At 35.6% G+C, this 52055-nt stretch overlaps 1 protein-coding gene across 1 annotated transcript; it reads right to left on the bottom strand.

Moving 5' to 3' along the window:
- Positions 1 to 9336: 9336 nt before the first annotated feature.
- Positions 9337 to 34912, bottom strand: LOC116179719 (the record flags this gene model as incomplete). The annotated part of the gene is given in 3 exon segments (XM_031499542.1): positions 9337 to 9500; positions 18896 to 19016; positions 34879 to 34912. Coding segments are annotated over 2 exon segments (268 nt in total), but the record flags the coding sequence as incomplete, so codon positions are not given.
- Positions 34913 to 52055: the final 17143 nt, after the last annotated feature.

The raw sequence follows: 52055 nt of genomic DNA, 5'->3' as shown, positions 1-52055 counted from the left end.
AATAGTATATTAAAACATAAGTTGCAGAAGGCCCTCTATTCTAACACGAGTTCAAGTTTCGAACCTGAGCCGCGTAGCGGCGAGGGTTCGAATGAACGAGTGCTTAGAAGGCCTTCTGCAACGAATGTTTTATACTATTTTCTCTGTTTCGGGCTCGTTTCGCATTGTTTATTAATTATGGATAAATTTAAAAATATTTTCGATGTAAATTGTGTTGGCAGTACTGACTATTTGCTTGGTTTCCATAGTAACCGATCTTTCAAATTTCTTCACGAGATATTTTTGCGAAATTATCTTTAGATTTGAAAAATAAAATCCATTACCTACATTTCACTAAAGAGCCTACAATGTCAGACGAAGAATTAACTTCAACACCACCGGAATTGCGTGAATTAGCTGATAATGCGGTAAATGATTTGGTGCTATCCAAGTCTAAAAATGAGTACCAAAAGGAGTATGAAAAATTTGAATCTTGGCGCATTGAAAACAAGGTGCAAACCCTCACAGAAAATGTTTTGCTTGCATACTTCGAAATTCTTAGTAAGACTTACAAAAGTTCTACATTATGGAAGACATACTCGATGCTTCGATTGATGATAAACATCCGACAAAACGTTGACATTTCAAAATTTATGAAGCTTCAAGCATTTTTGAAACGATTATCGGTAGGGTTTGTACCCAAAAAATCAAAGATACTGGAATATAATGATATAGAAAAATTTATTAGTGCTGCACCGGATATGGATTATCTCGTTATAAAGGCGAGTTCATAACATTTTGTCATGTACACTAAAACTACAATACTATTTTTAGGTAATATTAATTATGGGTTACTCGGGCGCCTGCAGACGTCAAGAGCTTATTAATATCGAGCTTGACGACATTGAATATAAAAGTCAATCGGTTTTTGTCACAATAAAAAAAAGTAAAACCCATCACCCAAGATTATTCGCAATAAAAAATGAGCATTGGATACATTTAATAAAAAAATATTATGGTTTAAGACCATCCAATGTGAACCACCAACGGTTTTTTATATATTATAAAAGTGGCCGTTGCACAAAACAGCCCATTGGCATTAATAAAATGGGAGAAATGCCACGAATTATAGCAAAGTACCTCAACCTACCTGAATGGGCTTTATTTTCTGGGCACTGTTTTAGAAGGTCTTCCGCGTCACATTTGGCAAATAGTGGCGGTGATTTAATTACGGTGAAACAACATGGAGGCTGGAAGAGCTCTGCCGTAGCAGAAGGTTACATCGAGGCATCCATTAGCAAAAAAATGGAAGTTGCCGAAATGTTGTCAAACAGTGGTGGACCTCCATCAGTTAGACAGTCTACTTTTACTGCTCCTCCAGCAACAGCTTCCAGTTCCAATGCTGGTTTTATACAGCCTGAATTAAGTAACCCAGAAAATACTAATGTGTCGCAGCAAAATCTGCCCGGCATTTCCGTCAATGCAGGAGTAAATTCAACCGTTACAATTACTATTTACAATAATTACAACACCTCTTCATAATGTATAATTTTGTACAGTTAAGCAAGTTGTTTATTTTCATATACTTTCTGTTTTATTCTTATTCCGCATTACTTATTTATTACTGACAACTGAGAGCAGTCACTTGATCAATCGTATTGACGTAGGTTGCTAAAGCTAGCACGGCTTTCTGATATCATACTGTAAACAAAATGGGCCCCCGAAATCTCAAACTGCATACGAAGTGTAACGCAATTTGGCTTCAGTTAGTTAGTAGAGGAAATTCCGCTTCAATCTTGACAAAAACTCCTTATGTGAAGGATGCAGCTTTCGATGTGGGATCTTCGACCAAAGTTATCCGAATATAATAACTGAAATAATTTAGCCATGAAGAACTGTTTGCACCTTAACAATTGGAGTTATTTTACCCAACTTACAGCTTACCTTACGATATCAAAAATGTGTTCATTTTAATAAAAATGGTTTCCTTTAGAGTAGTAGATACTTATTCGTATATTTCGAGGTCTTCATTTTATGATAATTACTTTGCCCTTGCAATCAGTTCATACCTACAAGTAGGGTTAGTTAAGTATCAATAACATATTTATGACAACGAAACAACACGGCTCACCGTAACATATGTATATTACATGGACATTATCGATATTGTTAATTACATTACGTATCTTTAAGTTATTTAGAAATGATCGACGTTCACGGCACATAACATCAGCTTCCGTCATCGATACGCCGACTGTGAAACTTATGCAAACTCTCGAAAAAAAAAGTCACTAAAAATCGTTTAAGAATAGAGTTCAAACTAACACTAAAATACGTGCGAGAATGACGTATTCTAACACCGAAACAGAGAAATACTTTTTTTCACTGTTGACGATTTCGCGCACGTTGTCAATAGCAACCTTACCTATTAATTAACCGTTTAAAAATCTAGTACTTCGCGTTTCGAAATCCGTCAGAAAATGACAGGTTTTTTTGACAGTTGTAGAAAAAAGTCTTTTTTGTAATGTAAATACTCTACTACACTCCCCAGCTGCACCCCATGCTATTACACCGTATGCTAGATGGGGGTATGCCAGAGCATAGTATATTGTGAGTAGAGCGTTTTGATCTAAACTCGATTTTAAGTTTAACAGCACATAAAAAGTCTTGTTAAGTTTTTTACAAACATGGTCTATTTGTTGGCGCCATATTCTCCAACTGCATTACTAGGAAACCGGCACAGGTCTTTTTAAATATCCTAAAATTTGTGCTCGGTCTATGTTAATTTCCGCCCCAATCTCAAGGCCTTTGTTCCCGAAACAATTTTATTGAAAGAATGATAATGAGCATTATGTTGCCTAGGCAAACTGCCTTGTTTAGTATGCGTGCAGTACTTCATACTGTAATTTTAACTCGAAATCCGTTTATGGGTCCTATAAAAAGTGAAACATCCAAGCCAAAGGTAACTATGGACAAGCATTTAGTACACAAATAGGTACAAAAAAATTGAAGTATACTGCGGAAGTTTAGATATTGGAGCCGTTCTATGGGCACTTGAATTGTTAAAACTTTTTAAAGCGATTGTACAAATCCTGCGGGTCTTGACAAGTTTATTTCGCGCCTCGAGGACTTCAGTTTACCAGTTTTAGGCTCTGACCATACATAGTTACTTCGCAACTGTAATGTTCCGAGTTAGATAAAGTTCACCTTTTACATCAAAAGGGTAGTAAAGCCGGCGACGTAATAAATTACTCAATACAAAAAATGATTGCATGAGCGGGGACAATATAAAAATGCTGGGAGATGAAAGGAATTGCATGCGGAGGCGATAATAAATTGTGTCACCTCTTTTTTTTTGTTTAATTTCGTAGCTGACGTGTGACCTATTAATTGCTTTTATCTGACTTTGATTAATGGAGGGACGCAAGTTTCTATTATATTCAATATTTTCCATAATTCTGTATAAAAACGTGACACATTTCACTGTTGAGCCCGAAAGACAAATACGTCAACGTTAATTCCGCCTGTTTAGAACAAAAAAAAAAACAGATTCAATTGGCTTAAAAGCGCAAAGAGGAAAACTGCGGAAGTCTGCTTTGTAGTCCCGTTTATTGTTCCGTATAAATTAGGAGCTCGTCACGTGATTCGAAATACGTACCCACCTATTAAATAAACATTCCATTTTCGCGAGTTACTCTTCGAAACTTTTGGGGAAAAAGTTAAACTTTAAACGCAATTCCGAGTTCTGGTAGTAGACAATAATTTCATTACGCCGATATTTTTGTAGCGGAATGGAAGGAAACACTGAAAAAACACTCACGCGTCAAACTTTTCCAATTTAATCGGCCGTGCTGGAGACGAACGGTAGTGATCACCTTTTTGTACATGTTTTACGAAAATTTCCGAGTTTCTCCTTTTGCTGTTTTAGGATTAGCTACTTTCTAATAAAGAATTAGCAGTGAGATAATGGAGGTAATTCTGTGAATTGCAGAAGACCGATAAGGAGTCGAATTATTCTTGAACATTATGCTTCAGCACATCTACCGCCTTTTCGGCTACAACAAGCATCGCTCTCATTTTCACCTCTATTTCACTGTTGATTCAATATAAACGAAATGGAAACGATATTAACTTAGGTCCGGCTTTTCAGTTGCTTTTGGTTTAACCAAACCGTTTATCTGCTCCTCGGTGCAGGTTACCAATTACCAAGTTTAAAAATAACCAGAAACTTAACATAGTCTCAGATTTATTTAAGTAAGTGAACTGCTTGCACTTGGTTTGAAGTTGAAATTTCAACTTAACATTTTTCCACCTCAATGAACTGGAAGGGAAACAAGCATATTATTAGTGAAGCCAGACGAGTGGTAGTATTTTTATCTCTCTCACACTAGTAACATTAAATTCATTGACATAATTTTTCTATTTCGCTTAAATTCATACAGTCGTATTTTCTGCTGCTGTCAGGCGTGCTAATAAACAAACCGGACGCCATGAAATAGTTATGCCATCAACTCATTCTATTCCACGGCTTCAACGGTTACGCATTTGTCGCCTATACCGGTTTCCCTCCCAGTTACATTGTTCCACCTACACAATGGCGGATCGTTAATCTCGACAGCCATGTCTAATTGTTTATTGGTTAACGTCCTTTGTTACTACCAATCCCAGATGGTTTTAGGGTTGTTAACCAACTTCCTACCCAACTCAGATTGTGCAGCTCTTAAGCCAAGAGAATATATAGTAATGTCTAACGTCTGACACTGACAATAAGAATCAATAATTATTAATTAATTAATTTAATTAAAATAATTTAATTTTCGCTTCGTGGTGTAATCTGGTCTATAGACGTTACGTTATTAGAAAGCTCATTTTCGTCCCGCTAAAATTACTGAAGAGTGACTCGTTTTACATTGTTTGGAAGTTTATGAACAGGCTTAGACTCTAGTTTTGCACACAAAAGGAGCAGTGGCGTATTTACGGGGGGGATGAAGGGGATATATCCCCCCCCCCCCCAGAAGAATTGAGCTATCATCATAGCCCTCCGCTATCCGCTCCGCCCACTTTAAAATAAAGGCAATAATATATAGGTGTATATAGTGAGCAATTTTGGTTTTGGTTAAAGTCTAAAGTCACTAAAATCGAAATATTCTGTAGTATTCAGTATTCACTATTCAGTGAGTGATCAGTGTTGGCAATCAACGATTTGGCTATTCGGCATCGATCGGCAATTCGCTGCATTGATGCCCAAAATAACAAACAGGTATCAGGTACTTAGTACTGCTACTGAGGTGAGGGTCCTGCCTTTCACGAAATTACGAAAATAAGAATTTTAAATTTAAAAAACAGGAATTTTTTTGCCCATAACTTTTGATTGAGACGTCTAATCGAAAAAGTACCAATCGTTTTGGATTCTACGCACCCAAATTAATAAGAAAAAGTTTTTCCCCGAGAAATTTTGGAGCAGTCGATTTTTGGGAAAAAAGGAAGGTAATAAATACACTGCCTTTTTTTGCGCAGAAAAAAAATTGTCTCAGATCGACCGGAAAAAAATATTTTCTTATAGAATGTGGCCTGTAGAATCCATAATTTCAAACAGTTCCAAGATTGGACTACCAGATCAAAAGTTACAGCCCTTTGAATTTTTTTGTCGACATTGGTTTTTTGCCCATAACTTTTGATTGAGACGTCTAATCGAAAAAGTACGAATCGTTTTGGATTCTACGCACCCAAATTAATAAGGAAAAGTTTTTTCCCGAGAACTTTTGGTGCAGTCGATTTTTGGTAAAAAAGGAAGGTAATAACTGCCTTTTTTTTTGCCCAGAAAAAAAAATTGTCTCAGATCGACCGGAAAAAAATATTTTCTTATAGAATATGGCCTGTAGAATCCATAAACAGTTCCAAGATCGGACTACTAGATCACAAGTTACAGCCCTTTGAATTTTTTGTCGAAATTGGTTTTTTGCCCATAAATATTCCTATTATTCAAAGTTTTCGTTGACTAATTAAAGCAAAAGCAATGTCAGCAGTAAGAAATAAAAATACCGTTCTAATCTAATCTTTTTCGCCTGTACAATAATAAATAGATAAATGACTACCAGCATCAGCAACCTGCAACCCAATTTCTATTCCTTACCCCCCCCCCCCCCCCTTCTAGTACGCACTGGGTGACTGTATGTGGCACGAACTTGTTTAATCCCCCCCAGAATACATTTCTACGTACGCCACTGAAAAGGAGAGCTTTTTACTAAGTAGGAAGTGCTTTCACCTTACCTTATCAATGATTCTGTCAACTGCTAGAGGCAATTTTACAAATTGGAACTCCAACGACAAAGTTCAATCACCGACAGCGCAACAACTATGTACGGAATTTAATAGTTCTTGCTTTTACAGAAATTGGCGCGCTAGAATAATTTGGCCTTGACCGGTTATAACTGTTTCATTTCTCCGATGGAAAGAGTTTACTCAACGTTCAAAGTCTTTTACTGTTTTTCTTTTAAATTTCATGATCCGTTTTCTCGAGGAAACTCCGTTTAAACAAAATCCTCGACATTAAATTTGGTTCTGTATCGAAATTTATAATATTTTTGCGCGTCGTCTGTTGTTTGAGTTTGCGGTACCCGAAAACGGTAACTATAGCCCTTGGCTAAACTCGAATGAAATTATTTCAGGACCAAACTACGTGGTTGGTTCTTCATACGTTCCGTCCGAAAAACTCCTCGGAATAATTACCCGCAAGAATTTTCGTAAGGCCAAAACTATTAACTTGACCCACATAATCTATGGACGAGTGGTCCAAAAGCGAATTAATGACAAATTGTTATTATGGAAAATACGTTGATCGCCTCGCTAGCTCAAACGCGAATTCCTCCAAATCTCCCAAATAACTCCTGCTTAATCTCTTACACTGATTAACTGACGCCTACAAACTGGCTTCTTATTTATGATAAACGGCAATCTTTTATCATTGATTCGTTTCTTTTGTTCCTGCTCTATGATTCAAATGAGAGCCAGGGTAATAAATCAATCCCAAATTTTTTACAATTCCACCAAAACCAAAAAGAAAGACGGGACACCCTGTACATGAGAAAATTTCAATTTATTAAGTAAATTGGGGGATTACTTACCGAATAAAGTATAAAGAGTAAAGGTAGTTCGTTTCATTTGAAGTTCAATTTCAATGTTTGTTTTTTTTTCTTTTAGCAATTGTGTTAAGACGTCTAATTTTTGGTTTTAATTATATCGCTGTAAAATTGTCCAATTTAGATAGGTTGCTTTAGCTAAGTTTGCGTCTTGTAGCAGGTTCTTGCTTATTCGTTTGCGATAAGAAGTTTTATTGTTAGCTGAAATTTAATTAACGCACGTATTCTGATGTTGATAATGAAGATGCGAGTGTTTTGAAGAATTGCGCGTTTCATGTTGGAGAAGTGGGGACTTGGAGGGGTGCGTCGTGATTGGCGATTTATTTGAAAATTCATAAAAAAGGAGTTTATTTCATGGTGTTTCCTTAAATACGGGAGACAACACGAAAACAAGGCTGTTGGTTCCGCGACGGTTGAAAAGCATGTACAGCTTTTCTCAGCTAAATTCTCTCGCAGTCAGCCCTATTTGTTTTGTGAAAGACGCATTTCGCATGCTTACTGAAGTGGTGTCACATGTGCTGTGCGATTACGAACAAAAGTGTTGATGAGTTGAAAAAGCAAGCAGTTGTAGAACAGCGAGGCCTTTCGTTAAGGTTCTCCACTTATTAAAAGTTTCTAACGTCCGAACAATCACCGTAAATTGGTCATCTTATTAATTAACACAGTTTTGTTCGTCACCTAATTCTTTTTTAAAGCAAAGTGAAAGTCCATTTGTATGTTAGTTAAGAGCACTTAGTATTGCAAACCTTGTACGACCAGATTATTTGAATTATTAAGAAAAAAATCTGTAATTTTAGGATTTATTTTAATTGTCGACTGTCTGGTGCAGGGTCATATGTCCAAACAAGCTTTGTAAGCTTGTGTTTCTAAGCTTGTGTTTCTTTCGGAGATTTTGTTTTAATTTTTTTGGTACATAATAAATTTTTGTCATTGTCAATTAATTAATTTTGTGTTTATTCGAATCCATGGCGCGACCCGGATAGAGTTTTCATGATAAATTTTTCTTTTCGTGCCCAAGAATGATGTCAAGTGTGTAGTTAATTCTTGGGAATTTTCGGAAACTGATTGAGGCCACTGAGGCTTCGAAATTATTAATGTAAAGTCAATATTGAGATTTTTCATTCATTTTATTATATTTTATTTTGTCTTATTTTATTTTATTATTCATTTTCCAGAAGTTTATTGAATTGTTTAACAAAGGTGATTTACTTGTTCACTGACACCCTACATATCGTATTTCGGTAACGGTTAGTCTCATTCTTTTTTTCCTCAATAATATAATCATACACAAAACTTCTAGCAACATTAAAATACGGGCTCAGTTAAATAATTAATAGCGAACGCAATGCTAAGTAAATAGAACTCCAAGAATTTATTATACACAAAAGAAGAAAGTTTCATTTTCCTAAAGTCAATATAATTATGAATTTCCAAACCAACTGCGATTAAAGTATAGAAATCTGTAAAGGGAAAAGTTTACTTCCACATAAATTACTTACCTCTTATTAGACCGCAAATATGGAAATTATTCGCAGTGGAAAAAGGGCCAAAACTAGATGCAATTCAAAACCGATTTACTTCCACTTTTCCAAAAAAAAGCTGGATAAATGTTATTAATTACATTGTGCCAAAGATACCTACATCAGTAATGCATTGTTTTAAACAGCTCACAAATAATTTTCGTATACGAAAGTTGCGTGTCCGTAAATTTCGAACCCATTCCCCGTTCACTACGAAGCTAGTAAAATTAGCTGCCATTGAAAGATGGATTATAAATATATAGTTTTATTAATAACGCAATTTACTCGGGGTTTATATGGAAAACTGGCCCGAAAACATGCAGAAGTAATTAAATCGTAAGCATTATTTTGTCTAAATAGTCGATGGGACTATGCATATTAACGTGCTTAATTACTCAAAATTAAACCTTACCGCAATAAAGGGTTTTAGGGGACGAAACGACAGTAAATAATGCGGTAAATATAAACCCCATCCTCGTATTGTAATTAATTATTGTTCCACTTTGCGGGAAGTTTACGAGGATAAAAAATGTTTTAGCATGTGTGTGTGCTTAGGACGTAAAGGTGCCATAAAATTCACCCTTATTATCGATAAAGGAGTGAATATTTTAACCTCACTACACTTGCATACATAAAGTGATTAAACTTTAATAGCCGAAGATCAAAGGCATTTTTATACAAATTGGCTCTTCACTTACCGGGATAAAATACTGTCTCCCGTCGTACCGTATAGTTTGCTTGTGGGATCCGCAGCTCGCACGAGAATTCTTCGGGATCATTCAATGCGGGCAGCGACGTCGCCGCCGAAATGTCAAAAAGCTGCCCCCTTTCCCTTACGACCACCTCCGTCTCCGTAATGTCCCTGTTGAAAAAGAAAACGGAAATTGTTTTAATATGGGGGCGTCTCGCGCAGTTTATCTTCAATTAAAATTAGTACTAAAACTAACTTTAAGAGAAACGTTTGTGAAAGCAAACACCGGAGGTTAGGTTAGTTAGTGGTTTTAACTGGCAGGAAGGGCTTTATATTACGTAAAGTGAATTACACAGAAGGAAACTAAACACGTAAAATACTTCTGGTTTTAATTAATTATTAAGGATTAACTTAAATGCAACGCATACGTTGTGAGGCGCCTTCTGCAACTATTGAATTATTTAATAGATTAGCTTACAATATGATAATGTCTTAAAGTTACTTTAGACTTTGCGCAGTTAATTATTCAGCCCCACATTATGTAGTTTTTGTTTTCTCCATTACCTTAAGTGTGGGGACTGTACACGGAGAATGCCTTTTTTTTATTTGAAAGGAGATTAAATTTACAATTAAGTTAAAAGATACTTTAGTCAGCAGTTACTTATGATTGATTCTTAGTCCCGAAGACGTCCCTCGAGGCTCACTTTGAGCGCACTCAATCATGCCGAAACTAATTCTGGGGGGAGTTGAAAATTTTTAACAATGACAAGGGAAAAATTACTGAAACGTTTGGGTATCTGTAGGAATTTGTTTCAAATATGATCGTACAAAAATTAGCGCGGTATTTTTGGCACGTTATTGAAATTGTATTAATTCCCCTTGGATAAAAAATTTCATGTGCCTATCTAAACACGTTTTAGACATTTTATGCGACCACATCCATCAAGTTATGTCAATATACGCTCAAAATTCTCGCTTATATATCTAATAATCTTTTATTATAAAGCGAGCTGTAACACATGTATTCCACATTCATTTAATGGCTGTAAAATAGTTATTTCAATGTCAAATTCGCCCATTACTACAGTTTTCGTTTCTTGTACGTTTAGTGTTGCATCTGAACCAGTAACAACGCGATTTTGCGCATTTTCGAACTTTAAAAAATCAAAACCACACGGACTGTTAATAAAAATAAGATTTACGAAGCCATACGGTGCAGAAAGATCATGGCCCGTATGAATAAAAGTAAGCAAATGCTTATACTTGCAATTTTCAAAGTAAATACTCGTAACTGCCCCTTCATACTGGTCTGTTTAGCATGGTTTAGCAGCGCTGCACTGTGTCCTGTCCTTCTGCTTAGAAGCGCTGCTAAGTCGCTCAGTGCGAAGGAGCACTTACGAGTATTTACTTTGAATTTTGCAAGTATAAGCATTTGCTTACTTTTATTCATACGGGCCCATGTTCTGGCGATTTAACCTATTGTTTATGGGCCTCTCGAATTGGTACACTTTGTTTTCGATTTTGGAGGCTTTAAATTGTATTTATTAAATACGTAAGTGGCCACCATTTAATAGACCAATTGTTTTCTCGTGCACTCTTTAGGAATACTATAATATGAAGTTTGAACCAAAACAATCCACGAATTATCTTTCATGGAATTCTAATTAGAAGGAACAAAAGAAACTGTGTCCTTCTTTCTAACCCCATATCAAATGCTTTGGGAGTGAAGGAACTGGTTTTATCCTTCATGGTACTCTAATTAATGGTCTCAATGAGAGGAATTAACTTTCACCAATCATAGTCTTCCTCCTCGCCCCCTTATCGTGTTCAATTATAATTATTTATATCTGAAGAGCGGATTGCCGGGAAATGGTACTCACAAAATGCGATTGGGATGGGGATACATTCATTGGTCACGGCTATCTTTAAGATATATCTTTAAGAGTGAATATTTCGATAACGGTTTGTCGGAGGGGAGTACTCACAAAGGCAAAATGAATCCTCCGAACAAGGCATAAGTACCTATCTATTGGTAAAGTCCAACGCAATATCTTGAAAACGAAGTAGAAGCGGTCAAAATGGGAACTAAAACATTTTTTACAAGGATGTCATCGTGATTTTTATGTAGTACATACCTTTTTCCACTTATTACTATTTTACGAAAAATTGTAGTCAACAAAAATTAAGATGGCGGCTGAAATGGCGCTCCAAATAAAAAGTTTTGTAGTATTCTTGATTTAGTTTACCTTAAGTTACCAAAAAAATTATAATTTGCTTGCAAAATGCCTGCTTAAGTCAAACAAAAATGCAATTGCTTTATTTACACTTTTTCAAAAATGGCGGATAAGATGGCTGAGACAGTATGTCGCTTAGTTTGACTCTTTGTATGCGATATATAGTATTAAAATAATTATGATTCGTTTAAATCCATATTATTCATTATCGTATACAAATTGTGCATAAAAAAATAAATTGAAAATAAAACAAAGTCCATAAAAATTAGAAATGTGCAAAAACATCAAGACGATTGATTTAAATTTTGCTGATGTAATTTTTATAGCACGATCGGGGATATATCGACGACTGTTTTTCAAACCTCATAATTCGTCTCTGAAAAAGGTGAAAAAAATGTGATTTTCCTCTCTAGTGAAGAAAGTTAAAAACAATTGCTGCGGTAATCTTAATAATAACATTCAAAATTGAAACATAACCGTTGTATCTCGATTGCTATGTATCAAACTTCATTATTGTATACGATATGATACGATAATTTTTTCAATTTTAATTGTAGTTTTAGAAAAAAAATTATATGTAAAACTTGAGAAGAAAGTGTTTTTCAACTCTCCACTTTCTTCTCTAGTTGTACAAATATCTATTTCCGTCTGTATGCGTACGTGCGTGCGAGGTGCGATGGATTTTACTCAAATTTTGGATATGTATATTAGCCATACGGAGACGAAAATAACGGGCTGGAGTTTTGAAAAAAATATTGGAGCGCCGCAATGGCATCAAGTTTTTTTTCAAATAGCAACTTAAATTTCTTTATTAAAGTATTCTAAAGACCTTATTTTTCTATGTATAACCTACAAAAATTTTTTCGAAAAAACGGTCACTATGATTTCGTTAAAATTTTGCAAATGTACATTAGGCATAAAGGATGTAAAACTGTCAAACACTTTTTTTTAATATCTTTCTATGTCCGTACTAGACCACGGCCCCCCCCCCCCTGTGGGAATGTATGACTTATACTTTTTTTTGTTGGTGTTACCTACCAGATTAAGAATTCAATTGTTTGTCCTTTTTAAATTACAGCATATTCGGGGAAATTAAGAAATACTGAAAAATGTAAAAAAAGAAATGAATTTTTTATTTTGTTTAATTTTAAACTACAAAAGGGTACATTTAATTACCATATTTTTTATGAACTTATTTCAGTGCCATGAAAATGAAATTGTTTTTATAAAAAATCTCAACTAACAACAAATGATTGTATAGTATCATTTGTAATCAACTGTCATTTTTTTCATCTTCGTGTATTAAGTCGTCTAAGTTTAGTAGTGGGAGAATACTTTTGTGAAAACAAATCAAACCGTAGTTTGTTTATGTCTGTGTACTCCTTAATACTGTACAAGCAACAGATCAATTCCTCCAGGCCGGTCAGTAACGTGTCTATAATTGTCGGTGATGCCCCTAAAGATGTAAGGAACCGTGTTTCAATGTGCGAGGCGAAGCCGAGCAATGTGTCATGGTCCTATACATTCGAAATTTTCAAAAAAGTACCTAACTATATAGGTGATATTCCCAAGAACTAAGAATGCACCCCTAAAAAATTCTAAAACGTTGCCGATTCAATCTACCGACATGTCGGGCGTTGCAATTTATCGCAAAGAACACGTTACAGAAGGTTTCGTCGAAATACGTAGACTACTTCAAAAGTTATACGAAAAAATTCAAAACGAGAAAATTTCTATACTATACCCTTCCTTCGATTAAAATCGAAAAAAAATTGTCAAAAATCGTCGCTTTTTCGATGTCATCTTATACATTTGGGCACGGGGATTGCAAAAATGGAAACAACATCTCATAAAAGTTCAAAAGGGTCTACGAGAGAGGACGCCAAAGGAAAAATTAAAGTGCTAGTAAAAATGGGCACTTGCCGGTGAAATTCTTGGTACTTTTTGTTACTAAACGATTATTTAGAGACGGGGTTCGATCTATATGCTTACCATCCCCACGGTACGGTCGTAAGTGCGTTAAATCAAAATCGATAGGAAAAAAGCTAAATTTCGAAGAAATTTTGATCAAAAATTTATTATTTCTGTTTTTCGTTAAAAGCGACGTTAAACTACGAGATTAAGTGAGTGCGAAAGTTTGGCGGAGATTTGAGGTCCCTATCGTATATTTAATATTTGGTAGTTTTCAGGATTTTTTCGTGTTTTTCTGGGATATGCTGTAATTCGCATCTGGCAAACACCTAAAACCTTAAAGTACATGTCAATACAAACAAAAAAATGTATGTGTCGAAAATTCCCACGGGGGGGGGGGGGTACATACCAGCCTCCGCTCTATACCCTCTCCCTAGGGAGAAGTTGAAAGGCTGAAACAATATTTGGCGTTTTATTTGTAAAATTAAGTTTTTAATGCTTCTCTGCACTCAAAACAGTTTCGATAATTTGCTGTTAAAATATCAGTCAAAAATACTGGCATTTTGGGAACCATTTTGAGTTATTTTTTCCCAAATTATTATTATTAACGATGGCGGGTAGACAAACTCATTTTAACTTATTTGTATCACCCCTATATAAAAAATATAAATTTTTGCTTCGCAGTTAAAGAACCAACATTTTGACCACTAGCTTGATTTTTTTTTTGCTACACATTTTCTTATAACATAGTAGTAAATACTAAAACGTATATGTACCAGATAAAATCATGATAATATTTTTGTTTACAACAAGAAAAGGATCTTATAGTAAGTTTTAGTCGCAATTTTGAGCGCCATCTTGATTTGGGGTTTTGGCAGCCAGATTTCGAGGTGGTGACAGGAAAAATATTCAGCAGGGTCTAATTACCTACCCTAAAAACACTTGTCACCAAAATGTCAAGATTTGCCGTTAGAAGTTAAGACGATATCAACATTGTCGCCTGGACTATATGCGAATATAATAAGTGAATGTTATTATTATTCATACTAAACGCTATTTTACTTTATAAAATTATTACTGTTTTTTCTTGAGGAATACGTGCCTTTGATGTTACAATATAGATACTAACGAACGCGATAATTGCGAGCTAAGCAGAACAAGTACGACTGAATATAGCAAACTAGAGAAACCAAATAACCAGATCATCGTAGTCCTTTTTTTGTTAAACTAATTACCATCATCATTCTCATTTCTAAAGCAATTTTCAGTAATACAAGAAAATTTTCATTAAAAGATACTTATTACCGTCAAATTGGCACAAAGGAGACTCTTTCAAACAGAAAATTTAAATCCGGAAAGAAATACACCTTAAAAGAAAATGAAAAAAGCTCGAAACATTTTATTTTATATAATATTTCCGAAAATCCTCTTAGATGAAGTTTGAAATTAACGCCGCCTCGCACGTATAAACTTGGGCCCAAATTAAACTTGCAGAGAGGTAAATGAGATAATCGTCTTATTATAATTTTTAATTAACGTTGGCGAGCGTTGCGTATTTTTGTTGGTTTTTTTACGTGACTAAAATTTGACCACAAATTCGTGCACCTGGCGTTAGCGTTTCGTTCTGTGCGGTCGCGGTGGCTTGCACGAGATTAATGATGATTTAATACTGCGAGGTAGATGTTTTAAAAGTCTTCCCCCGAATAAAGGGTTAGGATTTTTTTGTTGGTAACTTTCGGGAATGACAGTTTTATGTATTTACAGCTACATAAATTTTAAACGTTTTGGATATTAAATTATAGGTTAATTTATATTTCGCTACAACATATAAGCTTCATTGTGAAGTTCGCATTCTATTGTCGCGCTTTCGTATAAAAGACAGCTTTTTCCTAGGGATTTTCTATATCCATGGTCATCGTATTCATGAAATGTATCGCAAAGGACGAGTTGAATACCTTTTATGAAAGTCCTCGGATGAATTCTCAAAAACGTAATTTTCAAGATCTGAACCGTACAATGCAAGAAGACGAAATTTATGTATCACGTTGGTCACATAAATACGAAAGCGCACGGCCGAAGCTTCACAATTTCGTAAAAGGCACTTACAGGTACTTGAAACAAACTAAAAATACCAAAGTTCGCCGTGATAAAACCGCAAGAGATTTTACTCGTATTTTCAATTGAAACGTAAAAAAGGTGTGCCCGCATAGGGGGAAAATCTTCGATTTTATGAAATCGCAGGTCAATGGGGTGTAAAAAGATAATACCGGACTGTGGTCATCGAAACGTACCGCAATTTAGTATCAAAGAAAAAAATAAAAACAGAAATACTCTCAAAGTGGCAATGCCTTTTCGCGCGACTTTAGGTGTGAAATTGAATGCGAATGGTTGGAATTGAATGGGAATCGTTAAGACCACATTTTCAGTACACTCTAACGTGGTGGACTTTAAATAATTTCGTAACCAATAGAAAAGTCTAGAACTTGAACAAGTTACATTTGTTATGAATACCTGCGGATTAACAATTGAGGTGTAACGTACGGTATTTTATTTATTTGCAAATTAACAAACTAATGAATTTATCGTAAATTGGAATAAAAGTACCTAGAGGTAGAAACAGTGTATAGGTAAGATTTGAAAACACGAGACTAAAATAATAGTAGCAAAACTAAACAATTTCGAGCAAAAAGTAGCAAAAATGCAGCCAAAAATTTGAAAAAATTTTCGAGATATAGGGTGTTGAAATTGCGAATTTTTGCGAATATCTCCGGAACCGTTTATGGTACAGAAAACAGTCTTTTTAAGCATTTTCTACTCATAGTAAGCTATGATTTGTGCGAAAAAAATTTTTTTAAGCTCATAACTGTTGTAGATTTTGAAGGGGTAGTGGGTGGTTTTCTCCCTAACTTCGACGCCACTAGAAAAAGTACGCTTTTAAGACACCCATTTGAACCGTCAGTGTTTTCTACACAAAATCTTTACCGATTATGACCTTCGCACAACACAGCTTATTATGAGCAAAAAATGCTCGGAAAAACTGTTTTTTGTACGATAAACGTTTCCGCAAAAACCGAATTTTTTTTTCAATTTCAACACCCTGTATTTTGCATTTTAGTGTAGAGTAGGTTAATAGAAACTTTTTTTCAAATTTTTGGAGCTATCACGTCCTGAAGTCCTGCGCATATATTATGAAACACCCTGTATACGAACAAGTATACAGGGCGTAGCACATACCCCTCGGATCATAACTCCTTTTTCATAAAAGAAACCGAAAAAAGTCTTGGAGAAAAATTGTGATGGCACCCTCTTAGCCACAACTACAAATTCTCCACTGATATAAACAAAACCACACATTCCATAACAACATTTCAGAGAAAAACCAAGTCGAAACCCCAATTTGTAAAAAACAACTTATTTTTCGAGCCCAAGTCTGCCGTAATGAAACGAAGAGTGTTCAATTCTCACAATTAACAGTACAGTGTCGGCAGTGTATGATTGACTTTTAATCAGCGTTTCGAAAGTGTTCCAAACACAAGCAGAACTGGTTGATTATGGTGTTTATTCTTGGAGACTGTTGATTAGGGGGGTGCCATTTGAAATTTTTTAAAAATATGACATTTAGGGAAAGTCAATCAAAAATTTTATCTTTCGATAAGGACCTAAAAAATTATCTGATTGTGGAAGAGGTCTTAATCTGTGCCTCAGTCCAAAAATTGGCCGTCTGCGCGATTTAGTTTCTCTCAATGAGAAAAATTTCGAAAAACTTTCAAATTCGGACGAAAAAAGCTATAACAGCGAAATCGTTAAAGTTAGGAGTATAACATGTTGATAAAAAAATAAGTACTTTTCAACTACTCTCCGAATCAGTAATAAAATATGGGGTGTTCTATTTAAAAAAATGCAAGTTTGATACGCCAATGGAATACAGCACGCCCCTGGTAATCGAACATATTTTAGAAACATACCGGCGCTAATTGTGTACAATTTTGCTTTCAGACATTTTTCGGTATCTTTTATGGTTTAGGAGTTACGATCCGAGGGATCTTAGGTGCTAGACCCTGTATATTGGATAAAAGCGCATTTTTTAAACCGAAAATAGTAAATGGTTGGGTTATAAGGTAGTTGCAAGCTATCGATGTTTACTTCCTTGGTAGATGATTAACGGGGAGAAGGCTCTTCACACAAAAACATTTAAAGGCCGCTAGGCATCAGAACTTAGTCGATTAAGGGGCGATTAAAAGCGCTCACGAACGAAAAAAAACGCTTAGGAGCGGAAAAAAAGCTCACGAGCGAAAATAGAGCTTGCGAGCGAAAAAAAAACGCGCATAAACGGAAAAACCGCTCGTGGGCAGAAAACCGCGCCCGAGCGTCGAGCACTTTAAGTAAATGTTCGACTATCAAGCACCAAGCAGCCGCCTCGAAAAGTGCTCCGCAAGCGCTTTTTCCGCTTGGAGAGCTTTTTCGAGCGGAACGCTTGCGAGCAGTACCCAGCTCTGCCTAGCATACATTCAAAATCCTCCGTCACTCCCTTCTGCAATATTTGCACTAAAAAATTTGACATCACCAATAGATACGTCTCGTTCTGACGTTCCACTTGCCGTTTGTGAGTACCCTCTTCCGACAATCCGTTCTGGAGAGATAAGGGCATTTATTCGATCATAATAAGGGACCGAGAAGGTCTATGGTTGGCAGAAATTAATTCCTCTCGTCGAGACCCTTCATTAGAGTACCATGAAAGATAAAACTAGCCCCCCCCCCCCTCTTTTGATAATTATTGTTTATCACTGACAATTTACAACATAACAAAAGCGCATCTAAGTTAGAACTGCCTCGAAACACAATTCGGTTTGCATATACAGCAAACAACATTCTTTCTCAGAATGGACTCGAACAAACCGGTATTATTTTTCGGAAAGATTACGTCACATGGTGCCTCGATATCTATCGAAATGTCTGGAACGTTCACTACAATATCATTTGTAGTGTCACGGTTAGTTTCTGACAATCATCTCCGGTTCGAGATCGACATATTTCTTTGTCTGAATTGCTACACAAAGATGCGTTTCGTCTGATAAGTGTCACTGCGAAAATTATTTTATCCTTATTATAATTGTCGCGCCAAATATTTATTTTCCCTATAAATATACTAATTTACCATCGCCACTTGTTCCTCCGTAAAAAAGACGTAATTACCGTTATTTTAGGTATACATCACGTTTATCCATTTTGCCTCGTGCTTTTAATTAGCAGTATGCCATTTAACTACCTCACGCCCTCAAGATTCCCTGACAGTTAGCGAGATTAAAATTACACCCAGGCGGCGAAAAAAAGCATTCCCGTTATTACAATAACCAAAAATCTCCCCGAAAAAGAACTCGACTTTATTTTTGTGGGTAATTGTTAAATAATATTTAAACGTACCTTTCTTGCGATCTCAGTGTCATGGTTGGCCTGGGAAATACTCCATCTGCGGTACACAGCACCCTTATGAACCCTTCATCCACTCCAGAAAGCTTTTTCAGCATCAAGTTCTTTTCTGGAACTGTAAAAGTCTGTCGTTAGTTGAGATTTACTCTGTTAATTCCCTGATGAGCTGTTAGTATATACGTGCACCTTTACGTTGTTCGCCGTTAATAAAGCGTTAAAGGAGCGTTTTGGCATTGCGAGCTTTCATTTACTTTACATACCTACACACGCCTAAAGCTATAGCGGTGAAGGATAATCAATAAGAATTAGCGAGAGCTCCTAATTAGTAATTGAAAGCAAACGACTTGCCAATCCTTAGTTTAAAGGCGAAAGGTGTAAATATTGGCATACGGTGCACACGTAATTTGCCTGTGCGATATCTAAACTGAGTTAATTGCTGAATTGTTTAATCGGAGTGTGTTCTAATCAACCTGTTTATTCATTGTGTATAATACGAAATTTCCTGACATTTGCTCATCATAAGCAAAGGGGGCGGCGGAAGTGTGAATTTATCTACGCTCCCTTTCCTTAAAATGATTACAATTTTAACGATGGGGACCTAATTATAATTCAGGCGAATTAACCCATATTTTAAGCAAAAAAAAAAAGAAAATTGTCTATAACAAATACAAAAAAAGCAGGGTAGTGAGACTAAATTTTTGGGAAGGTTGAAAATCGTACGACGGCAATTTCCGGCAAAAGTTGAGATCAGGTTATGATACCTGCGATTTTGTCAAAGAATGTTGAAAGGTTATTCTTGAAATTGAAATTTACTAAAACTAGCTTGAGCAGTTCCTAAACATACACCTCAATCAATAAATCCTCTCCACAAAATCTTTGTTTTAGGCTATCAATAATACAATAATACAATAATCTAATATTGTATCCAGCATTCAATAATTTACTTCATTGTTTCACCTAATACTTTTACATTACTTTAAACGTTTATTAGTTCATGGGTATTTGTGGATAATTCTTCTTCAATTTTGTCAATAATTTTCGTAAAAGCATTTCGGTGTAGGCCTTTTTTGGTTTTGTACATACTACCAAAAGAGTCCTGTCACGGTCGCCACTAACGCTTCTATTTCTTATTTATTTAGGCTGCCTCTTGGAGCCGATGGATGAACCAAATTAATTATATTTGACCACCAATTAAACACTTTTAACAACACACTTTCTCTTGAGACAGAATTCTTGACAATTTTGGAAAATCTCTATGTCTATTCAAAAACAACAAACGAGTAGGTATCAGCTTTTCCAACAAAGGACAGGCGCGGATTTAAAGGGGGGGCGCAGGGGGCGACCGCCCCCTCCTAGACTGTGGTAGTTACGCAATTCCAATTCTTAATAATTTAATAACTGACTTAAAAAATCGTTTTAGTGAAAAAAAATTATTAAATTTAAACATAAATATATTAATACCTAATGCTCTTCTGGCAGCTGCAGATGATAACATTTTAATTGATCAAAGAGTACGGATAACTCGTCGTTAGCACAACTTTTGGGCGAAGTGCAGCTGTACACTGTGTCCCAGATGAGGAAACCATAGAAGATGGTCAAATTATAGAGGCAAGAGATTGTTGATTTCGTTTTTATTCTTTTCTGATGTTATTTGAGGACATAAAAAAAAACATTTTCTCATTGTCACTTATTGAGTTTTACAAGAGACATTGAGACGTTTCATTTCGGAGAACTTTATTTTTTTATATGACCCGTAAAAAAAAGTAGTTACTATATTGAGTAGCATTTTGTCCTACGAATAAAACGATGTACGGCACACAAAAGAAAACAAAAGTTGGAAACTGTTGGTTTCAGCAAGATGGTGTACCTGCGCACAATGCCCTAAACGTATAAGAATACCTATATTGGACAAATTTCGTGGAAAGTAGAAAAAAATCGATTTGCGTCGACAAAAAGAAAACTCGCAACTTTGTCATTTAGCCTTTTTGTGGTTTGTTCTTTTCTTAGTTTATAAAGATTTAGTTATTTGTTCAATATATTATGTATTATGTCAAAAATGTTCTATTTTTAAACGTATAATAAATGTTTTTTTTAATATATTCACTTTAAAAATTGTATGCGCCCCTCCCTAGACCAAATCCTAAATCCGCCACTGACAAAGGACATGTTTTCGTTGCACTTGGGGATTGCTAGTGGCAAATTTAAACATCCAATAACCACAAATCCTGTAAAAGTTTCAAGTCGAATTTAGAGGAGTGAAGTTGTACGAGGGATATGAATTGTATACTGCACAGAACAAGTACTTCAATTTAATTAGTAATTAGTACTTAGATACTTTGTTAATGTTTAATATTACATTGTCATTGCCTAAATGATAGATAATTTTTAAACTGTCTAATGTCTAATTACATATATCACAGGGACAGTCTAATGACAATGTGTTGTTAATGATTAAATTGGCACTAACTAATTATATTTAATGGTTTTAGAACAGGTATTTAATATCGGTTTTATCCCCAAAAAATAGGAATTATTGAAAGGTACCATTTGGAAGTGTGGATAAATTTCAGTTTTCTTGTACGATTAGGGCACTGTGCGCGGGCGCGACATCCTGTTGAAACCAACACTTTCCAATTTTTGTTTTTTTGTATGCGGTGCATGGTATTTGTAATAAAAAATGCTACACAATAAAGTGTGTACTTTTTTCTGGGCCATATAAAAAAATTGATGATATCTCCGAAACGAAACGTTGTATTGAAAATCTTACAGCGATGTGTCTTGTAGAGGTCAAATAGTGGCTGTTCAAATAAGATCAGAAAAAAATAATTACAAAATCGGCAAATTACGAGTAGAGCGAGACCCTTCCGGCATTAATCCAACTAATTACAGATACCGAGTCCTGCGGATCGGGAGGTTTCTCTTTTTGATTGAATTCCGGTTTGGATGAGCTCACTTCTTGTCGTCAACGTCTAACTTTATTCAAGGTCTGAGTTGACTTTATATTTTACTTGTACTTGGCCCCTGCATTTTTCCCGGAATATCAAGTTACTTGTGGAAAGTTACTAGATTCAGTTTAATCGATCATTATTGACTTGACATTTATCCTTTTGGGGGGGAAGTTAATTGGAAGTTTTATGGGGAGTGTAACATACATTTGGGGAAATTTGTATATGAGAATATTTTGTTTAATAATTTGATTTGATACTGGGAATAAACTACAGTACTTCTTTTGGTATCTAAATTGATTTTTACTGTTATTACTACCCTTGTATCTTCTCACTTTCATACGGGGAGAATTGAGCAAGGAATTGAGTGGCACTCAACCCCATTGGTAAGTGCAACGAAGTTAAGAATATCTCTATCTGAGCTAGTTGTCCGTTTATGCCGCGTCAACTCTGCCTACCGTTAAAAAATAATTAAGATTTCTTTATTTAATTGTCCATCGAACGCTTGTATGAGTTGTATGTGTAAAGACAGTCTCTAAATGCCCCTTTTTCTTGCAGCATTTTTGTTTTAAACTTTTTTTTGTTTTGCGGTACAAATTTTTGCCTTTACCCATTAATTAACTGTGTTAATCGAACCCCAAGTGCGACCCAGATAGAGATCTCATGTCAGATTTTTTTATTCGTATCTAAGTCAAGCGTGTTAATTAAAATTTGTCTAGTTCTTTCAAATGAATAAAATTTAAAGTCAACATTAGGATCTTTCGTTATAGTGAATATAATGGCTTAGAAGATTATGCGCCGTTTTTAAGTTTTCTTAAAAAATGTCGCAATTACCGTTGTTGTGTCTTCCGGAACTTTTTAAATAACGGAAGTGGCTAAAGAAGCCACAATTTTATGGCAACTTACAACAGCCAATACCTACCGGTTTAAGAAAATTGTGCCAAGTTCTGAACATCCTAAAAATGTTGTTAAGTCATTAATAAGGAGAACAAACAATAGTTAACTTACAAAAACGAGAGAATTACTAACGAATCCATGAAACTTCAGGGGATCGCTTTCATTTTTGGAATAACATTAACACCAAAGCTTTGTGCCAGTTGTTGGACCCTTTTCCTTAAATTTTCCCAGAAATAATCCTCACTAATCGAATACAAACTATTTCGGCAATGACCAAAGCTACACTATTTCTCAATTAGGAACGATAATGTTGCCACAACTAATTACGCTGACAGTTAAAATTTCGTGTTAATTAACTGGAACATTTAGGCGGTCGTCGGTTAATCCGTTTTGTGTAATTTAACTTCGTGTTTTATTAGGCAAGACGTTAATATTTAATACATTCTAAACAGGAACCTAATGAAGCCATTTGAGCTCTCGTAAAACGTTTTATGTATAAGCTGAGGCGTGTGCACACACGAAAATTGTGGGGGGAAGTTGTAAGAGTTTAAATCATAAATATACAATTATTTATGTCCAACTGACCTTAGAATGGTACTAATTCAGGAGTTTCCGAGTCCATCTGAGTGCATGTATGCATAAATAATGAGTTACTTATCTAGATTCAGTTCTCGTTTCGGGAAAACTACTGCATGCAGCTTATATATATGAAAGTTTCACAAATCAAGGCATGCAGCTGAATTTTAAGGGAACAAGAACGCGCTAAACTTGTTATTGTATAGTTAAATTATTCCCGTAAAATATTGGTAAACCATGGGGGGTGTATTAAAATTTTAATATCACAAAAGGGCTTCTAAACTAGCTTCTTTGCATATAAATTGCACGCTTCCTTTCAATATATTTACGGTTTTCTTTTACTTTTCCCAATCAATACCTGTTCTTTGAAGAGACGCCATTCTGATTCTATTTTTCCTTTCGTCGTTGAAATGAAACGTTAATAAGCTAAAAATTGATTAAGCAAACCTTCAGTTTACATTAGAATATTAACCCGAAATCAATTTTGCTTATGCAATTAGTACTTCTAGAGTAAATTTCCTTTTATAGGCGTGTACAAGCTAACGATGTTAATTAATTATAAATGCTTCCTGTAAACTTTGATATAATGTTTGTATCCAATTACGGGCCAAGTAAAACTTAATGATCTGGTAAAATAAACGTTAAACTTTGAAATCGTTTCGACTAATTATTATTAGACTTGGTTTCGGAGTTAGGTAAACCCTACCGTAAATTTTTATATTAGGATTATCCGCAAAAGCTTTTAAACCTATTAACCGTCAAGCGAAGAAATAACATTCTAGGATGGACTCCTTTATTAAGGTATTATTATTTTCGAAATACCGCAGAATCTCGCCGCGCCCCAAAATGTCTATCACATTCGCTTAATTAAATATAAAGCGTTAAACCCCGTATTTTAGATTGCGGCTATACGAAATTATGCGATATAGTATCTTAGAGCTTGCGGAATTTTCACTTGCAATATTTGTATTGGTGGATCCTCAGATTAACATCTGAGGGTGGATTCATCATTGTTTGGGATGTAGATTATTCCAATAATTGTATATTTGTCTTTCCCAAAACAAATACAATAATAATTGGAATAAGGTACTCTTCTGTTCAATTTTTTACACTTAAAGGGTACACGTGGGGGGGTAATGAATGTCTCGTAAAGAACTGCTTTAATTCTACACAGGAATACAGGGATAATATCTAGCTGTGTCAATAAGAAATCATATAATTATGTGCTATGTTGATTTGTTGCGTATGTGAAATTAGTTATTTATGGATTATGTGTCAATATTTATCATGACTTACCATAAGGAACGATATGTTCTATACATGGCGAAATAATAAAATTATTATTATTATTAATGACGGATTGAGAATCAATTCGCGCAATTTTGGTTTTGCATAATTATTGATCAGTTGCAATGCTGCATTGGCAATTATTTTAGTAACGTTATAGGCAATAGCAAAGTGGTTAGAAAGTTCTTTGTTAAGAAAGAGCAGATTAGGAGTTACGAAGAACTGTTTATACACGGTGGGCCAACACCAGTGACATATATACAGACTGCAGACTCGGAAAAGGCTCAGAACAAATTAAAGATAAAAAGTACATTTTGGGAATCTACATATGGTACCCTTGGTGTACTTAAAAGAAGTCCCCTTTTGTTCGGGTTCCTTTCGCGATCCCAGTTTTTTTGGGAGTGAAAGCAAAAAAGGAAAAATCAATGGTCCTTTCCCTATAATCCCATCACTATCAGCATGGGATCACGTATAAAGTCTTCGGGTAGTATTATACTCCCAGGACCCTCTGGTGTTGCATTCTCCCCCAAAACCCTCTGCCTGGCCACTCATTCCAGTATTCGGTAAAATACCATCAAACTAACACCATATTCCCCGGTCAATTTTAAGTCGAAATTTCCTTATAAACTGTACAAAACTCAAAGTGAGCAATATTAAATTTAACCATAAATCAATCTAGTAGCCATGTTGACATTGTTTATTCTTTGACGGCGTAATTTTAAGATTAAATTGATATATCCTATTAGGTATTCTTCGATCGGGAAACCTCCGCTGATATACTCTCACTACCGCTCTTGCATTTCCGTCACAGCATCCGTAAATATTCTTGAAAATCAATAAAAACCTTAATTTTCATTGTTTTTAAATAGTAGGCCATGGATTCATGTAGATTTTGTTTTGTTTATAGTATCTAAGGCATCCGATTCAATCAATAGAAATGGACGACTATAGAAACATGTCATTTCACAACTTTGCAAAATATGATATACTTAATTTTATATAATTATATAAAAAGAATATAGGATGACAAATTCATGTAATCATGAAAAACAATTAACGTTAAGATATACAGGGTGTTGCATTTAAAAAATATCAACTTTATGTCAAGTTTCAGGATCTCCAAACATTTTTCCGACTATGCCACTGGGTTCTAAGTAAAAATATGTAAAACAAGCAGTTTGTCCCCTTTCTCTATCTTTCACCGGTAGTAAGATATGATAACATAGAATCGCGAAAACCGCATGTATCAATCTTTAAAAACGGCTGAGATATACTGCAGTTTCAGCAAAAATAGAACACTCGGTACATTTTCTTAGGCATGTAGGTACTCATGATTTAATGATTACTTGTATTTTTTTGTTTTATTGTATTACTTTGTACCTATACTTTTTACGTTAGTAATACAAAATCAAAATTTTCTTTATGCGAATTTTTTTATGAAGCGGCCCTCTATATGTGGAAACACTGGAAACCTTAAAATGGCCCTTGATAATCAATTTCTGCCTGCGTTAGATGATGGAAATGAATTTTCGTTATTTCACTTTTTTTTCGTTTAATTTATTATATATTCTGTATATAATTAAAAAACTATTAATTATTTTGATGGATCAACAACTTTAAAATTCTTTTTTACCAATTCCAAGTAGGGTTAAGTGGAAGAACAGGGAATTGCTGTTAGCAATTCATCTGAACTTCGCCTTAGGAATGTTTAGGACGATAGCAGTCACTTTAGTTTTTCATTGTTATTCATTATTTACGTTATTTGGTTGAATAAAGACAATATTATTCTGTTTTATATTGTTGATCATTAATACTTTATTTTTTTATCGATACCAACTTTTGTTTTTCATATGGAAGCCATTTTAATGTTTTAGGGCATCTAATAGAGAGAAAACCCCGATTTTAAAAATATGCAACATGTTTATAAAACAATAAAAAAAGTTCCAAATTTAAAAAAAAAATTTTTAGTCAATTTGAACATTTATTATTGGTAAATTGGGGTTTTTATTAAAGAAATTTGATTGTTCATGCATATGCCTGTTATTAACACTTCCCTAAAGAAAGTCTGTTTGGTTTTTATATACCTCCCCAAATAACTATTTTAAATCCAAAATTCAAAAACGTCAATTATGTGATTTTTCGCCATATTATTATGAGATACATTTTGTTTTTTTGATTGCATTTAGGCACAACTCGAAGATCATCGTTGCCCATTTAATAACTCTCTATCCATGCTAATAAGTGAGATCTCTGTACTTGACACGAAATTTGATACAACCTGTACACCCCCCGAGGTTGTATTCTGTCCCCAAACCGTCTGAGTGACCATTCACAATTACACGGGCCAGTCACGAAATCGTTCAACTGTATCACCCCTAAGCGATCCAGTTTTGAATTTTTCTTGGAGGGAGCTTCTTTTTCAAACTAATTATAACCTAAAAAAAACACCGATCCCAGCAGTAACTGTAAGTTACTTTAATTTGGCTAATTGTGTAAAGTATTGGTGGTTATATTTCACAGTTTGCAGCGGATGCTTATTTGAGATAATGATAATAACCTTAAGGAAACCGATCTGTGGGTATTAATTGCATGAACAGGATTGGTATTGTATTTAATTATTGTTATTGGATCCATACCAAGGAATTTGGTTGTTTTTTCACTCAATGGGAAGTTATATTTCATTTGCTTTGCTTAGCTATAAGGCATGTATAAATATTTTGGGTAAAAAAATTCCAGATGTGTATAATGCATAAAAAATTTAGATAAGCGGAAATTTAGAGTCGATACGTGGCCACGAATAGGAGTTGTATTCTTTTGGATTCATATAAAACAAATCAATATTCTAATTCAGATAAAATGCAAAGGAAATTTATATTATTTACATTGTTTTCTAAAGTAAATTTAGTTATCTGGCCAGCAGGGATACTTTTATTTAATTTAGAATTAATTTTCTTTGTCCTGCTAGAGGGCCTGTAGGAATTTGTTTGATTTTTATAACATTTGTAACTTCCTTTGAAGGAGAAATAAAAATGAAAGTTGCAGAGTATTTCCAAATATCTTAGTGTTATAGTTTCGAATTTTGATTACGAAATTTTGATTATTAATTAATTAATTGATTATTAATAAATTATCAGTGAAGAAAGAATTAATTGAATTCTTTCCTATTGTACGAGCTCAAGCAACAATAAATTAAACAAATATAGCAAAGTAGCTCCTGGGTACGGCTATAGCATGTGCAAAACCAAATTTTAAACCTGATGTTAGTTTTGCTTTTATTTAAAGTGTATATGTATTAAATTTTATTTAATTGCTTCCATAAATAAGAAAGTTGGCACTGCACATCCTACACAAAACCAAATTTGGAAAATGGCGCTACATTTGCGACTTCCAAGTGGCTATGTATCAAATTTCATTTAAATACCTTCATAAATAAGTTTGCAATTCGGTCTGTAAGTGGTCGAGATGCACAAAGGGCCCTGTGAATGCTGATTGATTAGGCTCAACTTTTGGAACTGTGTTTTATATGGCTAAAGCTATGCGCATATTGAATTTCATGCAATTCGGCACAAAACTAACGGAGATGTCAAAAGGGCCTACTTTACTTTTTGGTCTACATTGCCAATTCACGAACTCCCATCTACAAATTTGAAACCACCTGCAAAATTTCATCATAATCGGTCCATTCGTTTATTAGTTATCGTGCTAACGGACGGGCGGACGGACAGACGGACAGGCACCGCAAAATGATAACCTCGCTAGGAGCTCGTTAATAATCTAGTAGTAGTAACAGTTCTTTTACTTTCTCATCAAGGGTTTTTTTATTTCATCTTTGGACGGAACGCCTATTCTTAACTTAACTTAAATCCCAAAAGTGGGACTTTGAAAAAAGGCAAAATTAATGCATGAGCAACTCTTACATTATGCAAATATCCTCTCGAGATTTCTAGAAAACCCAAAATGTTGTGAGATTTTTAGAAATTCTGAAGAAATTAAAAAAAAAGATCTTCCGAGGGTTGTTCTATGAAAGTTCGTGAGTGGTGCAACTTGTTTTTCTAACAAGCTTAATCTAATAGAGCCCAAAAGTGCCCTAGTAGGTTATATTTAAGTTCGGGAAGGGAAATTTTGTACTAGAATACTACGTCAGGCATCGGCCAATAGACACACTTTTGAATGACTTAAGAATTGTTGAGCTTTTATAGATATCCCTGAAGAATCCTTGACTAATATCTCATGAATGAACCTCTAGCTGTAAATGATATCTGAATGATATTTGTAGAGGCTTCTATGAATTAATAAACATTTTAAAAGAATACTTTTGGAGAAGTCCTAAAAAATCCCTTAAAAGCACTTGAATATGGATATCAGCAGAAAGTTGGTAAGAACCTGCAACGAACTTTATTCCAAGGCATGTTTCGTAGCTATACCCATTTTTGACATTTTCATTTACAATCTCCTTGTGGATCAATGCCACAAGATGATGTTTCATTCGAAATGAGTGTGTGAATCAACACAAAACTTTCAGGCCAAAAAGTGAAAAGTTGAAATTAAAAGTAGAGCAAACAGAAACGTGAAAAATATAAAAATGCTAACATTCTCAAGTATCCGCTGATACTTTACGTTTCATGAAGAAGTGTTCAAGAATTTAAGGTAACACAAAGGCATCAAAAGAAAAAAAACAATAATAACGTGGCCGCCCTTTTAAAATCAATATGAATGGGTTTCTTGTAAATGACACGTCGAGAACACTCCAGTAATAAACTTGAAAACAATTCATCAAAAGACGTCGTCGCCTTTGTCGACGAAAAAGTAGTCTATTGTCTTTCCCGATGCAAAGTAATGAAGAAAACTTATTAAGCTTAAGGATGTGTTAAATTGACTTTCCCGTTTAATTAAAAAAAATTAGCTGTTCCAAGACACTTTTGTTTTTTCTTATCACGCTGCACATCTCCACCCTCCTAATTTAGCTGCACGGCGCAAAATGTAAGCTGATAAAGTTAATAACATAATGGTATGAAATAGATTGATCGCCATATCACGTGTATATAAATAAAAAAAAATCTTTATTTCTACTACTTTCCATTGTGCGTTTACACGCCATATTTCTTTAATCGGAAAGGATATTTATTAAAAGGGATGACAACAGCAGTACCGTGTCAGAGAAAAGCAGGTATTTACATGGGGCTCGTCTAATTGAAGATAAGGTCAACTAAAGGGGTCGTCTTTATAAGTTCGTCGAGCGGAAGAGATAACATAATATCGCTTAGACGTCAGACTATCCCGTAAAAATCCGGGATTACTAGATTAGCTTACTCATTGACCCATTTCCTCTTCGTTTTTCTGATCACCGCCGCCGCCGTCGGTGAGTAACCGTGAATAAATTCCCTTTACTATATCTTCATTAAGTTTCCCCATAAACTTCGGCGGAAGTAATTTAATCTCTTTTTTTCGCAGTTTAATGGACAGCCATGTCTGGGTAAATTTTCAGTGTGTTTACGCACAAACATTAAACCCTTCATCCAGTGATCAATTTAAAATCATTTCCATGCACTGCTATAATGAGGGATGAATAATTTATGAACGCAAATGAAAGCACTTTGTCATATTATTCTCCATTTCCCTCTTAATATATTAATGCATGTTTGGATTACGGGAAATGTTTTTCGGCAAAAAAAATGGAAATTTACAATGCGCGAAATCTATAATGCAAAACGCCGATTCGAAAGGTTTTCATTACTTAATTGACGCTCTAATAAAACATTTTATAGACGAAAGTTGTAAATCTTCCACCTGATTTATACGATTCGGTTATCCCATATATATCCATTTAGTTACTCCTCTTCCTTAATAATCTCGGAGATACAAATGGTTTTACATTCCTCACGCTCGCAGTCATTTTCGAGCTTCATATCCAGTTCCTGAATTATTTGTGTAATGAAACCGTTGCTTTTTGTTACTCAAACTGTGACAGTTACTAATAAGTGAAAACTACCCCACTTTATATTGCTAGTTATGCATATGCCGAATAGTTCATTTTTGTTCAACTAATTACAGTTTTGCTTAAATTACTTCATGACTTGTGGCATCAAGATTTAAGAACCACAAAACCAGGGGCGCCGACAAATTCTTGGGGGTTTCACAAATTTCGAGAGGCAATTAACAGTTCCTCAAGAATTCTGATTCTTTTTTAATTACATTATTTGGCATTCATTATTTTTTATGATGTGTGCAAGTAGATTCTAGCAAAAAGGGGTTGCTTTCAAGGAAATTCGTCCTGTTTGAAGGCTCCCATAGAAAAATTCTAAGAATGTTTCCAAGTAGGTTCTTGTAAGGCCTCTAACATTTTTTAAAGGGCTTCAAGAGAAAAGAGATTTATTTATGACAACGAAATATCTTCAAAAGGGTTTTTAAGAAAATCGATAATATTTCTCAACGCTCCAAAAAGTTTATTAAGATGAATTTTAAGAAAACTAACATTTACTAAAACTTGTTTGGAGATTTTATTAAAAAAATCCCTGGACGTATTTACCGAAAAGGTCTTAACGAGATGTCGAAGGTATTTTAGACCCAATTTTTATGCAGTTAGTCAAAAAATCTTAGGTTTTCTACCATTGGTTTTCACTTGTAAGAGAAAATTCATGAGAGTGGAGAAAGACCCTTAATAAGTCAAAGACGAATTTCGAAAAAAAGTGGGAGATTACTATGATACTTTGTGATGAGATTTTAAAAATCACCCTTAAAAAATTTCCAAGAAGATTCCTAGACAGGCAGAAAGTGTCTTTAAAGAGACTTATGGTTCTGACGAGGGTTCTGAGAAGTGAAAGCTTCTTAGTACACTCCTCTAGGACGACCTATACGTTATTTTTAGAAAAGAATTTTACATGTATCCTGAAGAATATTTTCATAGAGTTTCCTAAAAGGGTTTTTAAGAAGATTTCTTGTGATGTTCCTAGGAATACTTCTAACAAATTGACAAGATAATAACGTTGCAAAGGAGATTCTACAGAATATTTCCAAAGTGGCCTCTTCTAAAAAACGTTTCTAATAAAAGTTTTGATGAAAGACAATATAATTAAACATCTTTCTAACAAAAGTCCAGGCAGACTACGAAAGGGAGAGGTTTTTTTTTTCAAATTGATGACCCAATATTAAATAGTCAAGCTTCAAATACAAAAATTCAAGTCTTGTAAGATGCCCTACGCCCTTCCCTTTCGTAAACTGCTCCATGATTCAGGTTTCAAGATCAATACTCGAGATGTAAGCCTAAAAAAAGGCTATAAGATTCAGGATTCAAACTTGAAGGCTTATATTTTAATGTTCAGGGTTAAAACTTCAGGTATTAAGATTCAAGATTGTCTCAGATTGGAGGGAAGCTCTCCAGAGTCGGGATCAGGGCAGCGTGAGAAGAAGCCTAGAGGTTTTGGAGCCTCCACGAACCTATGGGAAAGTCGCTTCGGCAGGGCTCAGGGTAGTCATTGTTCCGATTGTTCACTCACCCTCAGTAGAGGTGCGTTATGGCTGCATTGAATGACGAGATGGAGGGGGGGGGGGCTTCTCTTGGGGCCGAATGCGAGGACCAGTGGCCCTTAAGACTGGTTGGAGAGCACCGTCTCTCTTACTAGGTTCTGAGATTGTGGAAGATTCATAATCTGCTCTTGCACTTAACCCTAATACCTAATAATAATTTGTAATTAAAGAAAGAATACGTTCTGAATACAAAATTGAATTTATATTAGATAATTTATATTAATCAGTTGATCGTTTAATTGATTAGTGGCGTGCTATTCGCAATAAATGACAATCATAATTTATAGATAAAGAAGAGAGCAAGAAAATAAAGATAAATAAAAAAAAACAAAAAAAGAAAAGAAAACAATTTTATTTTATTTTTTGACTTTCATATCTAAATTTAATTTTGTCAAAAAGGTAATTCGGTTTCTTAGTAGTTATAATTTTGTGAAATAGAACTTCATGCGAAATTAGATTACTCACTAATAGGCGGGGGACACTTTGTGACCCGAAAGCCCAATCTTCAAATGAGTATGACTTTTGTTTGAAAAGTGATTTTAAAAAACTGTTCGACAATTTTAGTCCAACGAATTTCGTGGAATTATCTCCATTTTCGTTGTCCGACCAAGAATAGCAGTGGAATATTTTTTCAAATTTTCAAAAACTAATTTTATATTCGTGATTGTCATACTCAAAAACCCCTAGATACCAAATTTTGTCAAAATCAGAATTTTTTTCGCACTCCCATATAGGGGTAGGAAATTTGAAAGTTTTTTTGTAAAATCAGAAAGGGCATAGGTACACGAAAATCTATTCAAAGCCGTGCCACCAGTCTCTTATGGTTACTGAGAAAAAAATTAAACAAGAAATGCAAATTTCAACACTTTTGTGGGGGTGGCTCCCAAACAAAACACGTTGGACTCTCCGTTTATTTCGAAAAAGTGCTTGTTTTGATCCCCTCTACCACCCAATTTTTTTTACATACTTATATGTAACACCCTGTACAGTATCGATATGAAGATAAACTTCTGTAATTTTTTCTGACTCTGTGACTGGGTGACCAGTCAATTTCAGGCTCAGTGGCAACAAGCAACCGGACAGTCCAGTGCCTTTTTAAAAAATTGAATTAACCATTAACCATTCAAGACCAAAGCATTGACATTCTAAGGTTAAAACTTTAAGATTCATCCCTAATTGGTGAAGGCTCAAGATGCGAGCTTTAAGTTTCAAGGTTCAGGATCGAAAGCACAAGCCTTGATATTCAAATTTATATAACTCAAACAATTCATACCCATCTATCGAACTTTAAGCTTCGTGCCTCAATGATAAAATAGTAAAATCTAACATTTGAACCCAGATTTAGAATTAAACTGAAGGCCCCAAGGCCAAAGATTTATGTTTTAGGATTATCAGTGCTCAAAATCCAAGGTTCAAGATTCAGAATATTTTACTTGCAGTTTTGGACAGATAATAGCTGAGAGACTGATCCTTCAAGATCTTCAAGATAGAGACTTGAAGATTGATAGTTCAAGTTTAAAATTGAAGACCAACGCATTAACAATCAAGCTATAAAATTTAAGCTTTAATCAATATCCCGGATTCAAGGTTTAAGCCTGAGAAATTTATAATACTCAAAGATTCAAGATTCAAAACCTGATCGAAAATTCGAAACCCATCCCTAGAGATTCAATGTTTAAGCTTCAACATTGACGATTAAAAATTCATTTTTTAATATTCACCTCCAAGAGTGATGTCCCAGATTCAACGCCTATGTTTTAAGAGTCAAGCTTCAAACACCAATAAGATTAATACATCGAAACTTGAAGGTTCCACCCTCGTCTTTAAAACCCAACTAAATTTTGATGAATAATGGCGCTTGAGTATAAAACAAGAATTCGCGATTAAAGCTTCAAGCCTAAGATTCGCGTTTAAATATCCAAGACTCAAAGTTTGGGACGGTGCTTTTGATTTTTCGAATTTTATTGAAATAGGTAAAGTCGTAATTATTGAGGGCTTAAGATTTTATGGGTTAGAAGGCGTTTAGGCATTCCATGTCATGTGAAATCTACACGGTTTAAAAAAATTAGTTGGTTAGTTTTCCAATAAATTAGACTTGCCGGAATTTAGAATGTGCGTAACTGGAATTGAAGATCGCCATTTCTGCGTATTTTCAATTCCATAGAGTATTGTTCTCTTAATTAGTTCCAGAAACATAGGCGATGCGATGTCGAGAATTTAGATCATATCTAATTATATATTCATTAAGGCTATTTCGTTACAACCACTGCATAAGAAGGAGATCACTCGAATCTCGCATATTTCCGAAATACGTGGTACTTGAATTATTACCATAGTTTGATTCGTAGGGCGCGATTTAAGCCACGAATTTAACGATTAAAGATTCAGTTTGCGTTAATATTTAGCTATTTTATAGGTGTTCCCATTAATCTGTAACTAGTTGGCGTTTTAGCAACCAAGGCGACCAGTATGTGGTCCATAAAAAACTGGTAATTGATTCTTGTATTAGCAATGGAAGTAACCAGTGTGTGGTTCATAAAAAATTGGTAATTGATTCGCGTTTTAACAACGGAGGCCACTACTGTGCAGTACATAAGAATTAGTAAACATTTGTAAAGTTTATTATTTTGTTCCGAATGGAAACAGAGCATATGACCTACTCTCCCTACTTAATTAGTAAGCTAATAAAGCAAAGCTAGATTATTACTCTCCCCTAATTATTACCATAATCATAGCGAGAAAACTCACCTTCTGTAAAATATCTACACAACCGGGCGCTGCGAACACCAACACATAACTAAAAGAATTTCTGACCCGGCTATTATCGTGACGAATAGTAACAACTTTCACCTCGGTAGGTGATAAGAAATGTATTTCTACGTTGTGAGTAATTCTCCGTTTGAGATTGCTCACCTTGAAATAATGAACGCTCTTAGCCGTGTAACTAAAGTTATTAAACAAATACAAAAGGGGTTCTTACAAATTGGTAACTGATTCGCGTTTTAGCAACTCAGGCGATCAATGTGTCGTTCATAAAAGAAACCTAGTAATTGATTCGCGTTTTCAATCAAAAAAATTCGCTTCGCAATCTACTCGCCTATCTCATCCATAAAAACCACGCCATTGAGGGATTTCTGGGACGAGAGCCTTTACACAGCTGTGAAGGCAGATGTTTGGAAGGCTTCCATATGGTTAAATGATTGGGATTAGTGAAAGGATTGAGGCAACCCTGGGCATGGACGGATTTGGGAGGAAACCCTCAGATTCCCATCCCCTTCTCGCAAGAAGAGATGTGGTCCGGGTTGTCTTACTAAGACCGAAGGGTTATGAGGTTATTCTCCCGGGCAGAAAGAAGTGACTAAACTCATATTTCCTGGTCCTCAATCAAACCTGAGGGGCTCGTGCGATTTATGGACGGGTTCCTAACAGAAAGCAAACGGTCAAGGCTATAATTACCGACCGATAGCTGACATAAGCTTCTTCCTTGTCAGCAGAGCACTTGCTTGAGATATTAGCCATAAAACCTCTATAGAGGTTACCTAATAAACAAGTACAGAAGCAGTGACAGTCAGGCGGCGTTGAGGGTCCTGTCAGCAGACCGGTTTCGATCGGCTACGGTGCTTGATTGCATGCTTGATCTGGGTGCTAGCGCCCTGTGGAATTGGGGGCAACAAAACGGCAGACGAGCTGGGTCGAGATGGAAGTGGTGGGGTTTTTGTCGCCCGAGCGTAACCTAGGAATTGCTCCCTCAATTTTGAGGGTCAAGATTACAGACTAGGTGTATTAAATTTGAGAAAACTCGGTAGCTTTAATCTACTCCTCAATTCTAAAGAATTATATATTATAAATTTTTATGCAACCACCCCTCGTAACTCTGGGTACCAACAGCAAAACTTAGCATGAGAACTCATAGGTCTAATTTGGGCTCGATTAAATGTAACAACAATTACAGATGAAACTATTAGAGAAAATCATTCAAATAAAACTGAAATATGGCACTCACGGCCAGAGTACACATACCACAAGCGATAGATTGAAACAAAAACAATTAAAGGAATCTGAATTACCTTTAAGTGTCATATAGTGATGTCTAAACTGCAGGGAAATAATCTCGTCGTGCACTTTATGAAAGTATTACCTACCTCGATTTAGAATTGTAATTACTCTGTCAGTCAAAATTTAATCACAATTTCGGCGGAGTATCAAACAAAAATGTGCATTTGTTAAAGCTCTGAGTTTTTCTTTAGACCCTGGCTGTAACTTTTGAACTAGTAGCCCAGCCCAATCTTGGAACTGTTTGAAATTATGGATTCTACAGGCCACATTCTATAAGAAAATTTTTGTTCCGGGTCGACTGAGACAATTTTTTTCCTTACCTCAAAAAAAGGCAGTGTATTACCTTCCTTTTTTGGCAAAAATCGACTGCACCAAAATATCTCGGGAAAACACTTTTTCTTATCATTTTTGGTGCGTAGAATCCAAAACAATTCCTACTTTTTCGATCAGACTTCTGAATCAAAAGTTATAGATAGAAACCAATTTCGAAAGAAAATTCAAAGGGCTGTAACTTTTGAACTAGTAGCCCAATCTTTTAACTGTTTGAAATTATGGATTCTACAGGCTACATTCTATCAGAACATTTTTGTCCGGGTCGATCTGAGACAATTTTTTTTTCGGGCCTCAAAAAAAGGCAGTGTAGGTACAACCTTCCTTGTTTACCAAAAATCGACTGCACCAAAATTTCTCGGGAAAACACTTTTTCTTATTAATTTTGGTGCGTAGAATCCAAACCAATTCGTACTTTTTCGATCAGACTTCTCAATCAAAAGTTATAGACTAGAAACCAATTTCGAAAGAAAATTCAAAGGGCTGTAACTTTTGAACTAGTAGCCCAATCTGGGAACTGTTTGAAATTATGGATTCTACAGGCCACATTCTATAAGAAAATGTTTTTTTTCCCGGTCGACCTCAGACAATTTTTTTTCCGGCCTCAAAAAAAGGCAGTACTTTTAAGTTATTCAAATATTTGAGAACAATTTAGAAATGTTTAGGGAAAGTTTCCATTGTCACAAAATCAAATATAAAAATCCGATACATCTGAATACCGAACGCGATAGTCTACGTAACTTAAAAACTATAGGGGCCTTTCTTATATCCTTAAGACCATATGTACCAATTTTCAAAGCGATCGCACGGTTCTAAACAAACTATCATGCACACGGACAAACGGATGGTCAAAAATGGATCTGTTCCAAAATCGCTAGGATTAATTTCAGACAGGCGTACGTATCATGTGCACGACGCTTTGAAAAATGGTACACGTATTTATTCTTAAGGATATAACTGGTATAAGAAAGGTCCTGGTAGGTACATACCTCCTATATAATAATATAATAATAATAATAACACTAAATGATCACATTTTACCAAATTACATTAACGATAACACAAGCTTACATCAACTACACTTTGTTGTGTATTGCGGTGCGGTTGCAGTTTCTAGATGTAACGGTTCAAGAATAACAACAAACAAAGAACACCACACAACAAAAAAGCGCTCACCCCCGGCTTGGGAAAAACGCCTGATTAATCGCATCGATGACATCAGACGTGACTTGGGTCTAATTACACAATACATACAAGGAACTCGTTCTTCAAAATTAACACGACAAGTACAACACATAACTACAAAACTAAACAATCACACCACACGAGAACAAAATACAAACTATAACGAACATAGAGATACACTCACACAAAAACTATCAATATACACAAACCGTTTAAAACGATATAGGGAAACTGCAGACAGAAAGCGCCATAACACACAATTTAAACATAACGAAAAACTATTTTACAGATCACTAACACAAAACAGCACTAATGAAAAACTCATTCCGCCATCTCTACACTCACTTCAGCAATACTGGTTTGACTTATGGACCAAAGACATTAAACACAATCCACACGCCCCGTGGATTACCACAGAAACCACACGCACTGAATACATTACCCCTATGAATAACACAAACATCACTACAACAGATATCATTCAAACTATTAATCACTTACATAACTGGAAAAGTCCAGGCATTGATAACATTCACAACTTTTGGTGGAAATATTTTACCTACACTCACTCTTACCTTGCGCAACAATTTACCGAACTTCTTAATTCACCAGATCGCACTCCTGCATTCTTTACACAAGGTATCACTTACATGCTCCCAAAAGACAACAATACACAAGACCCATCTAAATATAGACGTCAATTACATGCCTTCCTACAATATACAAAATCCTTACATCATGCATTACAAACAAAATATACCAACACTGTACTGATAACAACATTCTATACGAAGAACAAAAAGGGTGTACCAAGTGTTCCAGAGGCTGTAAAGAGCAACTCATTATAGACTCTGTTATACTTGAACAATCCAGACATAACAAACGAAACATACACACTGCATACATTGATTATAAAAAAGCATTTGATTCAGTACCACACTCTTGGTTACAACAAGTACTCTCAATATACAAAGTCAGCAACAATATTACACAATTCCTCAATTACATAATGTCATGTTGGAACACTACGTTAACACTTACACTAAACGACACAAAACTTATTACTGACCCAATACAAATTAAAAGAGGAATTTTTCAAGGCGATTCTTTAAGTCCGCTCTGGTTTTGTCTTGCTCTTAACCCCCTTTCACATTTGTTAAACACTACTAACTTTGGGTACAATATTAAACACAACCACGAAATACATCACAACATTACACACCTGTTTTACATGGACGATCTTAAATTATACTCTTCCACAAGCATAAAACTTAATCACCTTCTACACATTACCGAAACATTCTCACGTGACATACAAATGGACTTTGGAATTGATAAATGTAAAACACAACACATCACAGTTGGTAAAAGACAACTTTTAGATTATGAGCTAGAACAGGGTAATTTAATAAATTCCATGGACGAGAATGAAACTTATAAGTATCTTGGTTTTCAGCAAAACACACACATTAAACATACGAGTATAAAACAAACACTTATCACACAATTCCTACAAAGAGTACGCAGTATACTTAAAACAAAATTACACGGTAGAAATACAATCAAAGCTATTAACACTTATGCCATACCAGTGCTTACATACTCTTTCGGGATTATACGTTGGACAAATACAGATTTAGAACAAATACAGAGAAACACACGTACACTATTAACAAAACACCATATACATCACCCTCACTCCTCCAGTATACGACTTTACCTTCCTCGTTCGGAAGGAGGTAGAGGACTTACAGATATAAAACTATTACACCAAACAGAAATACACAATTTACGACAATACTTTTATAACAAATCAGATACTTCAGTCTTACACAAAACAGTAACATATGCAGACAAATCTTACACACCACTTAACCTACACGAAACTAATGTACTCCCACCCACATCCAAACTTACATACATCACAAATAACATACAGACATGGAACCAAAAGCCTTTACATGGACGATTTCCACAAGAGGTTGGCCAGGATTGTGTTGACTCTATAGCAACGCACAGTTGGTTGTCTGAATGTGATGTCTTCCCGGAGACTGAGGGTTTCATGTTAGCAATACAAGACCAGGTCATTAACACACGCAACTATAAAAAACACATACATAAAGATAAAACAGTGACAAATGATTCTTGTCGACTCTGTTCACAAACATCAGAAACAATCCAACATATAATATCGGCATGCACACGACTTGCACAAACTGAATACAAACATCGACACGATCAGGTAGCTAAAATCATACATCAAAAATTAGCACTTAAACACAATCTCATAACAGATACGACACCATACTACAAATACACGCCACAGATCATACTCGAAAACAACACACACAAATTATTTGGGACAGGACACTACTCACAGATAAAACTATCCACAATAATAGACCAGACATTACACTTATAGATAAAACACAAAAATCCATTTGTATTATAGACATTGCCATCCCCAACACTAACAACTTAACTAAAACACATGCAGAAAAACACCGTAAATACACCGATATAGCTATCGAGCTTAAGACGCAATGGAGAATGAAATCTACTGTTATAGTTCCCATTATTCTTAGTGCTACCGGAGTTATACCAAAGACAATACACCACAATTTACAACTATTAGGTTTATACAAAAACACATACAAACATTTACAAAAAGCAGTCATTATCAACACATGCCATATTGTTCGTAAATTTCTAAACATAACACAAGATACTACATACAGAAATGATCCACATCGTATACATGTAAACAACAGTACTCGCTCACAACACGGTACACAACATACTGTAATATCTCCACCTCTAACCCAAACAAACACACAAATACAACTTACCGAACAAACAAGTACAACAAATGATACAACATATACTACAATCAGAGATTCACCTCTGAAGCAAACCACATTATCACAACCCATTAGTATTCAACCCAAACGCAAAAGCCTAAACAGCACTTTAGACTCACAACATGACACACAACATACTGTAATATTTCCAAACTTAACTCAACCAACCACACAAACACAACTTTCTGAACAAACAAACGCAATAAATACAAGTAACGCAACACGCACTACAAAGACTCCCTCACCCACACGACCTAGCACAGCTGAAAAACACAATACTCTTTCTTCTCAGAAACACACCACGTTATCACAAACACAACCCACTCGTACTCAACCCAAACGCAACAACCTTAACAGCACTACAGGCACACAAAATACTGTAATGTCTCCACCAATAACCCATGCAACAACAGAAATACAACTTCAAGAACAAAGAAACACCATAAATACAAGTAACGCAACATGCACTACAAAGACAGGTCCATCCAATAAAGTTACACGCCCTAGCACATTTAAAAAAACACAAAACTCCTTCTTCACAGAAACACACCACATTTTCACAACCCACTCGTATTCAACCGAAACGCAAAAACCTTAACAGAACAACAGGCTCACAACATACTAAAATATCTCCAGCAAAAACCCAAACAACCTCTCAAATACAACCTCAAGAACAAAGAAACACCATAAATACAACTAACGCAACATGCACTACAAAGACAGGTCCACCCAATAAAATTACACGCCCTAGCACGGTTAAAAAACACATAACTCCTTCTTCACAGAAACACACCACATTTTCACAACCCACTCGTATTCAACCGCAACGCAAAAACCTTAACAGAACTACAGGCTCACAACATACTAAAATATCTCCACCTAAAACCCAAGCAACTTCACAAATACAACCTCAAGAACAAAGAAACATCATAAATACAAGTAACGCAACATGCACTACAAAGACATGTCCACCCAATAAAGTTACACGCCCTAGCACAATTAAAAAACACATAACTCCTTCTTCACCGAAGCACACCACGTTATCACAACCCACTCGTATTCAACCCAAACGCAAAAACCTATACAGCACTACTAGCTCACAAAATACTGTAATATCTCCATCAATAACCCAAGCAACCTCACAAATACAACCTCAAGAACAAAGAAACACCATAAACACAAGTAACGCAACATGTACTACAAAGACAGGTCCATCCAATAAAGTTACACGCCCTAGCACAGTTAAAAAACACAATACTCCTTCTTCTCAGAAACAACCCACTCGTATACAACCGAAACGCAAAAACCTTAACAGAACTACAGGCTCACAACATACTAAAATATCTCCACCAAAAACCCAAGCAACCTCACAAATACGACCTCAGGAACAAAGAAACACCATAAATACAATTAAAAAACACAAAACTCCTTCTTCACAGAAGCACACCACGTTATCACAACCCACTCGTATTCAACCCAAACGCAAAGCCAAAGAAACACTTACACAATAAACTCCATTTAATAAAATTACAGAAATTATTATAATGATATTTTTGTTTTGTTTTCTTCTTTCCTGATAGCGTTGACTATTGTGGCCATTAATAGCTATGTTGGTAAGTATGAATTACATACTATCTCTAGATTTCCAATGTGAGTGTGTGAATTTTTATTTTTTTTTTTTAATTTTTTTTTTTTTAAGGACCCTACATAACTTCACCAGACACAGACACAGAAACTAATCGTTACTTGATTTTAATCCGTGCGATTAGTTAACCAGGCTAGACCTGAGTTCTCACAAGAAACACCGATAATAATAATAATATTTTAATGCTATCGTGCAAAGCACTTACATGCGTCAAAAAACATATAGAACAATATATACATAAGAAAACAAACGTATCAACAATTACATGACTAACTAAATACAGTTAACATTTCTAACGGACTGAACAAATTCTTCAAAAGAATAGAATACATTACGGAACAAATAGTTTTTTAAAGACACCTTAAGTTCCTTAACACTAAGATTTCTAACATTTAAAGGGAGACAGTTGTAAAGAGACTGGCCCTGAAACAAAGTTCCATTTTGCGTAACTGACAATCTGCAGAATTTTGTATTCAGATTTAGTTTGTGTCTTGTGTTATAGTCATGTTTATCTGATTGCTGATTAAACATAGATATATTATTCTTAATATACAAAACTGCTTCCAATATAAATAATGAAGGAAACGTCAATATTCCAAGGTTTTTGAAAGCCTTGTGACAATCATCACGATAACCAAGCCCGGCGATGATTCGAACAGCTTTTCGTTGTAATTTAAACACCTTATGCCAAGAGCAGCAATGTCCCCAGGTCAATATTGCATAGCACAAGGTACTTTGTACTAAAGCAAAATATGCTGCTTTAACAATATTACTAGAGACGTTGCTAACAAGTCGACGTAAGAGAAATATTGATTTACATAGTTTCTTAGCAACCAACTCACACTGAGGACCGAAACTTAAACGTGAATCAATAACACATCCTAAGAATTTAACATGCGGTACAGTAACGTAAGTACCTGAGTCCGATTTTTTTAAAGTAAAATTCATGAGGGCTGTTTTTGTAGTGTTCACTGACAATTTGTTTGCTAGGCACCAATCCTTAACTAAATTTAAACTATCATTAGATTTAGCAAAAGCTAACCTAGCATCACTCTCGCTGGAAATAAGCGTCGCGTCATCAGCATATAAGATGCAGGTTACATTAGATGGAAGACACAGAGGTAAATCGTTAACATATATAAGAAACAGCAAGGGACCAAGAATGGACCCCTGCGGTACTCCTCTTCTTAACGGTAAAACATCCGAACGTTGATTGTTAAAAGATACACACTGAAAACGATTACTTAAATAAGACATTAACAAGTTGGCGCTATTATAACCAAAATTATAAATGCATCTGAGTTTACTAATTAAAATATCATACGCGACACAATCGAAAGCTTTTGAAACATCTATAAATGTTGCTACAGTGTTCAAACGTCTTTCAAAGCCTTGAATAGTTGACGATGCCGGCGAGCGGTGCGGACGTACTTGAACCATCTCATGAGAAAATTTGTAAAAAGTGTAACAGAACACCTCAAGCATTTTTGGAGTGTATTTCTTGTGGATCTGTGTACCATCCAGGCTGCGCTAAACGTCTGCAAGGTGTAAAAATTGTGGACGATAAGCTATTATACTGCTGTGAAAGTGTTAACCAAAAATCTAATGACGATAACTTTCAAATCCCCAGTGTTTCAATGGAGATGCTTTTAGTGGAAATTAAGTACTTGAAAGACTTACTAGTGGAAAAAGATAAGGTGATAGACTACCAAAAATTAACAATTGAAGCACTACAGAATGTAAACGTCCTTGCAAACAGACTGCAATCAGCGCTATTGAATGAAGATGATAAGTTATTGAATAGTTTGACCTCTACCTCGATAACCAAAATAAATGTACCTAATGCAACCCAACCGGCTGCAGGGAAATGAGCTTCTGTTAACGAAACCCGGGGATCATCTCAGGGGAGCGTAAATAAAAAAAATTCGAGGAAAGCTCGACACCCATCTAGTAGTTCTGCGACCGAAGTCGTAGCAAAAGATACCGGTTCTGGAAATAAATGTTCAGAATCTGTGTCATACGTGGCTGCTGTAAAAAAGTCCTCAAGCGAGTATAAGGGTACCAATGCAAAAGTAAGTCAGAAATCTGAAAGTGATTGGAAAGTTGTAAGTAGGAAAAAATCCAAACGTGAAAATGTGGTCGTGGGGAACAAAGCAATTGAAGCGCAGTGCAGCATCAAAGCGGCGGTTAATAGGGTTTACGTTCATGTATATAAACTGGACCCTGAGACCAGTTCTGAAATGCTACACGATTACCTGAAGGAGACTTTTCCCGAAGTGATCTGTGAACAACTTCAATCAAAGCACCCTAACTACTACTCGTCCTTTAAGGTTACGGTGCATGATATCCATAAGGACAAAATCATGGATCCATCATTATGGCCTTCTGGGGCTTGCATCAACCGGTTTTTTCACAAACGACCGATCGTGAACACAAAGGAATGAGTGGTGAGCCAACGGGTAACTGGGGCGGCCCAAATGCGGTAACTGTTTTTCATATTAATATTCAAAGCCTCAAAAACAAATTGGATGTCCTTGAAACTTTTCTAATTGATAAGAACTTTGATGTGGTGTGTGTTAGTGAGCACTGGATCACCGATGTTGACACTCTGTCTACTTGGAACCTAGGTGCATGGTATGTAGCCTCGTATTTTTTTTAATTAATTTTATTTAATTAATTATTAATTATCTTAATTTTGTTTAAATACCTAATTGCTTTGTTCAATTTGTTTATTTTGTTGTAAAGTTATTTTGTTTTAGTACAATGAGAAACATCTGGAAATTATTAGTTATTGTCAAAGTTTATCTCCAGTTTACGATAAGAACTTTTCTGCTTTTCTGGAAAGTGAAATATCTTTCAACTTTTCGGTTCGGACGTGAAATATTTCACTTTCAGCTGCCAACTCTAAGATTGGAAAAATTAATGTTTTGTTTTTTGTCATTTGATGGCCATTTGACATTTGTGTTGATGGAAGTACATAAAGACAGATTATTTAGCGAAATATTTTCTCGTGAACTCAGAGCGATTGTCGGTGCTGAAATTCAATAATTACAAAAGTTATGAAAGGCGTCGATCTAACTTATATTTTTTTAGGTCGGTATTAGCAAAATTTCACGTGAAAGTGAAATAGACAGCATGTAAAGCACATCTGTCACTTTACAAATTTCCGTTATTTCACTTTCGAGTTTCATGATAACTTTCAGCATGTCAAACGGGCTTTACTTTAGAAAGTGCATGTGTGGTTTGATTTTTTAGAAGACGCGCATTAGTTTGTTAAGCAAGGAGGAACGGAAGTGAGGAAACAGAAAGGGTTTAGATAAGCGGACCAGACGTTAAACGACCCTGTTGGAGAAGCCTTTGTTTGGTGGTGGTTTTGTTTGGTGGAAGACGTGAATCGATATAGCCTAGAGAAATAGTTCCCGACATTTTTTCAGTCCGGTTCGACTCACCTTTCTCCACCTCTCCCGGAGGTGGAGGGCCAGAAGTGCTCCCGCTAGGCCATTTAGGTAAAGTCGCGACTTTATACGTTCGTAGCGGACTTTTTCGCGAATTACTCGAAAACGTGACCATAGAAAGGGGGGGGGGGGGAGAAGGTGAAGGACGCGCGACGTCGTGGAGTTTCCAACGCGTCACGTCCCCCCCCCCTCCTCCCACACACACAGAAGTCAAGTTGGGACGCCGTAGAGGTAGAACACGAGGGGGACGTTTTGCGGTTTTATGCTCGCCCCCCCCCCACCCCCTGCTTAGAAGTAAAGTTATGATGCCATTGTATTCTAATTAAAGGTCTCAACGAAAGAAACCGTTTTCTACCAACTACTGCCCTTGTTTCTGTCCTCTTATCAAAGTACGGGGTGGGGGGGGGGGGGTGGAACTAGTTTTATCCTTCATGGTACTCTAATGAAAGGTCTCAACGAAAAGAATTAATTTCTACCAACCATAGTCCTCCTCCTCGACCTCTTATCGTGATCGGGTATATCCCTTATACCTGAAGAACGGATTGTCGGAAGAGGGTACTCACAAAGGGCGATTGAGACGTCTGCAAGAAATATCTGCATTGGTGATGTCAATCTTAGGTCTTTCTAATGAAAGCAAAAAAAATGCATACGCAAAAAATTGTTACCGCGCATGCGCAAAACGCACTTTCATATTTATGTAAATAAATGATAAAAAATTGGTGTCCAAAACCAAATGGGTATACGCTAAAAAAAAGAGGACACAAATGTAAAAAAAGTACCGCATTTTCTGCGGAATTTGTGCGAGATAAACTCACGCTAGCGAAGTCTTAAATTTACCAACCCATACGGTGAGATTGGCTAAAGGCATAAGGATTGAATAGACTAAATTATATAATATGATATTGTTATGATGGAATAGAACCACCGCATAAGATGTGCTTTTCACAACTTTGTGAGAATGAAAATTCCCGTCACGCACTTTAGCTATAGTAAGAAATATTTGTACATTTTCACCGATCTACTTCGTGGCACCATTGATTATGTTCCCAGACTACGAATATCTTAATTATTAATGAATGTACTGACTTTTACTTTTAATGACTTGACGCCACATCGCATCAAGAAGTTGATACAGTTGATAGGGGCAGTAACGTAGCCAAACGCCTAGGATCCTGAATAAATTCTGAATGAGGGTAATAAGGAACGGAGTATTAAGATTAAGAGAAGGGCCTACTTAATCATCAATAAATGTGGTCGGTAATTTTTATAGTAAACGCAAATTCTACCATACTGGTTGAAATCGAGGACAATGTTGCATCAGAATTATTTAATTATATAGGGTTCAAATAAGCGAACCGGACGTTAAAGGACACCTTTTGTTGGTCAAGCGAGCGTTTGTTTGGTGGTGGCTCTTTTTGATAGAAGATGTGAATCGAGTTTTTTACGCACCTATATTCGAGCTGGCTTTCACTAAAAGCTTTCTGGTATGCTGTGGATGTGCAGGCTGTAGTATATTTTGAGTTAGATTACACTACGCCCATAACATTGCCCCCCCCCCCCCCAAAGAAGCAACAAGTTACCATTCATCCTTTAAGATTGCATACGTGAAATTTAAAAAAAATTGACACTATACTAATACCAATAAGAAAAATTTATCTAAAATATTTTCGAAGTAGTGGCACTTCCGGTTATACCGGGAGTTAATGCCGACCTGCTTATTTTAAACGGAACACCCTCTATGTTAAGTATGTCATTTTTAGATTCTACAACACAATTCGGCCGATGTGCGTGGGTGCACCATCCTGTTGAAAGTAACAGTTGCCAACTTTTGTTTTTTGTGGGCCGTACATCTTATTCGTAATAAAAAAATGGTACCTACTCAAAACCATTCTTTAACCCTAGAAATTAAACGAATTTAATCTAATCTCCGTTTATTACTCTTATGCTATCCTGGAAAAACTATGATATTTTCAACAATCAAGTCTTAGGGTCAGAAATTTCTAAAGTCTAGATTCAAAATTGGGTTATCAAATTCATTCTTTATTTGTCATGCATTCTATGTTCTTTGCAAATATCATTGAACTACGAGTATACTTACGTATTCTATAGAGCAACCCTTATTATTGGGTACCTAATGAGCCGTAGGAGATCACCCTCATTGCATTAGGGCATAGCGTATAGTGTGCAATAAGTGAGAATAAATTTCTCAATATATTCACCCTTAACTCAGGATTAGAAGTACTATGATCAGAGTTGCACCCCACATCCTAACGGATATAATAAAAGTGCATCGGGTAATGTCCTCACGAATGCTAGAAAGTCAAATTTTAACTCCCATCCGAAAATTAGGACATCAGAGTCGCATAATAGCGGTATAAAGTAGCCAATTCCAAATGTGATTAGTCCACGAAATAGACACGCAGTCTTCTACCCCAAGATGGAATTGCTCTACCTGATGAAAACACAAACGTGGATAAGAATTTAGGAAGTCTGGACAAAAAAACAAAACGGCAACAGTCGAACAATGGGCTGTGGTATAGTAAGGGTAAGAAAGTCATTTTAACGGCACCTAGAATAGAAAGAGAAAGAAAAAAATTGTTTGAATGATTTCTATTTTTAAATAAATCCGAATTGCGAAGGAGGTGCTTAAGAGTTAATTTCAATTGATATTATTCCAAGGTCCTACGAGACGGTAACATTCCAACGGTTCCATTTAAATAATTAAATCGCACGTAATAGGCACTGTGTGGGAAAGTCTAACGGATTGCAATAATGTAAAACGCAACATTCTGCCATTCTACTATCGATTCGATCGAATATTTTAATGTAACGGTATTGCAAAACTGACATTGAAAAATACTTCCTTAAGAAAAAAATTTGTATTGCAAATTTACCTATACATGCAGACCCACGTGCCGAAAGGATGTAGGCTTTTTAACCCGCACGTAACCCACCTGTTGGCGACATGCATCATGTGTTGAGGTTTTTACATTCTTCTTGAATGAAACATAAAGTCACTTCTCATTTGGGATTGTTAATTTGTCAGCTGACGGACGCGCTGCATCTCCCATGCAGTAGGAAGCATGCAGCGACGCTTTTCCATAGGATCTTCCTATTCACACTGGGTGCTTTACAGTTTAAGATAGTGGCGTCGGGGCTACGTAGAATAATTGAATGTAAGGGAAGAAAACAATTGAAACACCTCAACATCATCAAAACAAACCCGTTAACGAACACTTTTGAGCACAATCAAGCGAAGATAAAGTGAAGCCAAATGTGGATGGAGTTTCCCCAGAAGTGAGTTGGAAAGTTTGGAAGTATGACGCAAGATGTGGTTCTCTAGCAAACAGAATCTTAAAAATTCTGATTCTTTCAACTACCATCCAATTTTGAGTAGATTGCAGTAACTATTGTCACATCCTATTTAATTAGAATCGGATCTTAAGCTATTAAAAGTGGTTGCATTTGAGACTAAAGCGGCTCGTCCATTCACGCAACGAAACGAACGAAACCAGTTGCGAGCGCAATTTTACTACAGACAACGCACCCCGGCTCACCAAAATAATTCAATTCTGACTTTAAATTCCTGATTCCAAGCAAACAATGGTCAAGATTAAACTCCTTAAATACCAAAAAGGTCATTTACCAAATGTTGAAAGCATCTCAAATGAACTTAGGGCGCGGATAAACAAAATTGAACATGAGACATCTCTCTTCGTCGTTAAAGGGATCGAATGAACACACGACTTGCACTATATTACAATAACAAAATGTCTTCTACGGCCACAAATGAAATTAAACATAAAATCCTATTTAACAAACTTGGACCACAGCGTCCGAATAAACAACCATCAAACAGTCTCAATCTTACTTACAGTTTTTCGAGTTACAATAAAATTCGGACACATAAACACTAATTACTACCGGAAACAATGCACTTAAACGATACGTAACGCACAAAAACTTGGTGTTCTTAATTCCCCATACAGGTTGTACAGATTGATTGTAGTATCTGGTTGAACGCAAAAATATGCCACCGATGATTCGAATGGCTGCCCGAATTACCAAAACGAATACTTCAATGAACTACTCTATATCCAGTACGCACTGAATTCACTTCGATAAAACGACGAATTTGCTTAAAGCGATGACAGGCAACTATCTTAGTCACCAACTTGAACGTAGACACGTGTCTAAAAAAAAATTCAGAATCAAACTTGTCCTCGGAACACGACGAAAAACTTCTTCTATAAATCGGTCAGCAAACCGGCCTCGAACTTCCTTTTCTTACAGCGGACCGCAACTCGACCTCTAATTTTGGCAAACGGCGACGAACTTGGTAAAAAACTTTCTTCTGAAACAACCGGTTTCGAAACTGGCAAAAATGCTCCTTCTAAACGCATACTCCAGTATTTAAACTGACTTCCCTCCTTACATTGCATCACGGATTTCAAAATTGGTAAAAGGAATTATATTTGGAAAGGTAATCTTTAGGCGAAAACTTTGTAAATGAGTGGAGTTGGATTGAGTTTACGTAAATATCACGTTGGAATTGTTATGATTTATGAACCAGGAAACTGCAACCACACCAAATTTAAAGATTCAAGTAAAAAGGAAAAGGGCCATTAGTTTTGTAATTATTCAAGTAATTTCATTTCATGCTAGTCGTTGCCGGGACTTAACAATTTACTACATTATAAAAAAATCAGGTATTGAATAAAACGAGAGGAGGTAAGAAAAGACTAGACAAAAAGGGGTTTCAACCCCATGAAATAGAAAAACTTGTTTCAACGTTACAAGTTTAAGAGAAATTTGAGACGAACTTGAAGTGAAAGTGAAATGAGCTTGAGCAAGCGAAAAGTCAAAGAGTACTATGAATGGAATTTGAGGAGAACAACTTGAATAGTAAACGTGAAAGTAAGTTGATCAGGGGGGCACAAACATGGAGGAACTTAAGGGTAACGTGAACGTGGGAAAAAAATTTGTAGGGAGTTAGTTTTTGCCTACATTTATAATAACTCCATTATATTGCTGTCTCGGTTTGGACGTTGCGGTTTAGGTTCAGTCACCTGAAGTGAATACGGGTCGTTTAATTCAACTCATTTAATAATCTCGCGGGATTCCTTACGGTTAAACACAAAACAATTTTGCGTATGTAGCCTGTATCCAAGGGATTTGGTTATTTGTTTCGTTGTAAAAAAAGATTAGTTCCTAGAATTATTAAGGATAGGAAAATTTCATCTCTTTTTTGGTTATCAATTTTTCTAAACGCGTATTCCAGTACTTAAACGACTTCCCTCCTTGCATTGCATTCATATTTGGATAACCAATTATCGACCCTTGGTAATTCGGAATTATCTTCTCTTCGATATAACATTTATTACAAAAACAAACAATTTTTTTACGATTAAAAAGCCACCTTATCTCTAGACAATTACAATAATCTCTTCTAAAATAAACGAAATACCCAATAAATTAAGTCGGTGCATTAACTAAATAAATTAATAGCGAAAATTGAGATAAAAAATGTTCTTGTCCTTGTTAAATCTAGGAAGTACTCTTTTTTTCACAATGAAATAAACAAAAAAGACCTCGACTACAGGCTAGATTCTCAAAATCGTTGTGTTAATTCGTAAATAATCCCACGAAATTGATTAGTATGAATTGTATAATTAGCATTTAATTAATAATTAGAACATTAAACCTCAACGTCCCAATCCGACATTGTTTACACAGCACAATTCAATTGAATAGTGGCCAGAAAAATGCCTAAAGCCCTGTCGACAGACCAACAAACCTCACAGTTCACATATTGCATGCAGGAAGGAGAGAAATATCGTTCATTATATAATTGTAAAATTATACAAAAACCACTCTCGTAATTTTCTTAAATCAGAATGAACCCAAAAACCCTTTAGGCCTTTTCTTCGCCTTATATACATGGCATCCACCACCAAATCTTCATCGGACGACGACATTGTCCAAACTAAACTCCCAATAGGTTGTACAAATGGAAGTAATGGACGCATGCGATAATCATTTATGGAGAATATGGGCATGTGAAATCAGTAGAAAATTTGTATTTAATTACACAAAATGAAAAACGTCATTTATTTTTTACAAGCGAAATGCAAAAAATCTGTCCCTTCGTGATAACTCGGGAATCGATAGCTTACGACTATCGCGCTATCTGTTGTAAAACAGAGCAGAAACTGAACAATCTTAAATTTTTAGCTATTGTTTGCGTTTTGTCCGTTGGTCCGCCCGTCCGGACCGACGGACCCACTTCTGCCGTTTTGAAGTACTTCTAGGGGAATAGTCCTAGAGTCCTGGAATTTTTTCCAATAGGTCTTTGAAGGAGTGCCAGACAGCCATCAAATTCGTTGTCTTGGG

Source organism: Photinus pyralis, unplaced genomic scaffold (assembly GCF_008802855.1).
Source record: "Photinus pyralis isolate 1611_PpyrPB1 unplaced genomic scaffold, Ppyr1.3 Ppyr1.4_LG8, whole genome shotgun sequence".
Classification (NCBI taxonomy): domain Eukaryota; kingdom Metazoa; phylum Arthropoda; class Insecta; order Coleoptera; family Lampyridae; genus Photinus; species Photinus pyralis.
The sequence above is the reverse complement of the archived record's forward strand: the minus strand, read 5'-3'. Positions and strand labels throughout refer to the sequence as shown.